This window comes from Somniosus microcephalus, chromosome 4 (assembly GCF_052327205.1).
Source record: "Somniosus microcephalus isolate GS21.2 chromosome 4, FLI_Smic_1.0, whole genome shotgun sequence".
NCBI classification, from domain to species: Eukaryota; Metazoa; Chordata; class Chondrichthyes; order Squaliformes; family Somniosidae; genus Somniosus; species Somniosus microcephalus.
Window position 1 is genome coordinate 72,117,028 of NC_140990.1, and position 70,672 is coordinate 72,187,699.

Below are 70,672 nucleotides of genomic sequence, written 5' to 3' on the forward strand. Positions count from 1 at the left end.
CTACTTCATTTGCCTTGCAATATACCTCCACTCTTTCCACATATGTGGTCCAATCTTCTATATCACTATCGAAAGCAGTAATATTGCCAGTCTTCGACATCTTGAAAATCTAAAATGGCGCTTCCCGCGCTTTTCTTTCTTTCCCGCCGAGTTAAGATGGCGCCTCCTGCGCTTTCCCGCCGCTGCCGCTGCTGCCAACGCTGTTCTCCGCGGTTCCTGTTGCGACCTGCAGCTTTTCGCGGTATTTCTATTTTCTCTTTATATATCGCTTCAATAGTTTCTCCGTTACTTGGAGAACTGTTCTCGTCGTGGAGCGGACCCTCTGGGACTTTCCCCTCCCTCTGCTCGGTCCGAACGCCGACCTGCTTTGCAGCACTGGCCGTGCCCTGAGTGCTCCACCCTCTATCTCTCTTTGATTCTGCTTCCCGACTCGCTGCCCGGCCCGGTTGCAGAGCCACCCGATCGAGCTCTAGCCCGCCGCAGCCCAGGAAGGATCAGTGCACTACCTGCCACCAGCTCGTTTAGCTGGGGAAACCACAGACTGGAGACCAAGCCTGGCCCTCCTTTTTTTTTTTTTCCCTTGCTTCTGGCTTCGACCTTCGTCTGAGGAATCGATCCCCTTGAGGTGCTGCCGAATTGCAGGTAAGTTCGTTTCTAACTCGTTGCCACTGTTAGATCCGTGTGTTAATGGCTACACGGAATGCAGGAGTTGATTTAACAAGTGTTTACTGAACAAAGTCTGGAGATGAACCAACAACACAAGACGCTACACAGGCTTATATACCCGGGTGGTCACTACTGGTACTACAGTGTACAGGGGCTTCAAAAACAGAGTTCCTCTTAAAGGTACATACACTACAATTTGTATTTATATAGGAACAGGAGTAGACCATTTAGCCCCTCGAGCCTGTTCCGCCATTCAATGAGATCATGGCTGATCATCCAAACTCAGTACCCTGTCCCTGCCTTCTCCCCATATCCCTTGCTCCCTTTAGCCTCAAGAAATATATCTAACTCCTTCTTGAATATATTAAATGAATTGGCCTCAACTGCCTTCTGTGGTAGAGAATTCCACAGGTTCACCACTCTCTGGGTGAAGAAATTCCTCCTCATCTCAGTCCTAAATGGCTTACCCCTTATCCTTAGACTGTGACCCCTGGTTCTGGACTGCCCCGCCATCGGGAACATCCTTCCTGCATCTAGTCTTTCTAGTCCTGTTAGAATTTTATAAGTTTCAATGAGATCCCCTCTCATTCTTCTAAACTCCTGCGAATATAAGCTCAATCGACCCAATAGCTCCTCATACGTCATTCCTGCCATCCCAGTTATCAGTCTGGTGAATCTTTGCTGCACTCCCTCCATGGCAAGAACATCCTTCCTCAGATAAGGCGACCAAAACTGCACACAATACTCAAGATGTGGTCTCATCAAGGCCCTGTACAACTGCAACAAAACATCCTTGCTCCTGTATTCGAATCCTATTGCTATGAAGGCCAACATACCATTTGCCTTCTTAACTGCCTGCTGCACCGACTGGTGCACAAGGACACCCAGATCTCGTTGCACTTCCCCTTTTCCCAATCTATTGCCGTTCAGATAATAATCTGCCTTCCTGTTTTTGCCACCAAAGTGGATAACCTTGCATTTATCCACATTATACTGCATCTACCATATCACCCAACCTGTCCAAATCATACTGGAGTTTCTCTGCATCCTCCTCACAGCACACACGCCCACCCAGCTTTGTGTCATCTGCAAACTTGGAGATATTACATCTAGTTCCCTTGTCTAGATCATTAATATATATTGTAAATAGCTGGGGTCCTAGCACCGATCCCTGCGGTACCCCACTAGTCACTGCCTGCCACTCGGAAAAAGACCTGTTTATTCCAACTCTTTGCTTCCTGTCTGCCAACCAGTTCTCTATCCAAGTCAGTACCTTACCCCCAATCCCACGTGCCTTAACTTTACACGCTAATCTCTTTTGCGGGATCTTATCGAAAGCCTTCTGAAAGTCCAAATACACCACATCCACTGGTTCTCCCTTATCTATTCCACCAGTTACATCCTCAAAAAATTCGAGTAGATTAGTCAAGCACAATTTACCTTTTGTAAATCCATGTTGACTTTGTCCGATCCTGTCACTGTTTTCCAAGTGCTCTGCGATTACATCTTTTATAATGGACTCTAGCATTTTCCCCACTACCAATGTCAGGCTTACCGGTCTATAATTCCCCATTTTCTCTCTACCACCTTTTTTATATAGTGGGGTAACATTAGCTACTCTCCAATCCATGGGAACTGTTCCAGAGTCTATAGAATTTTGGAAGATGACCAGCAATGCATCTACTATTTCTAGGGCCACTTCCTTAAGTACCCTAGGATGTAGATTATCAGGCCCTGGGGATTTATCGGCCTTCAATCCCGTCAGTTTCCCTATCACCATTTCCCTACAAATACTGATTTCATTCAGTTCCTCCCTCTCATTAGTTCCTCCCTCTCATTTTAATGATTACGTACCTTGACCCCCCAAGTCTCTTTGGACCTCCACTGTTTTTAGCTTTTCACCATTTAGAAAGTGCCCTGTTCTACCTTTTTTTAGGCCCAAAGTGGATGACCTCACATTTGCCTACATTGAAATCCATTTGCCACAGTTTTTGCCCATTCGCTTATTCTATCAATATCCCTTTGTAATTTTATGCCTCCATCTACATTGTTTACAATGCCACCTATCGTTGTGGCATTGGCAAACTTAGATATGTGGCTTTCTATCCCATCATCTAAGTTGTTAATAAATACGGTGAATAGTTGAGGCCCGAACACAGATCGTTGAGGGACACTGCTAGTCACATCCTGCCCATTAGAGTACCTGCCCATTATCCCCACTCTCTGTCTCCTGCCGCTCAGCCAATTTCCTAACCAGGTCAATAATTTGCCTTCAATTCCATGAGCTTCAACTTTAGTTAACAGTCTCTTTTGAGGGACTTTATCAAATGCCTTCTGGAAGTCCATGTAAGTAACATACATAGACATTCCCCTGTATCCTACTTCAGTCACCTCTTCAAAAAATTCAATCAGTTCCATCAGGCATGACATACCCTTTACAAATCCATGCTGGCTCTCTCTGATCAGCTGAAAATTTAGCACCTCTCACCACCTCAGGACGTCCCAAAGTGCTTTACAGCCAATTCAGTACTTTTGAAGCGTAGTCACTGTTGTAATGCAGGAAATGTGACAGACAATTTGCCCACAAACAGCAATGTGAAAATGACCAAATAATTGGGCCATAATTTGCAGCCCCTACGGGTGTATGTGAGGTGCACACGCAGCCGTAACAGCCTCGCAAGTTCCAGGTTTAGGCATGCGCTGCACATGCACTAAAATCCAGAACTTGTGATCTGTCAAGAATTCTCTTCATCCCCGGGAAAAGGGCATCCGCGGGCAGAGAGTTGCGCAGTTTGCCCAAATTCTACACAGCGAATGCCCGTGAAATTCTTACGCCTGGTAAAAGCTGGCGTAAGGCCTACTTTTACCAGCGTAAGAGTTTTAAAAACAGAAAATAAAAATTTCAATAATTTACACATTTAAAGGCCTATGAAATAAGGCAAGTTTATTTTTAGCCCCTTTGAAACATTTAAATTTATTTTTCAAAAAAATTACATTTGTTTTAAATATCTAATTAAATGCCATTTTAATTAATTTTAAATGTGATTTTTTTAAAATTTGAAATGTACGTGTATGTTTTGGGGTATTCCCATTCATACTTATGGGAGTCTGTACATACGGAACCTCCATAAGAATGGATGGGGATTCCCTTGTCATTCGTTGGGCCGGCCCACGTATCCCAGGGGCGCTCGCGAACCGCACGCACCCTGGGATATGTGGGTCTCTACACAGAGGCCCAGGAGCGCAAGTCTCCGTGGATCCTGAAGCAGAAGGTAGGTTCGGAGTTCAACCCCCGGAAAGCCTCCGACCGCAAATTCAGGTCCATTGTTTTCAGTGATGTTCGTTGAGGGATAAATAATGGCCAGGACACCAGGAAGAACTCCCACTGCTCTTCTTCAAAATAGTGCAATGAAATCTTTTACGTCCAACTGAGAGAGCAGACGGGGCTTCGGTTTAACGTCTCATCCGAAAGGCGGCACCTCCGACAGTGCAGCACTCCCTCAGAGTGTCAGCCTAGATTTATGTGCTCAAGTCCCTGGAGTGGGGCTTGAACCCACAACCTTCTGACTCAGAGGCGAGAGTGTTACACACTGAGCATGAAATTCCTGAAAAGAATTAAAATTAAACGACAATGGTAAGAGACTTACTACATCGATTTGTGACACTGAAATTGCAGTGGAGGGTCATTAGAACTGAGCTCACGGTGACAGGGTCTGAAAAACATGAAAGTATCAGCAGGTAAGAGAACGATGGAACCAATAACCTCAGGTATTTAGCATTTTCAAAACAGGTGCATTTCTCAGAATATGTTCCATGGGGAAAAAAAACTTCCAAGGGTAGAAATTTCAATCAGCTGGGGGTGGGGTAGGAACTGAGGTGTAACCCCGGCCAGGAGGGGGGCTATTTGGGGTGGAACTCTGATCCACCGGGTTTCCACCCCACGGGGTGGATTTTCAACTGGCCGCCCGGGCGTGAAACCGCTGTTGCGGATCAGCCGCCCGTTACAGAAACCGACTTATCTTCATTTCCAATACTCAACGCCAGGCAAGTTCAAAATCTACCCCCACAAATCTCGGCCAGTAAACCGCAGGGCAGAGGGGGCGGGCTCTTCCTAGGATGGACGGGCCGACCGACTGACTTCCGTCCGTCCGTCTCTGTCTCTGTCTGTGTGTGTGTGTGTGTGTGTGTGTGTGGGGGGGGATTCCCAACCAATCCCAGCTCACCAACGATAGGCCAAGAGTCAGGCAAGCCCAGGAGTCAAGAAGAGTAATTGATCCCTGAGTGATGGCTGACCTGTACCCTTAATTTAAAAAAAAAAAAAAAGGGCAGCACGGTGGCATAGTGGTTAGCACTGTTGCCTCACAGCGCCAGGGACCCGGGTTCAAATCCGGCCTCGGGTGACTGTCTGTGTGGAGTTTGCACATTCTCCCTGTGTTTGCGTGGGTTTCCTCCGGGTGCTCCGGTTTCCTCCCACAGTCCAAAGATGTGCGGGTTAGGTTGATTGGCCATGATAAAAATTGGCCCTTAGTGTTAGGGGGGATTAAATACGTGGGGTTACGGGGTTACGGGGATAGGGCTTGGGTGGGATGGCTGTCGGTGTAGGGACCGGGTGCTAGGGTTTGGATGATCAGCCATGATCTCGTTGAATGGCGGAGCAGGCTCGAAGGGCCGAATGGCCTACTCCTGCTCCTATCTTCTATGTTTCTATGTACTGAGGAGGAGGCGGCCAGCAGGCAGGGCGAGACACGACGAAGACCAATTTATGGGACCTCCTCTTTGGCCCATTCTGGCCCTCAGCGTTCCTCTTCCAGTGCTGCTGGCTGCCACTCTGACGTCCAGCTCCTCAACTGCACCAATAAGGCACGAGGGCCCACCCAAATATGTGAATGATCCTGCCCTCTCAATTCAGGAGGGATCAACAGCAGGCCAAAGTAGCAGGCCGCATCCCTGCCCCATTGCAATTCCATCCCCTTAATGGGGTTTGTGGAATTTAGACTCTACTCTCTATTTTGCAATCTTTGATCATGTTCTCTAACTCCCTCCCCTCAGAAAATCCCCTTTTCTGCACTGAAAGCCAAGACTTCTGTGCTTTCCTCTTCAGAACTTTACACCCTCGTGCACTTTATTATTAGGTAGTACCTGTTCCTACTGATGAGAATAACTCCTGTAACTGGGCTGGAGTTTAATATTCTGGATAAATGTCAAATGAACAGTGTGTCGAGTATTTGTTTCCTCCAAGATAAGGGGAGACTGATTGATGTCTGTTACAGACTGTTCAATTTTTGGGCCTTTTCCCTTTCTAACTCGAGATTATTTCAGTTCGAATATCTTCAGTTACTCTCAAGTCCCAGCTCCCCACACCTTCCAAAGAGCCTGTAATAGAAAATGACTGAAGATTTATCCCAGTGTAACTATTGCTGTTATCCAAGGAATAAGGCTTGTATTTCTATCGCACCTTTCACAACATAGAAACATCGAAGATAGGAGCAGGAGTAGGCCATTCGGCCCCTCGAGCCCGCTCCGCCATTCAATGAGATCACGGCTGATCATCCAAATTCAGTACCCTGTCCCTGCTTTCTCTGCATATCCCTTGATCCCTTTAGCCTTAAGAAATATATCTAACTCCTTCTTGAATATATTTGATGAATTGGCCTCTACTGCCTTCTGTGGTAGAGAATTCCACAGGTTCACCACTCTCTGGGTGAAGAAATTCCTCCTCATCTTTGTCCTAAACGGCTTACCTCTTATCTTTAGACTATGACCCCTGGTTCTGGACTCCCCGACCATCGGGAACATCCTTCCTGCATCTAGTCTGTCCAGGTCTGACAGAATTTTATAAGTTTCAATGAGATCCCCTCTCATTCTTCTAAACTCCAGCGAGTATAAGCCCAATCGACCCAATCTTCTCTCATACGTCATTCCTGCCATTCCAGGTATCAGTCTGGTGAATCTTCGCTGCACTCCCTCCATGGCAAGAACATCCTTCCTCAGATAAGGCGACCAAAACTGCACACAATACTCAAGGTGTGGTCTCACCAAGGCCCTGTACAACTGCAGCAAGACATCCTTGTTCCTGTACTCAAACCCTCTCGCTACAAAGGCCAACATACCATTTGCTTCTTAACCGCCTGCTGCACCAGCATGCTTACCTTCAGCGACTGGTGCACAAGGACACACGGGTCTCGTTACACTTCCCCTTCTCCCAATAAACCTCAGGACGTCCCAAAGTGCGTTACAGACAAGGAAGTATTTTTGAAGTGTAGTCACTGTTCTAATGTAGGAAAACCAGCAGCCAATGTGTGCACAGCAAGCTCCCACAAGCAGCAATGTGATATTGACCAGATAATCTATTTTACTGACGTTGATTTGAGGATGGAAGGGGATGTGTAAAGAGATGGTCTGTGTATGGAGATGTGAAAGAAGGAAACGGTGTGTGTGTGATAGTGACACAGCCTTGTGGTCACAGTCAGAACAATGACAGATATCCTTGTGGTTATGGATTGGGCAGGGCCAGGTCAATAATGTAGTAAACATGTTAAATATAAATATCGCCAGTTTAGCCGCAGCCTGGAAACATAGGGAAACAGAAAAATAGGAGCAGGAGTAGGCCATTCGGCCCTTTGAGCCTGCTCCGCCATTCAATATGATCATGGCTGATCCTCTATCTCAATACCATATTCCCGCTCTCTCCCCAAACCCCCTGATGCCTTTTGTGTCTAGGAATCGATCTATCTCCTTCTTAAATATATTCAGTGACTTGGCCTCCACAGCCTTCTCTGGTAGAGAATTCCACAGGTTCACCACCCTCTGAGTGAAGAAATTTCTCCTCATCTCAGTCCTAAATGTCCTAAATATCCTGAGACTGTGACCCCTCATTCTAGAACCCCAGCCAGGGGAAACATCCTCCAGACTGTCTAGCCCTGTCAGAATTGTATACGTTTCAATGAGATCCTCTTTCATTCTTCTAAACTCCAGTGAATACAGGCCTAGACGACCCAATCTCTCCTCATACGACAGTCCTGCCATCCCAGGAATCAGTCTGGTGAACCTTCGCTGCACTCCCTCTATGGCAAGTACATCCTTTCTTAGGTAAGGAGACCAAAACTGCACACACTACTCCAGGTGTGGCCTCACCAAGGCCCTGTATAACTGCAGTAAGACATCCTTGCTCCTGTACTCAAATCCTCTTGCAATGAAGGCCAAAATATCATTTGCCTTCCTAACTGCCTGCTGCACCTGCAAGTTTGCTTTCAGTGATTGGTGTACAAGTACACCCAGGTCCCGGTGTACAAGTACACCCAGGTCCCTTTGTACATCAACATTTCCCAATCTATCACCATTTAAATGATACTCTGCCTTTCTGTTTTTTCTACCGAAGTGGATAACTTCACATTTATCCACGTTATACTGCATCTGCCATGTATTTGCCCACTCGCTCAACTTGTCTAAATCGCCTTGAAGCCTCTTTGCATCCTCCTCACAACTCACAATCCCACCTAGTTTCGTGTCGTCAGCAAACTTGGAAATATTACATTTGGTTCCCTCATCCAAATCGTTGATATATATTGTGAATAGCTGGGGCCCAAGCACTGATCCCTGCGGTACCCCACTAGTCACCGCCTGCCACCCCGAAAAAGACCCATTTATTCCTACTCTCTGTTTCCTGTCTGTTAAACAATCTTTAATCCATGCCAGTATATTACCCCCAATCCCATGTGCTTTAATTTTGCACACTAACCTCTGATGTGGGACTTTATCAAAGGCCTTCTGAAAGTCCAAATACACCACATCCACTGGTTCTCCCTTATCTATTCTACCAGTTACATCCTCAAAAAACTCCAGTAGGTTTGTCAAACACGATTTCCCTTTCATAAATCCAGGTTGACTCTGTCTAATCCCACTGATATTTTCTAAGTGTCCTGTTATCACATCCTTTATAATCGAGTCCAGCATTTTCCCTACTACTGATGTTAGGCTAAACATTTTTTTAAACATAGCTTGTTAGAACAGACCTGGGGAAAAGAGAGCTCTGAATCCGTTGTATTATCCCTGTTCTCCGGATCGGGTAACTATACTCTGTATTTTTGCAGTGCTGTTAATAAAGTTAGTAAAAGATAATCTGTTGTTGTGAGCTTGATTATCTGGTGTCTGAAACCACAAGACTCAATTTTTAGAGTCAACAAGATGAACAAGTAAACACATCATGGCCCAATACTCCAGCTCTATATTCACAGGAGAAAGTCTGCTATCACACTCCTCAAGTGGACAGAATAAAGAAAGATCCCAACTCAAAGAGCTTCTAGAATAATTTGTAAATATCTTTCAAATCCTGACTGATATCAAATGTCAGTGTACGTTCCATGGAAGACAGTAGGGGTGAAAGAGGAGTTGGGGTGAGGGGGTTGGAGAGTAGGGGTGAAAGAGGAGTTGGGGTGAGGGGGGTTGGAGAGTAGGGGTGAAAGAGGAGTTGGGGTGAGGGGGGTTGGAGAGTAGGGGTGAAAGAGGAGTTGGGGTGAGGGGGTTGGAGAGTAGGGGTGAAGGAGGAGTTGGGGTGAGGGGGGTTGGAGAGTGGGGTGAAAGAGGAGTTGGGGTGAGGGGGGTTGGTGAGTAGGGGTGAAAGAGGAGTTGGGGTGAGGGGGTTGGAGAGTAGGGGTGATGGAGGAGTTGGGGTGAGGGGGGTTGGAGAGTAGGGGTGATGGAGTTGGGGTGAGGGGGGTTGGAGAGTAGGGGTGAAGGAGGAGTTGGGGTGAGGGGGGTTGGTGAGTAGGGGTGAAAGAGGAGTTGGGGTGAGGGGGTTGGAGAGTAGGGGTGATGGAGGAGTTCGGGTGAGGGGGTTGGAGAGTAGGGGTGAAAGAGGAGTAGGGGTGAGGGTTTTGGAGAGTAGGGGTGAAAGAGGAGTTGGGGTTAAGGGGGGTTGGAGGGTTGGGGTGAAAGAGGAGTTTGTGTGAGGGGTTGGAGAGTAAAGAGGAGATGGGGTGAGGGGTTTGGAGAATAGGGGTGAAAGAGGAGTTGGGATGAGGGGGTTGGAGAGTAGGGGTGAAAGAGGAATTGGGGTTCAGTGGGTTGTGTAGTGTATGTACCTTTAAGAGAGAACTACTTTTACAGCTCCTGTATACTGTAGTACCGGCAGTGACCACACCCGTATATAAACCCTGTGTAGGGATCTGTACTGTTAGTCTTTAGACTACCCTCATCCAGTAAACACCTGTTGATTGTTAATCTGCAGTCTCCATCTATTTATTGAAGAACACCATACCTTAAGATTCACGGATTTAACAGTGGCGACGAGGTCGATTCGAATTTACCTGCAACCCTGCATTTCCTCCCAGGGATTCGCTCCTGGAGGACAGTGGAAGAAAGTCGAGGCCAGAAGCACGGGCGTCGACCACGAGCAACCGCCCAGTCATCCGGCAGAGAGTGAGCATCGCAGGGGAGGCTGTTGAGAGCTGGGCTTGGTTCTCCAGCCACGACGATCCAGCAACAGGCTGGCAACAGGTACAGTGCAGGCCCTTCCCGGACAGCGGCGGCGGGAGCCGACCGATGGCACAGAAAAGGCCGAGCAGCGTCGACTGGGTAAGAGAGAGGGTAAAGCGCACAGGGCACAGCCTGGGGTTGAAGGCCGAGCGGCATCGACGGAAAACAAAAAGAGAGAGAGAGTAAAGCACAGCCGGGGTTCAGGACCGAGTGGCGGCAACGAGAGAGGCGCACCGGAGAATGCACAGAGCGCAGCCAGGGCTCAAGGGCGAGCGCGGGAAGAAAGGAAAGCGTGGGAGATGCCATTTTGAGCCAGCGGAGAAGAAGGGAGAGTGCGGGAGACGCCATTTTAGCCAGTCTAACCACACCCAGGGATGCCGAAGAGTGGCAGTGTCACAGCGTTCGACAATGAAGTCGAAGATTGGGCGACATATGTGGAATGCATTGAGGTGTACTGCAAGGCGAATGAAGTGCCAGATGCCAGGAAAGCACTGGTTTTGTTGAATTCCATGGGTGCAAAAATGTATGGCTTACTGCGAAACCTAGTAACCCCAGAGAAGCCAGTGGATAAGGATTTTGAAAGCATAGTGGAAATCCTACAGGACCACTTAAACCCCACACCGCTGCTGATAGCAGAAAGATTTAAGTTCCACAAAAGGAACCAGCAGAAAGACGAAAGTAATGCTGAGTATTTAACGGAACTGCGCAAGCTATCGAAACACTGTCAGTTTGGAATGGGACTAGCAGATACGTTAAGGGACAAGTGTGTGGGCTTCAAAGTGAAGGAACCCAGAAACGGCTTCTATCAGAAAAGGATCTTACGCTGGACAAGGCTTTCAGCATGGCAGTATCACACGAAGCAGCCGCACGGGGCGCTGCAGAGATACAACGGAGACCGCAAGAATATGGCATCAATGAAATGTCATATGGAGCAGGGAAGTGTTATCGCTGTGGCAGAACAACACACGACCAGAAGGATTGTTGGTTCAAGGACCAAGTGTGCAGACAGTGTGGAAAAGCAGGACACATAGCAAGAGTCTGCAGGTCGGGGAAGAAAACCAGCAGCAAGAAATCTCCACAGGAGAAGTACAAAAAGGTACATAAGGTGACGGAGAGTAGTTCAGACGAACAGAAAAGTGATACAGACTCCGGAAGCAAGGAGCTGGGTTGTCTGAAACTACATAATGTAATCAAAATGGAGGATCACCAAACTATCTGGGTCACGCTCAAGATAGACGGAGTCCAAGTGAAAATGGAATTGGACACAGGATCAGCCCTAACAGTCATAAACCGAAGGGACTACAAGCAGCTATTCTCACATATACCCTTGAGAGATACAGAGATTGTCTTGAAGACATACACGGGGCAAAAAGTCTACCCCAAAGGAAAAATAAGGGTGAACGTGATATACAACGGCCAGGAAACACCAAAAATGGACCTATATCTATTGCCAGATGGAGGACCACCACTACTAGGACGTGAATGGATCCGGAAGATAGAGTTAGATTGGCATTCCATACAGGCATTGACGGTAGAGGCTAAAAAGGATGACGACGTCACGCCCGGACGACTGTCAAAAATGCTAAATGACGCACAAGAAGTGTTCCAGGAGGGACTCGGAACACTAAAAGGCATAACAGCGACGATTAAAATAGAGGAAAATGCAAGCCCGAAGTTTTTAAGGCCAGACCGGTGCCTAATGCGATCCGCCCAGCCGTCGAAGCAGAGCTGGAAGGTTTGGAACTTTCAGGAGTGCTGTCCAAAGTAGACTGGAGTGAGTGGGCTACACCCATCGTTCCTGTAATGAAGAGGTCGTTGAGTAATACGCCTGGGGAACCAAAGAAGGTTCGCATCTGTGGGGACTTTAAGTTGACAGTGAACCCAGTCCTTCACACGGTATAATATCCGCTTCTGCGGATTGAAGATATTTTTGCCTCGCTATCTGGAGGAAAACGCTTCACTAAGATTGATCTGGCCCAGGTGTACCTGCAAATGGAGGTAGAAGAAGCCTCGAAACAATACCTCATGATCAACACTCACAAAGGTCTCCACCAATACAACCGGCTGGTGTTCGGGGTAGCATCAGCTCCGGCTATTTGGCAAAGGGCAATGGATCAAGTCCTGCAAGGGATTCCAGGGACCCAGTGTTATTTGGACGACATCCTGGCCACGGGCAAAAATGACAGTGATCACCTCGCCAACCTGGAGCAGGTGCTCACTAGATTGAAGGAATATGGGCTACAAGCTAATCGGCACAAGTGCGAGTTTTTCCAGAAGCAGATCTCGTATTGTGGCCACGTCATCGATGAAGAGGGGTTATATAAGTCCCCTGAAAAGATTGAGGCAGTAGTAAAGGCTCCAGCACCGGAAAATGTGTCACAACTGAGGTCGTTCCTCGGGCTGGTGAACTACTACCATAAGTTCTTACCAAATTTGTCTACAGTACTACACCCACTGAACACCCTACTGGAAATGGGGGTACCATGGAAGTGGAATGACGAATGTAAACGAGCTTTCCAGAAGTGCAAATAATTGATCACATCAAAAGAGGTGTTGGATCATTTCAACCCAGCACTACCAATTCGGCTGGCGTGTGATGCGTCACCCTACGGTATTGGAGCGGTGCTGTCGCACAAATTCCCAGAAGGGTTGGAGAGGCCAGCAGCCTTAGCGTCTCGGTCACTAACCTCAGCCGAGCGCAACTACGCCCAGATTGACAGGGAGGCCCTCGGCCTAGTATGGGGAGTAAAAAAGTTCAACCACTATCTGCACGGGCAGAAGTTCACCTTGCTGACTGACCACCAACCACTTGTCTCCATCTTTAATCCAAAGAAGGGCATTGCAGTGATTGCGCAACGGCTACAAAGATGGTCCCTTTTTCTAGGGGCGAACCAATGTGAAATAGAGTATAAGGGCACGATACAGTATGGAAACGCTGATGGGCTATCACGCCTGCCACTGCCTACTGCGGAGGAAGAACCAGCAGTGGACCCTGTCGAAATATTTTATTCGTCTATAATTGAACGCTTGCCAGTAACTAACGCGGATATAGAGAAGGAGACCCGAAATGATCCGACACTGTCTCGGGTATATGATTTGACGGTGAAGGGATGGCCAACACATGGCGACTCACTGTTGCCAGCATTCTCATCCAGAAGAGAACAGCTGTCAGTATGCCAGGGGACAGTGATGTGTGGATCCCGAGTGGTGATTCCACCCAAGTTAAGGGAGAGAGTGCTCAATGAGCTTCACGAAGGCCATCTGGGAGGGCTGAAAATGAAAAGCCTTGCTAGGGCTTGTATGGTGGCCGGGGATCGATCAACAAATCGAGGACCTAACAAAGAGCTGCTCAGGATGCCAGAAGATCCAAAATGCACCACCATATGCCCCTCTACACCCATGGGAGTGGCCCTCCTCTCCATGGCAACGGGTGCATATTGATTTTGCTGGTCCATTCATGGACTCAATGCTCTTAATAGCAGTGGATGCGCACTCGAAATGGCCTGAGGTGATCAAAATGTCCTCCACCACCACGGAGAAAACTATTGCAGTCCTACGGACCATATTTGCCAGGAACAGCTTGCCAGAGCAGATTTGCTCTGATAACGGACCACAGTTTGTGTCCAAAGAGTTCCGGAAATTTATGAGAAGGAATGGGGTAAGGCATTGCACATCCACCCCGTATCATCCAGCCACCAATGGATTGGCTGAGAGGTTCGTAGAAACCTTAAAAAAGGCAGTAAGGGCTATGTGCGATGATGACATTCCACTGCAGCATAAGGTGGACAATTTCCTGTTAGCCTACAGAAATGCGACACATGCAGTTACCAACCAGACCCCGGCCATGATGTTCTTTAACCGAAGGTTGAGATCTCGTCTGGATTTGCTCAGACCAAATGTGCGAAGAAATGTTGAGAATAAACAATTCCAGCACATCAGTGAGAAGCCGACAAGGAGCTTCAATGTAGGACAACCAGTCTTGGCCCGCGACTACCGAACAGAGAAATGGCAACCAGGGACGATATGCACACGGGAGGGGTCACTAATGTACACAGTGGATGTTGGGGAGAACATTGTGAGACGCCATGTGGACCAGATCCTAGTGTCACAGGAACGAGTCAACCCCATGTCTTGCGTACCTGGTGATGAACCCGACATACCAGTATCATCTACCCCGGAAACAGTAGCATCGGAAGCTGATGAACTAACCGACGACAGGGGGCCAGAATCGCCTCCGCACCAAGAGCAAGACACTCAGGAAAGGCGCTATCCAGAAAGGACCAGGAAGCCACCCCAAAGACTGAATCTATAAATGGACTATTTCAGTTAATATGCATGTTAAAAGTGTTAACTGTTATTTGAATGTTATGGAACTGTTAATCTAAAAGGGGGGGAATTGCAGTGTATGAACCTTTAAGAGAGAATGACTTTCACAGCTCCTGTATACTGCAGTACCGGCAGTGACCACACCTGTATATAAACCCTGTGTAGGGATCTCTACTGTTAGTCTTCAGGCTACCCTCATCCAGTAAACACCTGTTGATTGTTAATCTGCAGTCTCTGTCTATTTATTGAAGAACACCATACCTTAAGATTCACGGATTTAACAGTTTGGAGAGTAGGGGTGAAAGAGGAGTTGTGGTGAGGGGTTGGAGAGTAGGGATGATAGAGGAGTCGGGGTGAGGGGTTTGGAGAATAGGGGTGAAAGAGGAGTTGGGATGAGGGGGTTGGAGAGTAGGGGTGAAAGAGGAGTTGAGGTGAGGGGGGTTGGAGAGTTGGGGTGAAAGACGATTTGGGGTGAGGGGGTTGGAGAGTAGGGGTTAAAGAGGAGTTGGCGTGAGGGGGTTGGAGAGTAGGGGTGAAAGAGGAGCTGAGGTGAGGGGGTCGGAGAGTTGGGGTGAAAGAGGAGTTGGGGTGAGGGGTTTGGAGAGTAGGGGTGAAAGAGGAGTTGGGGTGATTTGGGTTGGAGAGTAGGGGTGAAAGAGTAGTTAGGGTGAGGGGGGTTGGGGTGAGGGATTTGGAGAGTAGGGGTGAAAGAGCGGTTGGGGTGGTTGGAGAGTAGGGGTGAAAGAGGAATTATGGTGAGGGTGGTTGGGGAGTAGGGGTGAAAGAGGAGTTTGGGTGAGGGGGGTTGGAGAGTAGGGGTGAAAGAGCAGTTGGGGTGAGGGGGTTGGAGAGTAGGGGTAAAAGAGGAGTTGGGGTGAGGGGTTTCGAGAGTAGGGCTAAAAGAGGAGTTGGGGTGAGGGGGGTTGGAGAGTAGGGGTGAAGGAGGAGTTGGGGTGAGGGGTTTCGAGAGTAGGGGTGAAAGAGGAGTTGGGGTGAGGGGGGTTGGAGTGTAGGGGTGAAAGAGGAGTTGGGGTGAGGGGGTTGGAGAGTAGGGGTGAAAGAGGAGTTGGTGTGAGGGGGGTTGGAGAGTAGGGGTGAAAGAGGAGTTGGGGTGAGGGGGTTGGAGAGTAGGGGTGAAAGAGGAGTTGGTGTGAGGGGGGTTGGAGAGTCGGGGTGAAAGGGGATTTGGGGTGAGGGGGTTGGAGAGTAGGGGTGAAAGAGGTGTTGGGGTGAGGGGGGTTGGAGAGTAGGGGTGAAAGAGGAGTTGGGGTGAGGGGGGTCGGAGAGTAGGGGTGAAAGAGGAGTTGGGGTGAGGGGGGTTGGAGAGTAGGGGTGAAAGAGGAGTTGGGGTGAGGGGGTTTGGAGAGTAGGGGTGAAAGAGTAGTTGGGGTGAGGGGGTTGGGGAGTGGGGTGAAAGAGCAGTTGGGGTGAGGGTGGTTGGAGAGTAGGGGTGAAAGAGGAGTTGGGGTGAGGGGGTTTGGAGAGTAGGGGTGAAAGAGGAGTTGGGGTGAGGGGGTTGGACAGTAGGGTTGAAAGAGGAGTTGGGGTGAGGGGGTTGTAGAGTAGGAGTGAAAGAGGAGTTGCGGTGAGGGGGGTTGGAGAGTAGGGGTGAAGGAGGATTTGGGGTGAGGGGGTTTGGACAGTAGGGGTGAAAGAGGAGTTTGGGTGAGGGGTTGGAGAGTAGCGGTGAAAGAGGAGTTGGGGTGAGGGGGGGTTGGAGAGTAGGGGTGAAAGAGGATTTGGGGTGAAGGGGGTTGGCGAGTTGGGGTGAAAGAGGAGCTAGGGTCAGGTGGTTTGGAGAGCAGGGGTGACAGAGGAATTGGGGTGAGGGGGGGTTGAGAGTTGGGGTGAAAGGGGATTTATGGTGAGGGGGGTTGGAGTGTAGGGGTGAAAGAGGAGTAGGGGTGAGGGGGGTTGGAGAGTAGGGGTGAAAGTGGAGTTGGGGTGAGGGGGTTGGAGAGTAGGGGTGAAAGAGGAGTTGGGGTGAGGGGGTTGGAGTGTAGGGGTGAAAGTGGAGTTGGGGTGAGGGGGGTTGGAGAGTAGGGGTGAAAGAGGAGTTGGGGTGAGTGGGGTTGGAGAGTAGGGGTAAAAGAGGAGTTGGGCTGAGGGGGTTGGAGAGTAGGGGTGAAAGAGGAGTTGGGGTGAGGGGTTTGGAGAGTAGGGGTGAAAGAGGAGTTGGGGTGAGGGATTTGGAGATTAGGGGAGAAAGAGGAGTTGGGGTGAGGGGTTTGGAGAGTAGGGGTGAAAGAGGAGTTGGGTTGAGGGGGGTTGGAGAGTAGGAGTGAAAGTGTAGTTGGGGTGAGGGATTTGGAGAGTAGGGGTGAAAGAGTAGCTGGGGTGAGGGTTGGAGAGTAGGGGTGAAAGAGGAGTTGGGGTGAGGGATTTGGAGAGTAGGGGTGAAAGAGGAGTTGGGGTGAGGGGGGTTGGAGAGTAGGGGTGAAAGAGGAGTTGGGGTGAGGTGGGTTGGAGAGTAGCGGTGAAAGAGGAGTTGGGGTGAGGGGGTTGGAGAGTAGGGGTGAAAGAGGAGTTGGGGTGAGGTGGGTTGGAGAGTAGGGGTGAAAGAGGAGTTGGGGTGAGGGACATGGAGAAGAGGGGTGAAAGAGGAGTTGGGGTGAGGGGGTTCGAGAGTAGGGGTGAAAGAGAAGTTGGGGTGAGGGGGTTGGAGAGTATGGGTGAAAGAGGAGTTGGGGTGTGGGGGGTTGGAGAGTATGGGTGAAAGAGGAGTTGGGGTGTGGGGGGTTGGAGAGTAGGGGTGAAAGAGGAGTTGGGGTGAGGGGGTTGGGGAGTAAGGGTGAAAGAGGAGTTGGGATGAGGGGTTTGGAGAGTAGGGGTGAAAGAGGAGTTGGGGTGAGGTTGGTTGGAGAGTAGGGGTGAAAGAGGAGTTGGGGTGGGGGGTTGGAGAGTAGGGGTGAAAGAGGAGTTGGGATGAGGGGTTTGGAGAGTAGGGGTGAAATGGGATTTGGGGTGAGGGGGTTGGAGAGTAGGGGTGAAAGAGGAGTTGGGGAGAGGGGAGTTGGAGAGTAGGTGTGAAAGAGGAGTTGGGGTGATGGGGGTTGGATAGGGGTGAAAGGGGAGTTGGGGTGAGGGGGGTTGGAGAGTAGGGGTGAAAGAGGAGTTGGGGTGAGGGGGTTGGGGAGTAGGGGTGAAATGGGATTTGGGGTGAGGGGGTTGGAGAAGTAGGGTGAAAGAGGAGTTGGGGAGAGGGAAGTTGGAGAGTAGGGGTGAAAGAGGAGTTGGGGTGAGGGGGGTTGGAGAGTAGGTGTGAAAGAGGAGTTGGGGTGAGGGTGGTTGGAGAGTAGGGGTGAAAGAGGAGTTGGGGTGAGGGTGGTTGGAGAGTAGGGGTGAAAGAGGAGTTGGGGTGATGGGGTTTGGATAGTAGGGGTGAAAGGGGAGTTGGGGTGAGGGGGTTGGAGAGTAGGGGTGAAAGAGGAGTTGGGGTGGGGGGTTGGAGAGTAGGGGTGAAAGAGGAGTTGGGATGAGGGGTTTGGAGAGTAGGGGTGAAATGGGATTTGGGGTGAGGGGGTTGGAGAGTAGGGGTGAAAGAGGAGTTGGGGAGAGGGGAGTTGGAGAGTAGGTGTGAAAGAGGAGTTGGGGTGATGGGGGTTGGATAGGGGTGAAAGGGGAGTTGGGGTGAGGGGGGTTGGGGTGAGGGGGTTGGGGAGTAGGGGTGAAATGGGATTTGGGGTGAGGGGGTTGGAGAGTAGGGTGAAAGAGGAGTTGGGGAGAGGGAAGTTGGAGAGTAGGGGTGAAAGAGGAGTTGGGGTGAGGGGGGTTGGAGAGTAGGTGTGAAAGAGGAGTTGGGGTGAGGGTGGTTGGGGAGTAGGGGTGAAAGAGGAGTTGGTGTGAGGGGGGTTGGAGAGTAAGGGTGAAAGAGGAGTTGGGGTGAGGGGGGTTGGAGAGTAGGGGTGAAAGAGGAGTTGGGGTGAGGGGGTTGGAGAGTAGGGGTGAAAGAGGAGTTGGGGTGAGGGGGGTTGGAGAGTAGGAGTGAAAGTGTAGTTGGGGTGAGGGGATTGGAGAGTAGGGGTGAAAGAGGAGTAGGGGTGAGGGGGGTTGGAGAGTAGGGGTGAAAGAGGAGTTGGGGTGAGGGGGGTTGGAGAGTAGGGGTGAAAGAGGAGTTGGGGTGAGGGGGTGTTGGAGAGTAGGGTGAAAGAGGAGTTGGGGTGAGGGGGTTTGGAGAGTAGGGGTGAAAGAGTAGTTGGGGTGAGGGGGTTTGGAGAGTAGGGGTGAAAGAGTAGTTGGGGTGAGGGGGTTGGGGAGTGGGGTGAAAGAGCAGTTGGGGTGAGGGTGGTTGGAGAGTAGGGGTGAAAGAGGGGTTGGGGTGAGGGGGGTTGGAGATTAGGGGTGAAAGAGGAGTTGGGGTGAGGGGGATGGAGAGTAGGGGTGAAAGAGGAGTTGGGGTGAGGGTGGTTGGTGGATAGGGGTGAAAGAGGAGTTGCGGTGAGGGGGTTCGAGAGTAGGGTTGAAAGAGGAGTTGGGGTGACGGGTTGGAAAGTAGGGGTGAAGGAGGAGTTGGGGTGAGGGGGTTGTAGAGTAGGAGTGAAAGAGGAGTTGCGGTGAGGGGGGTTGGAGAGTAGGGGTGAAGGAGGATTTGGGGTGAGGGGGTTTGGACAGTAGGGGTGAAAGAGGAGTTTGGGTGAGGGGTTGGAGAGTAGCGGTGAAAGAGGAGTTGGGGTGAGGGGGGGTTGGAGAGTAGGGGTGAAAGAGGATTTGGGGTGAAGGGGGTTGGCGAGTTGGGGTGAAAGAGGAGCTAGGGTCAGGTGGTTTGGAGAGCAGGGGTGACAGAGGAATTGGGGTGAGGGGGGGTTGAGAGTTGGGGTGAAAGGGGATTTATGGTGAGGGGGGTTGGAGTGTAGGGGTGAAAGAGGAGTAGGGGTGAGGGGGGTTGGAGAGTAGGGGTGAAAGTGGAGTTGGGGTGAGGGGGTTGGAGAGTAGGGGTGAAAGAGGAGTTGGGGTGAGTGGGGTTGGAGAGTAGGGGTGAAAGAGGAGTTGGGGTGAGGTGGGTTGGAGAGTAGGGGTGAAAGAGGAGTTGGGGTGAGGGACATGGAGAAGAGGGGTGAAAGAGGAGTTGGGGTGAGGGGGTTGGAGAGTAGGGGTGAAAGAGAAGTTGGGGTGAGGGGGTTGGAGAGTATGGGTGAAAGAGGAGTTGGGGTGTGGGGGGTTGGAGAGTAGGGGTGAAAGAGGAGTTGGGGTGAGGGGGTTGGGGAGTAAGGGTGAAAGAGGAGTTGGGATGAGGGGTTTGGAGAGTAGGGGTGAAATGGGATTTGGGGTGAGGGGGTTGGAGAGTAGGGGTGAAAGAGGAGTTGGGGTGAGGGTGGTTGGAGAGTAGGGGTGAAAGAGGAGTTGGGGTGATGGGGGTTGGATAGTAGGGGTGAAAGGGGAGTTGGGGTGAGGGGGTTGGAGAGTAGGGGTGAAAGAGGAGTTGGGGTGGGGGGTTGGAGAGTAGGGGTGAAAGAGGAGTTGGGATGAGGGGTTTGGAGAGTAGGGGTGAAATGGGATTTGGGGTGAGGGGGTTGGAGAGTAGGGGTGAAAGAGGAGTTGGGGAGAGGGGAGTTGAAGAGTAGGTGTGAAAGAGGAGTTGGGGTGATGGGGGTTGGATAGGGGTGAAAGGGGAGTTGGGGTGAGGGGGGTTGGAGAGTAGGGGTGAAAGAGGAGTTGGGGAGAGGGAAGTTGGAGAGTAGGGGTGAAAGAGGAGTTGGGGTGAGGGGGGTTGGAGAGTAGGTGTGAAAGAGGAGTTGGGGTGAGGGTGGTTGGAGAGTAGGGGTGAAAGAGGAGTTGGTGTGAGGGGGGTTGGAGAGTAAGGGTGAAAGAGGAGTTGGGGTGAGGGGGGTTGGAGAGTAGGGGTGAAAGTGTAGTTGGGGTGAGGGGATTGGAGAGTAGGGGTGAAAGAGGAGTAGGGGTGAGGGGGGTTGGAGAGTAGGGGTGAAAGAGGAGTTGGGGTGAGGGGGGTTGGAGAGTAGGGGTGAAAGAGGAGTTGGGGTGAGGGGGTGTTGGAGAGTAGGGTGAAAGAGGAGCTGGGGTGAGGGGGTTGGAGAGTAGAGGTGAAAGAGGAGTTGGGGTGAGGGGGTTTGGAGTGTAGGGGTGAAACAGGAGTTGGGGTGAGGGGGTTGGAGAGTAGGGGTGAAAGAGGAGTTGGGGTGAGGGGGGTTGGAGAGTAGGGGTGAAAGAGGAGTTGGGGTGAGGGATATGGAGAAGAGGGGAGAAAGAGGAGTTGGGGTGAGGTGGGTTGGAGAGTAGGGGTGAAAGAGGAGTTGGAGTGAGCGGTTGGAGAGTAGGGGTGAAAGAGGAGTTGGGGTGAGGGGGTTGGAGAGTAGGGGTTAAATGGAGTTGGGGTGAGGGGGTTGGAGAGTAGGGGTTAGAAGGAGTTGGGGTGAGGTGGGTTGGAGAGTAGGGGTGAAAGAGGAGTTGGGGTGAGGGGGTTGGAGAGTAGGGGTTAAAAGGAGTTGGGGTGAGGGGGTTGGAGAGTAGGGGTGAAAGAGGAGTTGGGGTGAGGGGGCTGGAGAGTAGGGGTTAAAAGGAGTTGGGGTGAGGGGGTTGGAGAGTAGGGGTGAAAGAGGAGTTGGGGTGAGGGTGTTGGAGAGTAGGGGAGAAAGAGGAGTTGGGGTGAGGGGGTTTGGAGAGTAGGGGTGAAAGAGGAGTTGGGGTGAGGGTGTTGGAGAGTAGGGGTGAAAGAGGAGTGTTGGTGATGGGGGTTGGGGAGTAAGGGTGAAAGAGGAGTTGGGATGAGGGGGGTTGGAGAGTAGGGGTGAAAGAGGAGTTGGGGGGAGGGGGGTTGGAGAGTAGGGGTGAAATGGGATTTGGGGTGAGGGGGTTGGAGAGTAGGGGTGAAAGAGGAGTTGGGGAGAGGGGTGTTGGAGAGTAGGGGTGAAAGAGGAGTTGGGGTGAGGAGGGTTGGAGAGTAGGTGTGAAAGAGGAGTTGGGGTGAGGGTGGTTGGAGAGTAGGGGTGAAAGAGGAGTTGGTGTGAGGGGGGTTGGAGAGTAAGGGTGAAAGAGGAGTTGGGGTGAGGGGGGTTGGAGAGTAGGGGTGAAAGAGGAGTTGGGGTGAGGGGGTTGGAGAGTAGGGGTGAAAGAGGAGTTGGGGTGAGGGGGGGTTGGAGAGTAGGGGTGAAAGAGGAGTTGGGGTGAGGGGGTTTGGAGAGTAGGGGGGAAAGAGTAGTTGGGGTGAGGGGGTTTGGAGAGTAGAGGTGAAAGAGTAGTTGGGGTGAGGGGGTTGGGGAGTGGGGTGAAAGAGCAGTTGGGGTGAGGGTGGTTGGAGAGTAGGGGTGAAAGAGGGGTTGGGGTGAGGGGGGTTGGAGATTAGGGGTGAAAGAGGAGTTGGGGTGAGGGGGATGGAGAGTAGGGGTGAAAGAGGAGTTGGGGTGAGGGGGTTGGACAGTAGGGGTGAAAGAGGAGTTGGGGTGAGGGTGTTTGGTGGATAGGGGTGAAAGAGGAGTTGCGGTGAGGGGGTTCGAGAGTAGGGTTGAAAGAGGAGTTGGGGTGACGGGTTGGAAAGTAGGGGTGAAGGAGGAGTTGGGGTGAGGGGGTTGTAGAGTAGGAGTGAAAGAGGAGTTGCGGTGAGGGGGGTTGGAGAGTAGGGGTGAAGGAGGATTTGGGGTGAGGGGGTTTGGACAGTAGGGGTGAAAGAGGAGTTTGGGTGAGGGGTTGGAGAGTAGCGGTGAAAGAGGAGTTGGGGTGAGGGGGGGTTGGAGAGTAGGGGTGAAAGAGGATTTGGGGTGAAGGGGGTTGGCGAGTTGGGGTGAAAGAGGAGCTAGGGTCAGGTGGTTTGGAGAGCAGGGGTGACAGAGGAATTGGGGTGAGGGGGGGTTGAGAGTTGGGGTGAAAGGGGATTTATGGTGAGGGGGGTTGGAGTGTAGGGGTGAAAGAGGAGTAGGGGTGAGGGGGGTTGGAGAGTAGGGGTGAAAGTGGAGTTGGGGTGAGGGGGTTGGAGAGTAGGGGTGAAAGAGGAGTTGGGGTGAGGGGGTTGGAGTGTAGGGGTGAAAGTGGAGTTGGGGTGAGGGGGGTTGGAGAGTAGGGGTGAAAGAGGAGTTGGGGTGAGTGGGGTTGGAGAGTAGGGGTGAAAGAGGAGTTGGGGTGAGGTGGGTTGGAGAGTAGGGGTGAAAGAGGAGTTGGGGTGAGGGACATGGAGAAGAGGGGTGAAAGAGGAGTTGGGGTGAGGGGGTTGGAGAGTAGGGGTGAAAGAGAAGTTGGGGTGAGGGGGTTGGAGAGTATGGGTGAAAGAGGAGTTGGGGTGTGGGGGGTTGGAGAGTAGGGGTGAAAGAGGAGTTGGGGTGAGGGGGTTGGGGAGTAAGGGTGAAAGAGGAGTTGGGATGAGGGGTTTGGAGAGTAGGGGTGAAATGGGATTTGGGGTGAGGGGGTTGGAGAGTAGGGGTGAAAGAGGAGTTGGGGTGAGGGTGGTTGGAGAGTAGGGGTGAAAGAGGAGTTGGGGTGATGGGGGTTGGATAGTAGGGGTGAAAGGGGAGTTGGGGTGAGGGGGTTGGAGAGTAGGGGTGAAAGAGGAGTTGGGGTGGGGGGTTGGAGAGTAGGGGTGAAATGGGATTTGGGGTGAGGGGGTTGGAGAGTAGGGATGAAAGAGGAGTTGGGGAGAGGAGTTGGAGAGTAGGTGTGAAAGAGGAGTTGGGGTGATGGGGGTTGGATAGGGGTGAAAGGGGAGTTGGGGTGAGGGGGGTTGGAGAGTAGGGGTGAAAGAGGAGTTGGGGTGAGGGGGTTGGGGAGTAGGGGTGAAATGGGATTTGGGGTGAGGGGGTTGGAGAGTAGGGTGAAAGAGGAGTTGGGGAGAGGGAAGTTGGAGAGTAGGGGTGAAAGAGGAGTTGGGGTGAGGCGGGTTGGAGAGTAGGTGTGAAAGAGGAGTTGGGGTGAGGGTGGTTGGAGAGTAGGGGTGAAAGAGGAGTTGGGGTGAGGGGGTGTTGGAGAGTAGGGTGAAAGAGGAGCTGGGGTGAGGGGGTTGGAGAGTAGAGGTGAAAGAGGAGTTGGGGTGAGGGGGTTTGGAGAGTAGGGGTGAAAGAGGAGTCGGGGTGAGGGGGTTTGGAGTGTAGGGGTGAAACAGGAGTTGGGGTGAGGGGGTTGGAGAGTAGGGGTGAAAGAGGAGTTGGGGTGAGGGGGGTTGGAGAGTAGGGGTGAAAGAGGAGTTGGGGTGAGGGATATGGAGAAGAGGGGAGAAAGAGGAGTTGGGGTGAGGTGGGTTGGAGAGTAGGGGTGAAAGAGGAGTTGGAGTGAGCGGTTGGAGAGTAGGGGTGAAAGAGGAGTTGGGGTGAGGGGGTTGGAGAGTCGGGGTTAAATGGAGTTGGGGTGAGGGGGTTGGAGAGTAGGGGTTAGAAGGAGTTGGGGTGAGGTGGGTTGGAGAGTAGGGGTGAAAGAGGAGTTGGGGTGAGGGGGTTGGAGAGTAGGGGTTAAAAGGAGTTGGGGTGAGGGGGTTGGAGAGTAGGGGTGAAAGAGGAGTTGGGGTGAGGGGGCTGGAGAGTAGGGGTTAAAAGGAGTTGGGGTGAGGGGGTTGGAGAGTAGGGGTGAAAGAGGAGTTGGGGTGAGGGTGTTGGAGAGTAGGGGAGAAAGAGGAGTTGGGGTGAGGGGGTTTGGAGAGTAGGGGTGAAAGAGGAGTTGGGGTGAGGGTGTTGGAGAGTAGGGGTGAAAGAGGAGTGTTGGTGATGGGGGTTGGGGAGTAAGGGTGAAAGAGGAGTTGGGATGAGGGGGGTTGGAGAGTAGGGGTGAAAGAGGAGTTGGGGGGAGGGGGGTTGGAGAGTAGGGGTGAAATGGGATTTGGGGTGAGGGGGTTGGAGAGTAGGGGTGAAAGAGGAGTTGGGGAGAGGGGTGTTGGAGAGTAGGGGTGAAAGAGGAGTTGGGGTGAGGAGGGTTGGAGAGTAGGTGTGAAAGAGGAGTTGGGGTGAGGGTGGTTGGAGAGTAGGGGTGAAAGAGGAGTTGGGGTGAGGGGGTTGGAGAGTAGGGGTCAAAGAGGAGTTGGGGTGAGGGGGTTGGAGAGTAGGGGTGAAAGAGGAGTTGGGGTGAGGGGGTTGGAGAGTAGGGGTGAAAGAGGAGTTGGGGTGAGGGGGTTTGGAGAGTAGGGGTGAAAGAGGAGTTGGGGTGAGGGGGATTTGGAGAGTAGGGGTGAAAGAGGAGTTGGGGTGAGGGGGTTGGAGAGTAGGGGTTAAAAGGATTTGGGGTGAGGGGGTTGGAGAGTAGGGGTTAAAAGGATTTGGGGTGAGGGGGTTGGAGAGTAGGGGTCAAAGAGGAGTTGGGGTGAGGGTGGTTGGAGAGTAGGGGTGAAAGAGGAGTTGGGGTGAGGGGGTTGGAGAGTAGGGGTCAAAGAGGAGTTGGGGTGAGGGGGTTGGAGAGTAGGGGTGAAAGAGGAGTTGGGGTGAGGGGGTTGGAGAGTAGGGGTGAAAGAGGAGTTGGGGTGAGGGGGTTTGGAGAGTAGGGGTGAAAGAGGAGTTGGGGTGAGGGGGATTTGGAGAGTAGGGGTGAAAGAGGAGTTGGGGTGAGGGGGTTGGAGAGTAGGGGTTAAAAGGATTTGGGGTGAGGGGGTTGGAGAGTAGGGGTTAAAAGGATTTGGGGTGAGGGGGTTGGAGAGTAGGGGTCAAAGAGGAGTTGGGGAGAGGGGTGTTGGAGAGTAGGGGTGAAAGAGGAGTTGGGGTGAGGGGGTTGGAGAGTAGGGGTGAAAGAGGAGTTGGGGTGAGGGTGTTGGAGAGTAGGGGTGAAAGAGGAGTTTGGTTGCGGGGATTTGGAGAGTAGCGGTGAAAGAGGAGTTGGGGAGAGGGGGGTTGGAGAGTCGGGCTGAAAGAGGAGTTGTGGTGAGGGTGGTTGGAGAGTAGGGGTGAAAGAGGAGTTGGGGTGAGGGGGTTGGAGAGTCGGGGTGAAAGAGAAGTTGGGGTGAGGGGGTTGGAGAGTAGGGGTGAAAGAGGAGCTGGGGTGAGGGTGGTTTGAGAGTAGGGGTGAAAGAGGAGTTGGGGTGAGGGGGGTTGGAGAGGGGGAGAAAGAGGAGTTGGGGTGAGGGGGGTTGGAGAGTAGGGGTGAAAGGAGCTGGGGTGAGGGAGCTTGGAGAGTAGGGGTGAAAGAGGAGTTGGTGTAAGGGGGTTGGAGAGGGGGAGAAAGAGGAGTTGGGGTGAGGGGGGTTGGAGAGTCGGGGTGAAAGAGGAGTTGGTGTGAGGGGGGTTGGAGAGTAGGGGTGAAAGAGGAGTTGGGGTGAGGGGGTTGGAGAGTAGGGGTGAAAGAGGAGTTGGGGTGAGGGGGTTGGAGAGGGGGTGAAAGAGGAGTTGGGGCGAGGGAGGTTGGAGACTAGAGGTGACAGGAGTTGGGGTGAGGGGGTTGGAGAGTAGGGGTGAAAGAGGAGTTGGGGTGAGGGGGTTGGAGAGTTGGGGTGAAAGAGGAGTTGGGGTGAGGGGGGTTGAAGAGTAGGGGTGGAAGAGGAGTTGGGGTGAGGGGGGTTGGAGAGTAGGGGTGAAAGAGGAGTTGGGGTGAGGAGGGTTGGAGAGTAGGGGTGAAAGAGGAGTTGGGGTGAGGGGGTTGGAGAGGGGGTGAAAGAGGAGTTGGGGTGAGAGGGGTTGGAGAGTAGGGGTGAAAGAAGAGTTGGGGTGGGGGTGTTGGAGAGTAACAGCAACAACTTGTATTTAGATAGCACCTTTAATGTAGTAAAACATCCCAAGGTGCTTCACTGTAACATTATCAAACAATAATTTGACTCTGAGCCACATGAGATATTCGGGCAGATGACCAAAAGCTTGTTCAGAGGTAGGTTTTAAGGAATGTCTTAAACGAGGAACGAGAGGTAGAGAGGCGGAGAGGTTTAGGGAGGGAATTCCAGAGCTTGGGGCCTCGACAGCTGAAGGCACGGCTGCCAATGGTGGAGCGATTAAAATCGGGGATGTGCAAGAGGCCAGATTTGGAGGAGGGCAGAGATCTCAGAGGTTGTAGGGCTGGAGGAGTTTACAGAGATAAGGAGAGGGGAGGCCATGGAGGATTCCTCTGGTGCTGGAATCAAGAACAAGAGGCCTTAACCTTAAAATTAGAGCTCGGCCATTCAGGGGTGAAATCAGGCTGCACGTTCTCACACACAGGGTTGTAGAAATGTGGAACTCTCTCCCCCAAAAGGCTGTGGATGCTGGGGGTCGATTGGAGCTTTCAAGACTGAGATGGTCGATTTTGTGAGGTAATTGTTCCAAGGGATGTGGAATAAAGGCGGGTAAATGGAGTTAAGATACGGATCAGCCCTGATCTAATTGAATGGTGGAGCAGGCTCGAGGGGCTGAATGGCCTCCTCCTGTTCCTAATGTACCTGTGACACACTCAGAAATGCCCTGGAGCATTGAAATCCCACTGGGCCCCAGCACATGCTCAACGTAAAGCCCAGGTCAAGGGCAAACCCAGCGTGCCCTCTCTGAACCCAGTTCGCTGCTCCCTCTGTGCCCAGCACTACCTGCATCCCTGGCGCACGGCAGTGGAATTTCAGCCTCCGTGTTACAAGTTTCATCGGTTACAGGCTGGAGAGAGGAATCATTCAATCTGACACCGAGCCGTATGATTGGTTCAGTCTCCATTAATATTGACTGTCAGAAATGCCCAAGAAGCAGTTTTTGACTAATATCGGCTCCCACAGGGATGAGGAATTCAGAGTTACAGAGAGTCTGCAGCACAGAAACAGGCCATTCGGCCCAACTGGTCTGTGCCGGTGTTTCTGCTCCACATGAGCCTCCTCCTGCTCCTCTTCATCCAAACCTATCAGCAGATCCTTCTATTCCTTTCTCCCTCGTGTACTTATCGAGCTTCCCCTGAAATGTATCCGTGCTATTCACCTCAACCACTCCATGTGGTAGCGAGTCCCACATTCTCACCACTCTCTGGGCAAAGAATTCCACATTGGATTTACTGGTGACTCTCTTATATTTATGGACCCTAGTTTTGGACTTCCCCTCGGAAGGAAACATCTTCTCTACGTCCACCCTATCAAACCTCTTCACAGTTTTAAAGACCTCTATCATAAGAAACAAAAGAATTAGGAGCAGGAGTGGGCCATACGGCCCCTCGAGCCTGCTCCGCCATTCAATAAGATAATGGCTGATCATCGACCTCAACACTACTTTGGATATCCATATCCCTTGATTCCCAAACAGACCCCCAAACAGTAATGCTGAGGTTGGGGATGGCATTAAATGGCAAATTAGAGATGCGTGCAGTAAGGGCACAGCAGTTATCATGGGTGACTTTAATCTACATATAGATTGGTCTAACCAAATTAGTAACAATACTGTGGAAGAGGAATTCCTAGAGTGTGTACGGGATGGTTTCCTGGACCAATATGTCGAGGAACCAACTAGAGATCAGGCCATCTTAGACTGGGTATTATGTAATGAGAAAGGATTAATTCGCAATCTTGTTGTGCGAGGCCCCTTGGGGAGGAGCGATCACAATATGATAGAATTGTTCATTAAGATGGAGAGTGAAGTAATTGATTGAGACTTGGGTACTGAATTTAAATGAAGGAAACTATGATGATATGAGGTGCGAGTTGGATAGGATGGATTGGGGAATGTTACTTAAAGGGTTGATGGTGAATAGGCAATGGCAAACATTTAAAGATCGTATGGATGAACTATAGAATTTGTTCATCCCAATTTGGCATAAAAATAAAACAAAAAAGGTGACTCAACATTGGCTAACAAGAGAAATTAGGGATAGCATAAGATCCAAAGATAGGACATATAAATTGGTCAGAAAAAGCAGCAAACCTGAGGATTGGGAGCAGTTTCGGATTCAGCAAAGGAGGACAAAGAGATTAATTAAGAGGGGGAAATAGAGTATGAGAGTGAGCTTTCAGGCAATATAAAAACTGACTGTAAAAGCTTCTATAGATATGTTAAGAGAAAAAGATTGGTGAAGTCAAGCATAGGTCCCTTGCAGTCAGAATCAGGGGAATTAATAATGGGGAAAAAAGACATGGCAGACCAATTAAATACTTACTTTGGTTCTGTCTTCACAAAGGAGGACACAAATAAACTCCCAGAGATGTCGGGGAACATAGGGTCTAATGAGAAGGAGGAACTGAATGAAATCAGTATTTGTAGGGAAATGGTGTTAGGGAAATTGACGGGATTGAAGGCCGATAAATCCCCAGGGCCTGATAATCTACATCCTAGGGTACTTAAGGAAGTGGCCCTAGAAATAGTAGATGCATTGCTGGTCATATTCCAAAATTCTATAGACTGTGGAACAGTTCCCATGGATTGGAGGGTAGCTAATGTAACCCCACTATTTAAAAAAGGTGGTAGAGGAAAAATGTGGGAATTATAGACCAGTAAGCCTGACATTGGTAGTGGGGAAAATGCTAGAGTCCATTATAAAAGATGCAATAGCAGAGCACTTGGAAACAGTGACAGGATCGGACAAAGTCAATATGGATTTACAAAAGGTAAATCATGCTTGGCTAATCTACTGGAACTTTTTGAGGATGTAACTGGTAGAATAGATAAGGGAGAACCAGTGGATGTGGTGTATTTGGACTTTGAGAAGGCTTTCGATAAGGTCCTGCATAAGAGACTAGCGTGCAAAGTTAAAGCACATGGGATTGGGGGTAAGGTACTGACTTGGATAGAAAACTGGCTGGCAGACAGGAAGCAAAGAGTTGGAATAAATGGGTCTTTTTCTGAGTGGAAGGCAGTGACTAGTGGGGTACCGCAGGGATCGGTGCTAGGACCCCAGTTAATCACAATATATATTACTGATCTGGACGAGGGAAGTAGATGTAATATCTCCAAGTTTGTAGATGACACAAAGCTGGGTGGGCATGTGTGCTGTGAGGAGAATGCAGAGAAACTCCAGTATGATTTGGACAGGTTGGGCGATTGGGCAGATGCATGGCAGATGCAGTATAATGTGGATAAATGTGAGGTTATCCACTTTGGTGGCAAAAACAGGAAGGCAGATTATTATCTGAATGGCAATAGATTGTGAAAAGGGGAAGTGCAACGAGACCTGGGTGTCCTTGTACACCAGTCGCTGAAGGTAAGCATGCAGATGCAGCAGGCGGTAAAGGCGGCAAACGGTATGCTGGCCTTCATAGCGAGCGGATTCGAGTACAGGAGCAAGGATGGCTTGCTGCAGTTGTACAGGGCCTTGGTGAGACCACAACTTGAGTATTGTGTGCAGTTTTGGTTGCCTTATCTGAGGAAGGATGTTCTTGCCATGGAGGGAGTGCAGCGAAGATGCACCAGACTGATACCTGGGATGGCAGGAATGACGTATGAGGAAAGATTGGGTCGATTAGGCTTATATTCACTAGAGTTTAGAAGAATGAGAGGGGATCTCATTGAAACTTATAAAATTCTAACAGGACTAGACAGACTAGATGCAGGAAGGCTGTTCCCAATGGTGGGGGAGTCCAGGGGTCACAGTCTAAGGATAAGGGGTAAGCCATTTAGGACTGAGATGAGGAGGACTTTCTTCACCCAGAGAGTGGTGAACCTGTGGAATTCTCTACCACAGAAGACAGTTGAGGCCAATTCATTAAATATATTCAAGAAGGAGTTAGATATATTTCTTAAGGCTAATGGGATCCAGGGATACGGGGAGAAGGCAGGGACAGGGTACAGAATTTGGATGATCAGCCATGATCGCATTGAATGGTGGAGCAGGCTCGAGGGGCCGAATGGCCTACTCCTGCTCCTATCTGCTATGTTTCTATGCCATTTGCCTTCCTCATTGCTTGCTGTACCTGCACGCTAGCTTTCTGTGATTCTTTCATGAAGACACCCAAATCTCTCTGAACACCAACATTTGAAAGTTTCTCCCCATTTAAAAATTATTCTGTTTTCCTATTCTTCCTACCAAAGTGAATAACCTCACATTTCCCCACATTATACTCCATCTGCCACCTTACTGCCCACTCACTTAGTCTATCTATATCCCTTTGCAGACTCTGTGTTCTCCTCACAGCTTACTGTCCCACCTAGCTTTGTATCAGCAAACTTGGATACATTACACTCGGTCCCTTCATCTAGGTCATTAATATAGATTGTAAATAGCTGAGGCCCCAACACTGATCCTTGCGGCCCCCCACTAGTTACAGCCTGCCAACCTGAGAAAGGTCCGTTTATCCCGACTCTGTTTTCTGCCCGTTAACCAATCCTCTATCCATGCTACTCAGGTCTCGAGAAAACAGCCCCAGACTGATCAGTTTTTCCTGATAAGTACATCCCCTCAGTTCTGGCATCATCCCTGTGAATCTTTTTTGCACCCTATCCAGTGCCTCTGTATCCTTTGATAACATGGAGACCAGAGCTGTGCAGAGTGCTCCAAGTGTGGTCTAACCAAGGTTCGAAACAAGTTTACCATAACTTCTCCGCTGTTCAATTCTATCCCTCTAGAAATTAACCCCAGCGCTGGGATTGTTTTTTTAATGGCCTTATTAACCTGTTCAATCAGAAATCTCAGGGTAAACTTCTCTGAACCCGATTTGCTGCTCCCTCTGTGCCCAGCACTGCCTGCACCCCCGGCACACGGAAGTGGAATTTCAAACGAAGGAAGGAATCTGTCAGCATTTGAAAGGCTTTTAGAAAGAATTCAAGGTGTTTTCAAAGAGTTGGAATCTTTCTCTATTCTCGGGGAGTCAGATATCAGCCTTTCTCCTGTGAATATCGAGCTGCCTTATAGGGCCGTGATCATCTTTGAAAGAGCTGCCAATTCGTCCCACTCCCCTGCCCTTTCCCCATAGCCCTGCAAACTTTTCCTTTCAGTAGATCCAATTCGCTTTTGAAAATTACTGTTGAATTTGCTTCTACCACCCTTTCAGACAGTGCATTCCAGATCACAGCAACTCACGGAGCAAAAAATGTCTAATCTCCCCTCTGGCTTTTTGCCAATGATTTGATGTGATGTGTTTACTTGTTAAATACATTTGCTGAGTGGATTTAAATTTAAAACCAGGTTCTGAAGCGTAATGCTCTATTCACACATCGAAGGTGAGAGAGATGCTGTGGGTCACACGCTAAGTCCAGTCGCTGGCAGTGATTAACAGACTGGGTTTTGTGTTTAGTGACCCAGGGCGTGTTACCGATACCTTCCCTGGACACCAAGGCTAGGAGAGGCACTCTGGAATGTATGGCGAGCTGGAACTTGTCCATGAGAGTAACCGAAGGTATGAGAAGTGAAATAATCTAGAGATAGAAAGGAGAAAAGGCCCAAAAATGGAGCAGTCGGTAACAGGACATCAATTAGTCTCCTCTTATCTTGGAGAAATCAAGGACTCGACGCACTGTATGTTTGAAACAAAGCTGATTTATTTGACATATCAAAATATTAAACTCCAGCCCAGTTATAGGAGTTATTAACATCAGCAGAAACAAACGCGAACTACCAGAATGAACATGGTTCAGTCCTGGCTGTGATTAACAGCAGCAATATCAGCAGAATCCAACCCCTGCAGTCGATCATGAACTTGCTGGTGTGTCAGCAGGTTGGATGACTGAGTGAATCCCTTCCCACACACGGAGCAGGTGAATGGCCTCTCCCCAGTGTGAATCGCTGGTGTCTCAGATGGTGAAATGATTTAATGAATCCCTTCCCACACATGGAGCAGGTGAACGGACTCTCCCCAGTGTGAACTCGCTTGTGTACAGTGAGGTGGGATGACTGAGTGAATTCCTTCCCACACACAGAGCAGGTGAATGCCCTCTCCCCAGTGTGAACTCGCTGGCGTCTCAGATGTTGGGAAGAACAAATGAATCCCTTCCCACACACGAAGCAGGTGAATGGCCTCTCCCCAGTGTGAACTCGCTGGTATACAATGAGGTTGCAAGAATGCCTGAACCTCTTCCCACAGTGAGAGCAACTGAACGGTCTCTCATCAGTGTGAACTCGCTGATGTTGAATTAGTCCCTCAGAACTTTTAAAGCAGTTCCCACAATCAGCGCATTTAAAAGGTCTCTCATCACTGTGAACTCGCTGGTGTGATCGGAGGGCAGATGAGTGAGTGAATTCCTTTCCACACACGGAGAGGGTGAACGGCCTCCCCAAGTGTGACTGTGTTGATGAGTTTCCAGCTGGGATGGGTAATTGAATCCCTTCCCACAGTCCCCACATTTCCACGGTTTCTCTCTGGTGCGGGTGTCCTTGTGTCTCTCCAGGTTGGATGATCAGTTGAAACCTCGTCCACACACAGAACACGTGTACAGTTTCTCCCCACTGTGAACGGTGTGATGTTTTTTCAGGCTGTGTAACTGGTTAAAGCTCTTTCCACAGTCAGTGCACTGGAACACTCTCACTCGGGTGTGTGTGTCTCGGTGCTTTTCCAGTCACACTGATGTTTGAAATCTTTTCCCACAGACAGAACAGACAAACATTCCTCCTTCCACATTCAAAGGCCGATGATATTCAGGTCCTGATGAATTGAGTGACTCTGTCAGATCTTGACGTGATGTTTGGTTTGAGTTTCCTGTCTGCAATTCCTCCCTTTCTAACAGCCTGTAAAAGGAGTTTACAAAAGTCATCACTGTAAGTACAGGATAAAAATAAAGAACAGACAATTCTAGTTTCTATGGAACATTCTTTCCTCTCTTGCTCCCCCAAAGCTGTAAATCCCCGTCCCACACACTCTCCCTCCTCCCTGTGCTGAAATCCAAACCCATCGCACCATCTCCAACATTTCTTTCCTCCACTCCCAGTTTTCCCCCTCCCTCTGCTCTGGTTGGGTTCAGTTCTACACCCGCTGTGTGCAGAGTGAGACTAAAATGAATAAGTCAATGATTGTCTCTCCTGGTCATTGGGACCCTGAAGCCCCGCCCACACTCTGTACCAAGATGGCTGTGCTGCAGATGGAACCGGTCTGTCTTTCCTCCACCAAGATTGCGGCGCGTAACCCGCGCCTGTCACCGAGAAAAAGCCTCACCGCTGCCATCCGGTGGAACACAGACCGGGCTGCTGGATCTCATTCTGGCCTGTGGCCATTCTCCAACTTTATAAACCCTGCGGCGCGGCCTACCCGCAGTTTATTAATCTCCCGACCCCACTCCCGCCAACCTGCAGCTCCGCCCAGCGACCGCGCTGAGCCTGTCCCGTGCCTACGCGCTGGGCTCCTGACATCCTCCCCAGAAAACCTGAAAGAGGAATCTGGATTGTCCCCGTCACTCATTCTTAGCTGTGTCTGGGCAGCTGCCGTTAGAGGCACAGACACAGCTTCACCCTTCTCTATTATAAATAAAAACAGGAAATACTCAACAGATCAGGCAGTATCTGTGGAGAGAGAATCAGCGTTAATGATAGATGTTCCCTAACCAACTTCTTAGACTTTTTTGAAAGAGACGACGTCCCGAATTAAATGGGGCGTATCCTGAATTAAATGGTGTAGTGTACCTGGACATCGAAAAGGCCTTTGACGAAGTATTGCATGAGAGACTTCTTTACAAACCAAGGTCGGGACTGAAAGCCAATAAATCCCCTGGACCTGATGGCCTACATCCTAGGGTTTTGAAAGAGGTGGCCAAAGAGATAGTGGATGCATTGGTTGTCATTTTCCAAAATTCCAGATTCTAGAATGGTTCCCGCGGATTGGAAGGTACCAAATGTAACCCCACTATTTAAGAAAGACCGCCTATTTCCACCTCTGTAACATCGCCCATCTCGGCCCTTGCCTCAGCTCATCCGCTGCTGAAACCCTCATCCATGCCTTTGTTACCTCTAAACTTGACTATTCCAATGCACTCCTGGCTGGCCTCCCACATTCCACCCTACGTAAACTTGAGGTCATCCAAAACTCGGCTGCCCGTGTCCTAACTCGCACCAAGTCCCGTTCGCCCATCTCCCCTGTGCTCGCTGACCTACATTGACTCCCAGTTAAGCAACGCCTCAATTTCAAAATTCTGATCCTTATTTTCAAATCCCTCCATGGCCTCGGCCCTCCCTACCTCTGTAACTCCTTCAGCCCCACAAACCCCCGAGATATCTGCGCTCCTCTAATTCTGCCCTCTTGAGCATCCCTGATTATAATCACTCAACCATTGGTGGCCGTGCCTTCTGTTGCCTCGGCCCTAAGCTCTGGAATCCCTTGCCTCACTACCTCTCTTTCCTCCTTTAAAATGCTCCTTAAAACCTACCTCTTTGACCAAGCTTTTGGTAACCTGCCAAAATGTATCCTTATGTGGCTCGGTGTCAAATTTTCTGTCTTACAATACTCCTGTGCAGTGCCTTGGGATGCTTTACTACGTTAAAGGTGCTATATAAATACAAGTTGTTGTTGCTGAAAGAAGGGAGAGAGAAAACAGGGAACTAAAGACCTGTTAGCCTGGTATCCTTAGTGGGGAAAATGCTAGAATCTATTGTTAAGGACATGGTAACAGGGCACTTAGAAAATAATAAGAAGATTGGGCAGAGTCAACACAGATTTATGAAAGGGAAATCATGTTTGACAAATCTGTTAGTTTTTTGGGGTTGTAACTAGCAGAATAGATAAGGGGGAACCAGTGGATGTGGTGTATTTAGATTTTCAGAAGGCATTCGATAAGGTGTCACACAAGAGGTTATTAAATAAAAGCACTACTGGCGCGAATTCATGAACTCATTTCTCTTATCTGGAAGGAGGAGAGCATGCCAGGCGATCTCAGAGATGCCGTAATTGTGACCATCTTCAAGAAAGGTGACAAGTCCGATTGCGGTAATTACAGAGGTTTTTCCCTGCTGTCTGCCACAGGGAAAGTCATAGCAAGAATCCTCCTCAATTGCCTTCTCCCAGTGGCCAAAGAGCTCCTCCCAGAGTTGCAATGCGGATTCCGCTCACTAAGGGGCACAATGGACATGATCTTCACCACGCGTCAACTACAAGAGAAATGCAGGGAACAGCACCAACCGCTGTACATGGCCTTCTTTGATCTCACAAAGGCCTTCGACACTGTCAACCGTGAGGGATTATGGAGTGTCTGTTGTGTATGTACCTTTAAGAGAGAACTGATTTTATACTGCAGTACCGGCAGTGACCACACCTGTATATAAAGCCATAGCAGGCTTCTGTACTTCAGTCTTAAGTTTACCCTCTGTTCAGTAAATACCTGTTATTATTGTTCTCCTGCAGTCCGTGTATTATTGATACTCGGACACTACACTGGCGACGAGCAGGTTCGAACTCACCTGCAGTACTGCATCACCTCACGGGGATCTTTCCCTGAGAAGAAGCTTCTTGGAGGTCGAAGTCAGAGCAACGGGCGTCGACCGCGGGCAACCGCCCAAGGATCCATCGGAGTTCGGAGAATTGCAGGGGAGGCTGTGGAGAGCTGGGCTTGGCTCGCCAGTCAAGGTGTTCCAGCAAATTGTGCTGGTAGCAGGTAGTGCGCTGACCCTTCCGGACTGCGGCAGGCTCGAGCTCGATCGAGCGGCTCTGCAAAGGGGCCGTGCAGCGTCGTCGGGAGGAAAAGAGAGAGAGAGGGTGGAGCCTTAGAATAAAAGAGAGAGAGTCTTAGAATAAGGGGCTGCTCTTTCAAAACTGAGATGAGGAGGAACTACTTCACTCAGAGGGTGGTAGGTCCATGGAATATGCTGCCCCAAAAAGCTGTAGAAGCTACATCATTACATAAATTTAAAACAGAAATAGACAGTTTCCTAGAAGTAAAGGGAATTAAGGGTTACGGGGAGCGGGCAGGAATTTGGACATGAGTCTAGGTTCGGATTGGTCATGGCCCTGTGGGTAGCGGAGCGGGCCCAGGGGCCGTGTAGCCTGATCCTGCTCCTATTTCGTGTGTCTAATTCTGTTAGATTCAGGAGATGGTTCTGTGATAGTGGATTGGCGGTTAGGATCAGATCAGCCATGATCTTATTGAATGGTGGAGCAGGCTCGAGGGGCCAATTGGCCTACTCTTGCTCCTATTTCTTATGTTCTTATGAGCACACAGGGCGCGGTCGGTGCTCAAGAACCGGGCAGCGTAGAGAAAATAAAACGAGGGGAAGGAAAAGTGAGACGCGCCGAAGCCGCGGGTCGCTGCCATTACCCTGTAGAACGCTAGGAGCAGCGTGGCAGCAAGGGGAAGAAGGAAAAGCGCGGGAGGCGCCATTTTAATCCATTGGGGAAGAAGAAAAAGCGCGGGAGGCGCCATTTTAAATCACCCAAGATGCCGAAGAGTGGCAGTATCACTGCTTTCGACAACGAGGTAGAAGATTGGACCACGTATGTGGAAAGAATTGAAGTGTACTGCAAGGCAAATGAGGTGGCCGATGGAAAGAAGGCATCGGTATTATTAAATTTGATGGGCGCGAGAACGTACGGCCTATTGCGGAATTTAATTACCCCAGCTAAACCAATGGAGAAAAGTTTTGAAGAGACTGTTAATATCTTACAGGAACACCTAAACCCTACACCGCTGCTGATAGCAGAAAGATTCAAGTTCCATAAAAGAAATCAGCACAAAGATGAGAGCAATGCTGACTATCTTACGGAACTACGCAAGTTATCGAAGCACTGCCAGTTCAGAGCAGGACTGGCAGACACCTTACGGGATAAGTTTGTCTGCGGGCTCCAGAGTGAAGGAACCCAGAAACGACTACTTTCGGAAAAGGACCTGACGCTAGAACAGGCTTTCAGCGTGGCAGTATCTTACGAAGCAGCAGCACGGGGAGCTGCGGAAATACAACAGAAACCACAAGAATACAGCGCTAACGAAATGGCGTATGGAGCAGAAAAGTGCTATCGCTGCGGCAGAACAACCCATGTTCAGAAGGACTGCTGGTTTAAGGACAAAGTATGCAGGCAATGTGGGAAAATGGGACACATAGCAAGAGTCTGCAGGTCGGGAAAGAAAACCAACACTAAAAGAACTACTAAGGAAAAGTACAAGAAAGTAAAAAAAATGACAGACAGTAGTTCGGAAGATCAGGGGAGTGATAATGACTCCGGGAGCAGGAGACTAAGTTGTCTAAAGTTACACAACGTGATCGCAAAGGAGGATCACCGAACCATTTGGGTCACCCTCATGATAGCAGGGTCCCAAGTAAAGATGGATCAGCCCTAACTGTCATGAATCGACGAGACTATGAGCAGCTATTCTCACACATACCCTTGAAGGACATGTCCATTGTATTGAAGACATACACGGGGCAAAAAAGTCCATCCCAGAGGAAAAATAAGGGTGCCAGTTAAATACAACGGCAAGGAAACACAGAAACTGTATCTATATATACTACAAGATGGAGGACCACCATTATTGGGATGTGAATGGATCCGAAAAATACAATTGGATTGGCATTCCATTCAGGCGCTAACTGTGACTGACAAAAAGGATGATGACGTCACACCTGGACGACTGTCAAAAATTCTAACTGACGCGAAAGAGGTGTTCCAACAAAGACTTGGGACTCTAAAAGGAGTAACGGCAATGATAAAAATCGAAGATAACGCAAACCCAAAATTTTTTACGGCCAGACCGGTACCGTACATGATCCGCCCAGCCGTTGAAGCAGAGCTGGAGAGTCTGGAGCATTCGGCTGTGCTGTCCAAGGTGGACTGGAGTGAGTGGGCCACACCCATCGTTGCTGTAATGAAGAAATCATTGAGCAGCACGCCTGGGGAGCCGAAGAAGGTTCGCATCTGTGGGGACTTCAAGGTAACTGTGAACCCAGTCCTGCACACAGTACAATATCCACTTCCACGGATAGAAGATATTTTCGCCTCACTATCTGGAGGGAAACGCTTTATGAAGATTGATCTGGCCCAAGCATATCTACAAATGGAGGTGGAAGAAGCATCTAGGAAATACCTCACGATAAACACTCACAAAGGTCTTTACCAGTACAACTGACTGGTATTCGGGGTAGCATCAGCCCCGGCTATTTGGCAGAGGGCGATGGAACAAGTCCTGCAAGGGATCCCGGGGGCCCAGTGTTATTTGGACGACATCCTGGTTACGGGCGAAAATGACAGTGAACACCTTGCCAACCTGGAGCAGGTGCTCACTAGATTACAGGAATATGGGCTACGACCCAACTGCCCCAAATGCGAGTTCTTCAGGAGACAAATCTCGTATTGTGGCCACATGATTGATGAGGAAGGGTTGCATAAGTCGCCAGACAAGATTGAGGCTGTAGTCAAGGCTCCAGCACCGGAAAATGTGTTGCAACTGAGGTCATTTCTCGGGTTGGTGAACTACTACCATAAGTTCTTGCCGAATTTATCTACAATTCTGCACCCACTGAATGCCCTGCTGCAAACTGGAGTAACATGGAAATGGAGTGATGAGTGTAAGCGTGCCTTTCAGAAATGTAAATGCCTAATCACTTCAAAAGAAGTATTGGCCCACTACAATCCAACACTACCGATTCGGTTGGCATGTGATGCGTCTCCCTAAGGCATTGGAGCGGTGCTGTCACACAAATTCCTTGACGGTTCAGAGAGGCCAATAACCTTTGCGTCGTGCTCATTAACCTCAGCCGAGCGTAACTATGCCCAGATTGACAGGGAGGCCCTCGGCCTGGTGTGGGGGGTGAAGAAGTTCAATCACTATCTGCACGGGCAGAAATTCACCCTACTGACTGATCATCAGCCCCTGGTCTCCATTTTTAACCCAAAGAAGGGCGTTCCGGTGATGACGGCGCAACGGCTGCAAAGATGGTCACTTTTTCTAGGGGCACATCAGTATGACATAGAGTACAAGGGTACGAAACAGCATGGAAACGCTGATGGGCTGTCGCGCCTACAGTAGAGGAAGCACCTGCAGTGGACCCTGTTGAGATATTCCATGCGACCATAGTCGAATGTCTACCTGTTACAAACTCAAGTATAGAGAAGGAAACCCGAAATGACCCGACACTCTCTCGGGTCTATGATTTGACGGTGAAGGGATGGCCAGCACATGGCGACTCACTGTTGCCAGCATTCTCGACAAGGAGAGACCAGCTGTCAGTGTGCTGGGGGACCTTGATGTGTGGATCCCGAGTGGTAATTCCACCCAAGTTGAGAGATAGAGTGCTGATATACCTATCAATTCATTCAATGAAAAGCAACGAGTTAGGAAAGTAACTATAGGTTTTTATTGGCTAAATAACAGAGCCCACCCTCGTGGGTGATCGGATACAACAAAGAGGAATGCCAGCCAGTCGACTACCTTTATACCTGGGCAGGTAGGTGGAGTCATGGGCGGAGTCAGCAGTGGTCAGCCCAGGTATATCAGCGTGACAAGAGGCGACCTCGTATAGTGATACAACAGTGTGAACAGTGATAACCATAGAGTAACGATATAACAGTGATAACTATAGTGTAACGATAGTGAACGATAAAAGTGGTTTACCACATTCACCCCTTGTTTAGATTTGAGTCCGGCGGGGTGAAGTGTACTACCAGTTCTGGTATGTCAGTCTGTCCGGAGGCCTCGTAAGCCTTTCTGATCGTCGCAGCGGCGGTGTTGCATTATCCGGTGTTAATGCTGGTGTCTGCATGGTCGGCGAAGGCTCGTGGGGTTCCGGCATGCTGTCTACCTTGGCTGGAATTGGGGGGGTGGTGGGGGGGGGGTGAAGGTGGTGTCTCCAGAGTGCCCGAGGGTGCGAGGTCTCGTAAGGAGACTGTGTCCTCCCGCCCGTTTGGGTATGCCACATAGGCGTACTGGGGGTTGGCGTGCAGGAGGTCCACCCTCTCGACCAGGGGGTCCGTTTTATGGGCCCTCACGTGCTTTCACAGCAAGACGGGCCCCGGAGAGGTCAGCCAGGTTGGTAGCGTGGTTCCCGTAGTCGACTTCCTGGGGAAAACAAACATTCGTTCATGGGGGGTGGCATTGATGGCAGTGCAAAGTAGTGACCGGGTGGAATGCAGCGCTGCCGGGAGGACTTCCTGCCAGCGGGAGGTTGGGAGGCCCTTAGACTTTAAGGCTAAGAGGATGGCCTTCCATACCGTCGCGTTCTCTCTTTCCACCTGGCCGTTCCCTCGGGGGTTGTAGCTGGTGGTCCTGCTTGCAGCAATACCTCTCGCTAGTAGGAACTGACGGAGTTCCTCGCTCATGAAGGAGGAGCCCCGGTCACTATGTATATAGTTTGGGAACCCGAACAAGGCGAAGAGGTCGTTCAGGCATTTAATGACCGTGGTACTGGTCATGTCTGGGCAGGGGAAGGCAAAGGGGAAACGGGAGTACTCATCAACAATGTTGAGGAAGTACACATTACGGTCAGAGGACGGGAGGGGCCCCTTAAAATCGATGCTCAGGCGCTCGAAGGGGCGGGTGGCCTTGATCAGGCTTGCTCTGTCCGGCCTAAAGAAGTGCGGTTTGCACTCGGCACAGGTCTGGCAGTTCCTGGTCGTGGTCCTGACCTCATCGATGGAGTAGGGCAGGTTGCGGGCCTTAATGAAGTGGTAAAGTCTGGTGACCCCGGGGTGGCAGAGGTCGTTGTGGAGGGTCTGAAGTCTATCACTTTGCGCGCTGGCGCATGTAATTCGTGACAGAGCATCGGGGGGTTCGTTCAGCTTACCTGGCCGGTACAAGATATCATAATCATAGGTGGAGAGCTCGATTCTCCACCTCAAGATCTTGTCATTCTTGATTTTGCCCCTCAGCTTGTTATTAAACATAAAAGCGACCGAACGTTGGTCGGTGAGGAGGGTAAATCGTTTGCCTGCCAGGTAGTGCCTCCAGCGTCGTACCGCCTCCACAATCGCCTGGGCCTCCTTCTCGACCGACGAGTGTCGGATCTCAGGGCCCTGTAGGGTCCTTGAGAAGAAGGCCACCGGTCTCCCCTCCTGGTTAAGGGTGGCGGCTAGGGCGAAGTCGGATGCATCGCTCTCGACTTGGAAGGGGATGGACTCATCCACTGCGTGCATTGTGGCCTTGGCAATGTCTCCCTTAATGAGGGAGAAGGCTGCGCACGCTTCCTCCGTAAGGGGGAAGGATGTGGACTTCATGAGGGGTCTGGCTTTGTCCGCATAATTGGGCACCCATTGGGCATAGTAGGCGAAGAGCCCCAGGGTTCTCTTCAGTGCCTTTGGAAAGTGGGGGAGGGGTAGCTCCATGAGGGGGCGCATTCTTTCGGGGTCGGGGCCGATGACTCCGTTCTCTACTACACAGCCGAGGATGGCAAGGCGCGAGGTGTTAAACACACATTTATCCTTATTGTAGGTGAGGTTCAGCCGTTGGGCCGTACGGAGGAATCTCTCCAGATTAACATCGTGGTCCTGCCGGTCGCGGCCGCAGATGGTGACGTTATCTAGATAGGGGAACGTGGCGTGCAGCCCGTTCTGGTCAACCATCCGGTCCATCTCCCTTTGGAAGACCGAAACCCCGTTGGTGACGCCGAAGGGAACCCTAAGGAAGTGGTAGAGGCGGCCGTTCGCCTCGAAGGCTGTATACTGGCGGTCCTCAGGGCGGATAGGGAGTTGGTGATAGGCCGACTTAAGGTCGATGGTGGAGAATACCCGGTACTGCGCAATCTGATTGACCATATCAGATATGCGGGGAAGGGGGTATGCGTCCAGCTGGGTGTACCTGTTTATGGTCTGGCTGTAGTCGATGACCAGGCGGTTTTTATTGCCGGTCTTAACGACCACGACCTGGGCACGCCAGGGGCTGGTGCTCCCCTCGATGATGCCCTCCTTCAGGAGACGCTGCACCTCAGAGCTAATGAAAGCTCTGTCCCCGGCGCTGTACCACCTGCTCTTGGTAGCGACGGGTTTGCAGTCGGGGGTGAGGTTAGCGAACAGGCAAGGTGGCGGGACCTTGAGGGTGGATAGGCCGCAGGTGTTACGCGGTGGGCGGTTTAAAATCTGCTGGTTGTCGACTGTGAGTGGGGGGAGGGGTCCGCCGTATGCTAGCGTGACGCTTTGGAGGTGGGATTGGAAGTCTAGGCCTAGTAGGATGGCAGCGCATAGCTGGGGCAGGACGAGGAGTTTAAAATTTTTATACTCCGTACCCTTAACCGACAGGGTCACAACACAGTAGCCGCTGATGTCTGTGGCGTGTGACCTCGATGCCATCGAGATCCGGTTGCGCGTTGGCAGGACAGGGAGGGAGTAGTGGCTCACCGTGTCTGGGTGGATGAAGCTCTCCGTGCTTCCGCTGTCGAACAGGCAGGTCGTGGCGTGGCCGTTTACTTTGATGTCCATCATCGACTTGGACAGGTGATGCGGGCGGGCCTGGTCCAGTGTGACGGAGGCTAGTGTATAGCTGAGCGAGTTGTTGTAGTCTGCGGTTGAGGCGGTAGTCGGGTCTAGAGGCACGGTGGCGGTCGGGCGTGGTGGGTAAAATGGCGTCTCCCACGAGGTTGGACAAAATGGCGGAGAAGATGGCTGCCCCCATAACTCACATGAGGCACTGCTGGTGTCGGTTGCCTGGATCAAAGATGGCCGCCCCCATGACTCACGTGTGGGGGTGCTGGCCTCTGTGGCCTTGATGGAAGATGGCCGCCCCCACAGCTCGCTTGAGGCACTGCTGGCCTCTGATGATCCACCTCTGCAGGCCTTGGCGAAGTGGCCTTCATGCAATTTGAGCAGGTAGAGTTCCTGGCTGGGCAGCGCGCCCTCGGGTGTTTCGCCTGGCCGCAGAAGAAGCAGCCGGCGGCCCGATCGCGGGGGTCAGAGGTCGCAGCCAGTACCGGGGGTGGCGGTCCCGATCGGCTCCGGGACGCCGACGCTAAGGTAGGTCCCGGGGGGGGGGTGCTGCGGGGGGTATTGGGGTCGGTCCAGAGTCCCAGGGTCGCAGGTTACAGTACCTTGAGTATGCCTCGAGGTCCCGATGGGCCACTTCCAGGGAGCGAGCGAGGGCTGCAGCTTTGTCCAGGTCGAGGTCCTTTGCTTCCAGTAGTCTTTGCCGTGTGTAGTCGGGCCGCAGGCCTTTCACGAAGGCATCGCGGACATTGTCTTCAGTATTTTCTGCCGCCATTACCGCTTTAAAGTTACAGTCTCTGCCGAGTGCTTGCAGCACCTGTAAAAATTCATCCACGGTCTCTCCTGGCTGTTGCGGGCGGGATCTTAGGAGGTGTCTGGCATACATGGAATTTACCGGGCTCAGGTATTGTCTTTTCAGCCGGTTGATGGCGTCCTCGTATGTTTTAAGGTCCCGGATGAGTGCGAATACTTTAGGGCTCAGTTGGGCGGTCAGAACTCTTAGCTTGGATCTCTGAGGCATACCGGATTCTCCCAGGTAGGACTCGAAACAGCTCAGCCAGTGTTCGAAGTCGAGGGCTGAGTTTGCTGCCTGTGGGTTTAGATCCAGGTACGGTGGTCTGAGGGCTCGCAGCCAAGCTGGCTGCTGTGGCTGTTGTAGCTCGGCGTCTGGCTGGTCGTTTGACTGCTCGCTTTGCTGCTCAGGGAACGACATTTTAAAATGTAGCCAATAAAATTGATATACCTATCAATTCATCCAATGAAAAGCGACGAGTTAGGAAAGTAACTATAGGTTTTTATTGGCTCAATAACAGAGCCCACCCTCGTGGGTGATCGGATACAACAAGGAGGAATGCCAGCCAGTCGACCACCTTTATACCTGGGCAGGTAGGTGGAGTCATGGGCGGAGTCAGCAGTGGTCAGCCCAGGTATATCAGCGTGACAAGAGGCGACCTCGTATATTGATACAACAGTGTGAACAGTGATAACCATAGAGTAACGATATAACAGTGATAACTATAGTGTAACGATAGTGAACGATAAAAGTGGTTTACCACAAGTGCTCAATGAGCTTCATGAGGGTCATCTGGGAGGGGTAAAAATTAAGAGCCTAGCCAGGGCGTTTGTGTGGTGGCCGGGAATCGATAAAGAAATCGAGGATATGACCAAGAGATGCACAGGATGCCAGAAGCTCCAAAACGCTCCACCACAGGCCCCGCTACACCCATGGGAGTGGCCCTCATCTACATGGCAACGGGTACACATTGATTTTGCTGGTCCATTTATGGACTCAATGTTTCTAATCGCTGTGGATGCCCATTCGAAATGGCCAGAGGTCATCAAAATGTCCTCCACCACCACGGAGAAAACTATTGCAGTCCTACGGACCATCTTCGCCAGGAATGGCTTGCCAGAACAGATTTGCTCCGACAATGGGCCACAGTTTGTGTCCGAGGATTTCCGGAGGTTTCTGAGGAATAATGGGGTGAAACATTACACATCTGCCCCATATCATCCAGCCACAAATGGATTGGCTGAGAGGTTTGTTCAGACCTTTAAAAAGGCAATAAAGGCGATGTATAACGACGACATACCACTGCAACACAAGGTGGATAATTTCTTGTTTGCTTACCGGAATGCGACACATGCAGTCACCAACCAAGCTCCAGCCATAATGTTCTTCAACCGAAGGCTAAGGTGTCGCCTGGATTTGCTCAAACCAAACATAAGACGAGATGTTGAGGATAAGCAATTCCAGCACATCAATGAGAAGCCAACCAGGAGCTTCAAGATAGGGCAACCAGTCTTGGCCCGTGACTACCGAAGAGAAAAATGGCAGCCAGGAACGATATGCACACAGCAGGGACCACTAATGTACACAGTGGACGTTGGAGAGAGCATCGTGAGACGCCATGCTGACCAGATTCTAGAGTCACAGGAACAAGCCAAAACCATACCACGAGCATGTGCACCTGGTAATGAACCCGAAGTACAGATTGCGTCTACCTCAGAAGCAGTGGTATTGGAAGCTGACGAACCAACCAATGACAATGAGCCAGAATCGACTCCGCTGCAAGAACAGGATACTCGAGAAAGGCGCTATCCAGTCAGGATCAGGAAGCCTCCTCAAAGACTGAACTTATAAATGATTATTTCAGTTGATGTATATAGTACAGAGAAAATTGTAATTGTAATTAGTTATTATTTAGTTGTTAAATGAATGTTATGTACTGTTTATCTAAAAGGGGAGGAATTGTTGTGTATGTACCTTTAAGAGAGAACTGATTTTATACTGCAGTACCAGCAGTGACCACACCTGTATATAAAGCCATAGCAGGCTTCTGTACTTCAGTCTTAAGTTTACCCTCTGTTCAGTAAATACCTGTTATTATTGTTCTCCTGCAGTCCGTGTATTATTGATACTCGGACACTACAGTGTCCTCCTCAAATTCAGCTGCCCTCAAAAAATTTGTCACCATCCTCCGCCTGCTTCACGACGACATGCAAGCCGTGATCCTGACCAACAGTTCCACCACAGGCCCAATTCATGCACGGACCGGGGTCAAGCAAGGCTGTGTCATCGCACCAACGCTCTTCTCGATCTTCCTTGCTGCAATGTTTCATCTCGCCCTCAGTAAGCTCCCCACTGGAGTGGAGCTAATTTACAGAACAAACAGGAAACTGTTCAACCTCCGTCGCCTCCAGTCCAGATCCAAAGTTGTCCCATCCTCTGTCGTCGAATTACAGTATGCAGACGATGCTTGCGTCTGCGCTCACTTGGAGGTCGAACTGCAAACCATTGTCAACACCTTCACTGGAACGTACGAGAGCATGGGCCTTACACTAAACATCCATAAGACAAAGGTCCTCTACCAACCTGCCCCCGCCACACACTACTGCCCCCCGATTATCAAAATCCACGACAAGGCCTTGGACAACGTGGACCACTTTCCATACGTCACGGAAGACCTCTCCTGGTCCCTCAATACCTCCTCTCTGGTGAAGAAGGCCCAGCAGCACCTATATTTCCTAAGGAGGCTGAAGGGATGTAACCTGTCACCCCTGATCCTCTCTAACTTTTACCGCTGCACAATAGAGAGCATCCTGATGAACTGTATCACAGTATGGTATGGCAGCTGTAGCTACTATGACCGGAAAGCCCTGCAGCGGGTAGTCAAAACTGCCCAACGCATTACCGGCACCCGGCTACCGACCATAGAGCACATATACCAGAAACGCTGTTTACGGAGGTCACGGTCCATCATCAAAGACCCTACCCACCCCAGCCACAGTCTGTTCACCCCCCTGCCATCTGGGAGACGATACAGATGCATTCGCACCCGTACGACCAGATTTAGGAACAGCTTCTTTCCCAGGGCTGTCATCCTACTGAACTCCACAAATAAACTATAAAGCCTGCACATCTGCCAATGCACTTTATTATGGTTATGTTTATGTTAATGTATTACAAGCCAAATGAATGTTGAATGTTTAAATGTCTTAATCTAAATGTACACTCTCGGGAGCCGCAAGCCTACATTTCGTTGTACTGCACTTGTGCACTAACAATTACAATAAAGTTGATTATGATTATGATTATGATACCTCGGGAGCCTACTGTCAACATGGGCAGACGTCGACGACGAAGTCCAACACCACCTTCAGTGTGCCAGTGCAGCCTTCGGTCGCCTGAGGGAGAGAGTGTTTGAAGACCAGGACCTCAAACCTGGCACTAAGCTCATGGTCTACAGAGCAGCAGTGATACCCGCCCTGCTGTATGCCTCAGAGACATGGACCATATACAGCAGGCACCTCAAAGCACTGGAGAGGTACCACCAACACTGCCTCCGCAAGATCCTGCAAATCCATTGGCAGGATAGGCACACCAACATCGGTGTTCTTGCTCAGGCCAACATCCCCAGCATCAAAGCTCTGACCACGCTCAATCAGCTCCGATGGACTGGTCACATCGTCCACATGCCCGATACGAGATTCCCAAAACAAGCGCTCTACTCGGAGCTCCGGCATGGCAAGAGAGCCCCAGGTGGGCAGAGGAAACGCTTCAAGGACACCCTCAAAGTCTCCTTGAAAATGTGTAACATCCCCACCGACACCTGGGAATCCCTGGCCCAAGACCGCACAAAGTGGAAGAGAAGCATCCGGGAAGGCGCCGAACACCTCGAGTCTCTTCGCCGGGAGCAAGTGGAAGCCAAGCGCAGGCAGCACAAGGAGCGCACGTCAACCCAAACACCCCACCCACCCGCCCCTTCAACCACTGTCTGCCCCACCTGTGACAGAGACTGTAGGTCCCGCATTGGACTCATCAGTCACCTGCAAACACATTTTTAATGTGGAAGCGAGTCATCCTCGGTTCCGAGGGACTGCCTAAGAAACAAAATTAGGGCTTATGGGATTGGGGGTAATATACTAGCATGGATTGAGGATTGGTTAACGGACAGAAAACAGAGAGTAGGAATAAATGGGTCATTTTCAGGTTGGCAGGCTGTAACTAGTGGGATATCACAAGGATCAGTGCTTGGGCCCTAGCTATTCACAATCTACATCAATGATTTGGATGATGGGACCAAATGTAATATTTCCAAGTTTGCTGACGACTCGAAATTAGTTGGGATTGTGAGTTGTGAGGAGGATGCAAAGAGGCTTCAAGGCGATTTAGACAAGTTGAGAGAGTGGGCAAATACATGGCAGATGCAGTATGACATGGATAAATGTGAAGTTATCCACTTCGGTAGGAAAAACAGAAAGGCAGAGTATTATTTAAATGGTGATAGATTGGGAAATGCTGATGTACAGAGGGACCTGGGTACAGAGGGAGGCTTCAAGGGGATATAGACAGGCCAAGTCTTTTTTGCACCTTCTCCAGTGTCTCTACTTTTTATAATATGGAGACCAAAACTGTTCACACTATTCCAAGTGTGGTCTAACTAAGTTTCAATACCAGTTTAACATAACTTCTCTGCTGTTCAATTCTATCCCTTTAGAAATGAACCCCAGTGCTTGGTTTGCTTATTTTATGGCCTTACTAACCTGCATTGTTACTATTAGTGATTTGTGTATCTGGACCCTGAGATCACTTTGCTCCTCTATCCTATTTAGACTCTTAATTTCCATGTAGTAGGTGGCCTCCTCATTCTTCCTACCAAAATACACCACCTCACACTTATCTATATTGATATTCATTTGTCAATTACACACCCATTCTGCAAAGGTATTAATATATTCTTGTATTTTGTCACAGTGTTCCTCAGTATTAACTTTATCCTCCAACTTGGTGCCAACAACAAATTTTGAAATTGTTCTTCTGATTCCTGGGTACAAATCGTTTATGTAAACAGTGGGCCCAGCCTGTGAAACACCACTTTCCACCTTTTGCCAGTCTGAGTAGCTACTCCTGACCCCTACTCTCTGTTTTCTGTTTTGTAACCAGCTTGCTATCCATAACAGTATGTAAGGTCTAGAAGATGAGCAAGGTCAGGCCGTGTGGAGTGAAGGGCCAGGCAGCAGAATGGATGGAAAGATGGCTACAAAACAGAAATCAGAGGATTGGAGTTAAGGGAAGTTGGGAGCCATCTTTCCATCGCATTTATGTGTGTTGCTGTATACTACACTAGCTGAAGTGCCCAGCGGTGCCGAGGCTTTTTCGAGGGCATGTTGTTGTTGGAAGAGAGAGAGAGAGCGACTGGGGGGAAGAGAGAGAGCGACTGGGGGGGAAGAGAGAGAGCGACTGGGGGGAAGAGAGAGAGGGGGAGAGGGGGAAGGGGGAGGGGAGGGGGAAGGGAGAGGGGGAGGGAGGGAGAGGGGGGGTGGGGGGAGGGTGAGGAGGGAGGGGGGGAGGGGAAGGGGGGGAGGGAAAGGAGGGGGAAGGGAGGGGAGGGAGGCGGGGGGGGGAAGGTAGCGGGAGGGGAGGGAGGGCGGCCCCCCCGAGGTGAAGACCGCCGATTGCGTGCGCAGCAGGAGCTGAGACGCGGCGTCTCTGGCTCGGCCGGCGGGCCCGGTTGCCAGGGTAACCGTGACGCTGACCAAGCCCCGCCCCCCGGCCGAGCAGAGAGAGAGAAGTCGCGTCTCAGCTGCTCCTGTTGCGCGCGCGGCCCCCCCCCCCGAGGGTCGCGGCCCCCCCCCCCTGAGGGTCGCGGCCCCCCCCCCCCCAGGTGAAGACCGCCGATTGCGGCTGTGCCAGACGTCCGGCGGGCCCGGTTGCCAGGGTAACGCTGGACGCTAGCCAGAGAGAGACGCCGCGTCTGAGCTCCTGCTGCGCGCGCACCCTAGCGGCGCTGGGCTGAGGCTCGGCCCTCCAGCCTTCGAGTGGGGCCGGGAGGTGCCTAGCTCGGGCGTGGGTGCGGAGGAGACGCCGAGGCTTCTAGGCCTACCTGGAAAAACGGGGAAAGGTAGGAAAATTAATGGGATTAGATAAGTTAATTACTTTCTAAATCATTTTTTTTTAAAACAATATGTGTTTTAAAAGCAACGTTTTTTTTTAAGACGCTGAAAGCGGGAAAAAGAAAGGAAAAGTTTGGAATCAAGATGGCGGCGACTCACCTCGGTTCAGAACGATAAAGCCCGGCCACACGCGCACCGATTGGCCCAGCAGCACACGCCAGCAACCCGGCGTACGATTGGTCGAGCTCGAGGTCACTCTCTCGCTAATGAGCGGATAATGAGATGCTAATGAGCGGAACGTTGAAGGTTTTTGGGATACCGCGGGCGGGATCTTAGCCCGGCCGAAACGTAAATACGCTTAAAACCGTCTCGGAAGCGTAAGCTTTCTTTGGAGGTAACGCGCGCGTAGGTACGCCCTGTAACTTTTGAGCGCATACCCGCAAGACGCACACGCGATGACAGACAGAATGACAGACAGAAGTACCGATTTATATATATAGATAGGATGCAAGGAGGCTTCAAGGGGATATAGACAGGCTAAGTGAGTAGCAAAAATATGGCAAATGGAATATAACACGGAGAAATGTGAAGTTATCCACTTTGGTAGGAAAAATAGAAAAACAGAGTATTTTTTAAACGGTAAGAGATTGGGAAATGTTGGTGTTCAGAGGGACCTTGGTGTCCTTGTACACAAGTCACTGAAAGTTAACATGCAGGTACAGCAAGCAATTAGGAAAGCAAATGGTATGTTGGCCTTTATTACAAGAGGTTTGAGTATAAGAGTAAAGATGTCTTACTGGGGCCCTGGTGAGACCACACCTGGAGTATTGTGCACAGTTTTGGTCTCCTTACCTAAGGAAGGATATACTTGCCATAGAGGGAGTGCAGCAAAGGTTCACCAGACTGGTTCCTGGGATGAGAGGGTTGTCCTATGAGGAGAGATTGAGTAGACTAGGCCTATATTCTCTAGAGTTTAGAAGAATGAGAGGTGACCTCATTGAAACATACAAAGTTCTTACAGGGCTTGACAGAGTAGATGCAGGGAGGATGTTTCCTCTGTCTGGGGAGTCTAGAACCAGGGGTCACAGTCTCAGAATAAGGGGTCGGCCATTTAGAAAGAAAAAGAAAGACTTGCATTTATATAGCGACTTTCATGACCACCAGACGTCTCAAAGCGCTTTACAGCCAATGAAGTACTTTTGGAGTGTAGGCACTGTTGTAATGTAGGAAATGTGGTAGACAATTTGCGCACAGCAAGCTCCCACAAACAGCAATGTGATCGTAACCAGATAATGTTTTTTGTGTTATGTTGATTGAGGGATAAATATTGGCCAGGACACCGGGGATAACTCCCCTGCTCGTCTTTGAAATAGTGCCATGGGATCTTTTACGTCCACCTGAGAGAGCAGACGGGGCCTCGATTTAACATCTCATCTGAAAGACGGCCCCTCTGACAGTGCAGCAGTCTCTCAGCACTGCACTGGAGGGTCAGCCTAGATTGATGTGCTCAAGTCCCTGGAGTGGGACGTGACCCCACAACCTTGTGACTCAGAGACGAGCTACCAACTGAGCCACAGCTGACTGAGATGAGAAGAAACTTCTTCACTCCGAGGGCGGTGAATCTTTGGAATTCTCCACCCCAGAGGGCTGTGGAGGCTCAGTCGTGGAGTATGTTCAAGACAGAGATCGATAGATTTTTGAATATTAAGGGAATCAAGGGATATGGGGATAGTTCAGGAAAGTGGAGATGAGGGAGAAGATCAGCCAGGATCTTATTGAATGGCGGAGCAGGCTGGAACGGCAAAATGGCCGACTCCTGCTTAGAAACATAGAAGATAGGAGCAGGAGTAGGCCATTCGGCCCCTCGAGCCCGCTCTGCCATTTAATGAGATCATGGCTGATCATCCAAATTCAGTACCCTGTCCCTGCCTTCTCCCCATATCCCTTGATCCCTTTAGCCTCAAGAAATATATCCAACTCCTTCTTGAATATATTTAATGAATTGGCCTCCACTGCCCTCTGTGGCAGAGAATTCCACAGGTTCACCACTCTCTGGGTGAAGAAATTCCTCCACATCTCAGTCCTAAATGGCTTACCCCTTATCCTTAGACTGTGACCCCTGGTTCTGGACTCCCCCACCATCGGCAACATCCTTCCTGCATCTAGTCTGTCTAGTCCTGTTAGAATTTTATAAGTTTCAATGAGATCCCCTCTCATTCTTCTAAACTCTAGCGAATATAAGACTAATCGACCCAATCTCTCCTCATATGTCATTCCTGCCATACCAGGAATCAGTCTGGTGAATCTTCGTTGCACTCCCTCCATGGCAAGAACATCCTTCCTCTGATAAGGCGACCAAAACTGCACACAATACTCAAGGTGCGGTCTCACCAAGGCCCTGTACAACTGCAGCAAGACATCCTTGCTCCTGTACTCAAATCCTCTTGCTATGAAGGCCAAAATACCATTTGTCTTCTTAACCGCCTGCTGCACCTGCATGCTTACCTTCAGCGACTGGTGCACAAGGACACCCAGGTCTCGTTGCACTTCCCCTTCTCCCAATCTGTTGTCGTTAAGATAATAATCTGCTTTCCTGTTTTTGCCACCACAGGGTTATAGAAGTGGAGCAGTTACAGGTGGGAAGCTCAGACCAAACATCACGTCAAGATCTGACAGAGTCGCCCGATTCATCCGGACCTGAATATCATCGGCCTTTGTACATGGAAGGAGAAAGCAGCGATCGCAGCGATGACAAACCGCACACGTGTTCGGTGTGTGGACGCGGTTTCAGCCGATTGCCTGACCTGGTGAGACACGTGCACCGTCACACCGGGGAGAAACCGGGTAAAGGTGGAGACGGCGGGAAGGGATTCAGTTTCCCGTCTGCATTGGAAGTTCAACGGCGCAGTCACACCAGGGACAGTCCGTTCACCTGCTCCGAGTGTGGAAAGGGATTTGTTTGTTCATCCCACCTGCAAACACACCAGCGAGTTCACATTGACGAGAGACCATTTCAGTGTTCTGACTGTGGGAAGAGCTTTAAAAGCCCCAGGGATCTGAAGGGACACCAGCGAGTTCACACTGATGAGAGACCATTTCAATGTTCTGACTGTGGGAAGAGCTTTAAAAGCTCCATAGATCTGAAGTGACACCAAAACCTACACACTGGGGAGAGACCGTTCACCTGCCTTTTTTGTGGGAAGGGATTCACTCAGTCAACCAACCTGCTGAGACACCAGCACCTCCACACTGGGGAGAGTCCGTTCACCTGCTCCATGTGTGGGAAGGGATTCACTGATTCATCCACCCTCCTGTCACACCAGCTTGTTCACACTGACGAGAGACCCTTTAAATGTTCTAACTGTGGGAAGAGCTTTAAATGCTCCTGGGAATTGAAGCGACACCAGCACCTACACACTGGGGAGTGACCGTTCACCTGCTCTGTGTGTGGGAAGGGATTCACTCGGTCCTCCAACCTGCTGGTACATCAGCGAGTTCACACTGGAGAGAACCCCTTTAAATGTTTTGACTGTGGGAAAAGCTTTAAAAGCTCCCGGGAGCTGAATGGACACCAACGATTTCACACTGGAGAGTGGACATTCACCTGCTCAGTGTGTGGGAAGGGATTCAATCATTCATCCAACCTCCTGTCACACCAGCTTGTTCACGCTGATGAGAGATCCGTGAAATGTTTTGACTGTGGGAAGAGCTTTAAAAGCTCTAAGAGCCTTAAGAGACACCAGCGTCTTCACACTGATCATAGAATCTAACAGCACAGAAGGAGGTGATTCGGCCCATCGTGTCTGTGCCGGCTCTTTGAAAGAGCTGTCCAATTTTGTCCCACACCCCAGCTTTATCCCCAGAACTCTGCAAACTAGTCCTCTTCAAGGACATGTCCAATTACCGTTTGAAGTTCCTATGGAACCTGATTCCAGCATCCTTTCAGATGGTATGTTCCAGATCTTAACAACCCTCTGTGTGAAAACAATTCTCCTCATTTCCGTCTAGTTCTTTTAGCAACTATTTTAAATCTGTGACGTTTGGTTACCGACCCACTTCCCAGAGTGAACAGTTTCTCCCTACTTGCTCGATCAAAACCCCTCATCATTTTGAACACCTCTATTAGGTCTCCTCTTAACCTTCTCTGCTCTAAGGGGAACAATCCCAGCTTCTCCAATCTCTCCACATAACTGAAGTCCCTCATCCCTGGTACCATCCTGGTCAACCTCCTCTGTACCCTCTCCAAGGCCTTGACATCCTTCCTAAAGTGTGGTGCCCAGAACTGTACACAAGACTCCAGCTGAGGCCTAACTAGTGATTTGTAAAGGTTTAGTGTAACTTCCTTGTTTTTGTATTCAATGGCCCTATTTACAAAGCCAAGTATCCCATACGCTTTCTGAACCGCCTCACCAACTTGCCGTGGCACTTTCAAAGATTTGTGAATATGGACCCCCAGGTCCCTCTGCTCTTGCACCCCCTCAAAATAGTCCCATTTAGATTATACGGCCTCTCCCTGTTGTTTCTCCCAAAGTGCATCACTTCACACTTATCCTCATTTAATTTCATCTGCCTTGTGTCTGCTCATTTCACAGTCTGTCTCTGTCCTCCTGAAGTCTGCTACTACTATGCTCACTATTTACTACGTTGCCAAGTTTTGTATCATCCGTAACCTTCAAACTTGTACACCTATACCCAAGTCCAGGTCAGTTATATATAACAAGAAAAGCAATGGTCCTAATCCCGACCCCTGGGGGAACCCACTGCATACTTCCCTCCAGTCAGAAAAACATCCCTCAGCACTGCTCACTGTCTCCTCTCCCTTAGCCAATTATATACACAAATTACCATCAGCCCTTTAATACCATGTGCTTCTATTCTCCGAATAAATCTCTTATGTGGTACTTTTAAAAGTCCTTATGTATAACATCTACCGCACTACCTTCATCAACCCTCTGTTACTTCATCAAAGAACTCAATCAGGTTAGTCAGACACGATTTACCTTTAACAAATCCATACTGGCTGCCCCTTATTAACCCATGCTTCTCCAAGTGAGAATTAATTTTGTCCTTGACAATGGTCTCTAGTCGTTTACCCACCGTTGACATTAGACTGATTGGCCTGTAGTTACCAGGTTTATCCCTTTTTTAAATAGGGTGCAACATTTGCAATCCTCCAGTCCTCTGGCACCACTCCCATATATCTGAGGGAGATTGAAAGATTTTGGTCGGAGCTTCTGCTGTCTCCACCCTAGCTTCCCTCAGCAATCTAGGATGCATCCACCTTGTGACTTGTTAAATTTGAGTGATGACAACCTATTTAGCACCTCCTTTCTATCCATTTTTATTCAATTTCTCTACTTCCCCCTCCTCTATTGCGACATTAACTTCATCATCCTCTTTTGTGAAGACAGATGCTAAGTACTCATTCAATAACTGAGCCATGCCCTCTGCCTCCATATGATCATAATACAGTCAAGCAGAGTCAGCATGGTTTTATGAAAGGGAAATCATGTTGACAAATTTGCTGGAGTTCTTTGAGGATGTAACAAGCAGGGTGGATAAAGGGGAACCAGTGGATGTGGTGCATTTGGATTTACAGAAGGTATTCGATAAGGTGCCACATAAAAGGTTACTGCACACGATAAGAGCTCACAGGGTTGGGGGTAATATATTAGCATGGATAGAGGATTGGCAAACTAACAGAGAGTCAGGATAAATGGGTCATTTTCAGGTTGGCAAAATGTAAGAAAAATAAAAAAGTAAATTATTATTTAAATTGAGAGAGATTACAAAATGCTGCAGTACAGAGGGACCTGGGGGTCCTTGTTCATGAAACACAAAAAGTTAGCATGCAGGTACAGCAAGTAATCAGGAAGGCAAATGAAATGTTGGCCTTTATTGCAAGGGGGCTGGAGTATAAAAGCAGGGAAATCCTGCTACAACTGTACAGGGTATTGGTGAGACCACACCTGGAGTACTGCGTACAGTTTTGGTCTCCTTGTTTAAGGAGGGATATAATTGCATTGGAGGCAGTTCAGAGAAGGTTCACGAGGTTGATTCCTGAGATGAAGGGGTTGACTTATGAAGAAAGGTTGAGCAGGTTGGGCCTATACTCATTGGAGTTTAGAAGAATGAGAGGTGATCTTATTGAAACATATAAGATACTGAGGGGGCTCGACAAGGTGGATGCAGAGAGGATGTTTCACCTCAAGGGGAAATCTAGAACTCGGGGGCATAGCTTCAGAATAAAGGGTCGCCCATTTAAAACTGAGATGAGGAGGAATTTCTTCTCTCAGAGGGTCGTAAATCTGTGGAGTTCTCTGCCCCAGAGAGCTGTGGAGGCCGGGTCATTAAATATATTTAAGGTGGAGAGAGACAGATTTTTGAACAATAAGGGAGTGAAGGGTTATGGGGAGCGGGCAGGGAAGTGGAGCTGAGCCCAAGATCAGATCAGCCATGATCTCATTAAATGGCGGAGCAGGCTCGAGGGGTCAAATGGTCGACTCCTGCTCTTATTTCTTATGTTGAGCTCCTATTTGGTCGCTAATCGGCCCCACCATTCCTTTAACTATCCTTTTACTTTTCATATGTTTATAGAAGATTTTTGGGTTCTCTTTTATGTTACCCACTAATCTTTTCTCATATTGTCTCTTTGCCCTTCTTACATCCTGTTTCATTTCCCCCACACTCTCTGTATTCTGCCTGGTTTTTGACTGTATTCTGTACCTGACATTTGTCGTAAACCTCCTTTCTCTGTTTTATTCTAACCTCGATATCCTTTGTCACCAGGAGCTCCAGCTTTGGAAGCCCCATCTTTCCTCCTTATGGGAATATGCTTGGTTTGTACTCGAACGATCTCAGCCCTGAAGGCCTGCCATTGGTCATTCACTGTTTTCGTGGACAATCTTAGTTTCTAGTCCACCTGTGCTCGATCCCTTCGCAAATCACTGAAATTGTCTCTCTTCCAGCTGGGTATTTTCACCGTTGATTTTTCTTTGTCCCTTTCCATAACTACTTTAAACCTAATGATATTGTGATCACTGTTAACCAGAGCCCTCCTGCCCCAGAAACGATGAGAGACCCTTTAAATGTTCTGACGGTGCAAAGAGGTTTCAGAGTTCATCCAACCTGCTGAGTCACCAGCGAGTTCACACAGATCCTCAAAGAAAGGAAGATGTTTTAGAAAGGCTGGCGGCACTAAAAGTTCGCAGCCATCTCAGAGTAGTGTCCCTTTAATTACAATCTCACAGAACAAGGAGAATCGCTGTCCCTTTAACTGCTACAAATCCCTGTGTGGAGGAGAGGGGGAGATACAGTCTGTCCCAGTAACTGTCGCAGAACAGAATTAGCGACCCTGTCCCATAAGGGCTTGACCCTCCCCCACTCCCTGCTTTTCCTCAAGTGTCTCATCCTTAAAATTCTCATCCTTGTTTTCAAATCCCTCCGTGGCCTCGCCCCTCCCTATCTCTGTAATCTCTTCCAGCCCCTACAACCTCCTGAGATGTTTGCGCTCCTCTAATTCTATCCTCTTGAGCATCCCCGATTTTAATCGCTCCACCATTGGTGGCCGTGCCTTCAGTTGCCTGGGCCGTAAGCTCTGGAATTCCTTCCCTAAACCTCTCCATCTCTCTACCTCGCTCTCCTTCTTTAAGATGCTCCTTAAAACCTACCTCTTTGACCAAGCTTTTGGTCATCTGCCCGAATATCTTCTTATGTGGCTCGGTGTCAATTTTTGTTTTCTAACGATCCTGTGAAAAGCCTTGGGACGTTTTACTACATTAAAGGCGCTTTATAAATACAAGTGGTTGTTGTTTCCTGGAACTAATAACAAATTCCCCAGAGGGAAAAATACTTGTACTTTTACTCCCAAATATTAAAAAGTTTGTTCTACAGAAGCACGAGGTTTATCTGCTTTTATTCATGAATTTAAAAAGTCTCTGCTAAAACCTGAGCCAGTGTGTTGTGAGACAAAGAGCCTTGTGTCCAATAAGGGGAATAAAGGCCAACAGCCTCCCCTAGCCCCGGGCCCTGAACAAGGGACTGGAGAAACTCGCTGCCCTGCGGATCAGACAATCAGCCGGCGCTAGTCCCGCCCCTCAGGCTCCTCGATTGGTTGGAGGACCCGCCCCGCTCGCTCCCTATTGGTCGGAAGCTCCCGTCAATCAGACCGTGGGCCCGGGGACGTCACTGAGGCCGCGGGCCCGAGTCACGTGTTGCTGAGGAAGTCTGACTCGCTCCGCGAGGTTGAATCCGCTCCCTTCGCTTTCCGGGACGCTCGGACTCCCAGGTTTGTGTTTACCGTTATTTATTTCCCCGTCTCTGCCCGGTCGTCCGTCTAGCTGAGAAAACTCGCTTTCCGCCGGTAATTCCGACTCTTCAACCGTTCAGGACCGTTACTCAGTGTGTCGACCCCGAGCATGCGCACCAGCAGATGGACTCTGTTGCCCCTGAGCATGCGCACTAGCAGCTGGTCCTGGGACTCTGCTACCCCTGAGCATGCCCACTAGCAGCTGGTCCTGGGACTCTGCTACCCCTGAGCATGCGCACTAGCAGCTGGTCCTGGGACTCTGCTTCCCCTGAGCATGCGCACTAGCAGCTGGTCCTGGGACTCCGCTGCCCCCTGAGCATGCCCACTAGCAGCTGGTTCTGGGACTCTGCCCCTGAGCATGCGCACTAGCAGCTGGTTCTGGGACTCTGCCACTGAGCATGCCCACTAGCAGCTGGTTCTGGGACTCTGCCACTGAGCATGCGCACTAGAAGCTGGTTCTGGGACTCTGCCCCTGAGCATGCCCACTAGCAGCTGGTCCTGGGACTCTGCTGCCCCTGAGCATGCCCACTAGCAGCTGGTCCTGGGACTCTGCCCCTGAGCATGCCCACTAGCAGCTGGTTCTGGGACTCTGCTGCCCCTGAGCATGCCCACTAGCAGCTGGTCCTGGGATTCTGCCCCTGAGCATGCCCACTAGCAGCTGGTTCTGGGACTCTGCTGCCTCCTGAGCATGCGCACTAGCAGCTGGTCCTGGGACTCTGCTGCCCCTGAGCATGCCCATTAGCGGCTGGTCCTGGGACTCTGCTGCCCCCTGAGCATGCCCATTAGCAGCTGGTCCTGGGACTCTGCCCCTGAGCATGTGCACTAGCAGCTGGTTCTGGGACTCTGCTGCCCCTGAGCATGCCCACTAGCAGCTGGTCCCGGGACTCTGCCCCTGAGCATGCGCACTAGCAGCTGGTCCTGGGACTCTGCCCCTGAGCATGCCCACTAGCAGCTGGTCCTGGGATGCTGCCCCTGAGCATGCCCACTAGCAGCTGATCCTGGGACTCGGCTGCCCCTGAGCATGCCCACTAGCAGCTGGTCCTGGGACTCTGCCCCTGAGCATGCCCACTAGCAGCTGGTCCTGGGATTCTGCCCCTGAGCATGCCCACTAGCAGCTGGTTCTGGGACTCTGCTGCCCCTGAGCATGCCCACTAGCAGCTGGTCCTGGGACTCTGCTACCCTTGAGCATGCCCACTCGCAGCTGGCCCTGGGACTCTGCCCCTGAGCATGCCCACCAGCAGCTGGTCCTGGGACTCTGCTGCCCCTGAGCATGCCCACTAGCAGCTGGTCCTGGGACTCTGCTTCCCCTGAGCATGCGCACTAGCAGCTGGTCCTGGGACTCCGCTGCCCCCTGAGCATGCCCACTAGCAGCTGTTTCTGGGATGCTGCCCCTGAGCATGCCCACTAGCAGCTGGTCCTGGGACTCTGCCCCTGAGCATGCCCACTAGCAGTTTGTCCTGGGACTCTGCTGCCCCCTGAGCATGCCCATTAGCAGCTGGTCCTGGGACTCCACCCCTGAGTATGCCCACTAGCAGCTGGTCCTGGGACTTCACTGCCCCTGAGCATGCGCACTAGCAGCTGGTCCTGGGACTCTGCTACCCCCGAGCATGCCCACTAGCAGCTGGTCCTGGGACTCTGCTGCCCTTGAGCATGCCCACTAGCAGCTGGACCTGGGACTCTGCTGGACCTGGGACTCTGCTGCCCCTGAGCATGCGCACTAGCAGCTGGTCCTGGGATGCTGCTGCCCCTGAGCATGCCCACTAGCAGCTGGTCCTGAGATGCTGCCCCTGAGCATGCCCACTAGCAGCTGATCCTGGGACTCTGCTGCCCCTGAGCATGCCCACTAGCAGCTGGTCCTGGGACTCTGCTGCCCCTGAGAATGCCCACCAGCAGCTGGCCCTGGAACTCTGCCCTTAGCATGCCCACTAGCAGCTGGTCCTGGGACTCTGCCCCTGAGCATGCGCGTTCTAAACCCCAACAAGAGCGGCGCATGTGGACTTTGAGGTGCCCGGAGAGGAATCTGTCATTTGCCTTTGATCAATAACCCTCATGGTCTTGAGGACCTCCATCAGGCTGGCCCTCATCCTTCGCTGCTTCAGTGCAAAAAAAAAAAGCCCCAAACTTCTCCAATCTCTGTTACTAACTGCTCTTTGGAACAGAGGAGACTGAGGGAGACTTGATTGAGGTGTATAAAATTATGAGGGGCCTGGTTAGAGTGGGTAGGAGGAACTTATTTTCCTTATCAGCGAGGTCAATAACCAGGGGCCATAGATTTAAAGTAATTGGTAAAAGGATTACAGGGGAGTTGAGGAGAACTTTTTTCACTCAGCGCGTGGTCGGGGTCTGGAACTTTCTGCCTGAAAGGGTGGTAGAGGCAGAAACCCTCATCTCAGTTAAATAGTACTTGGATATGCACATGAAGTGCTGCCACCTGCAGGGCTACGGACCAAGAGCTGGAAAGTGAGATTAGGCTGGAAAGCTGTTTTTCGGCTGGCTCGGGCATGATGGGCCGAATGGCCTCCTTCTGTGTCCTAAATTTCTGTGATTCTATGATAACCCCTCCATTGCTAGACAGTCTGGGTCAAAATGGAGTGAAAAAGAGAAACAAAGAACTTAAAGAAAAGAGAGACTTGCATTTATATAGCGCCTTTCACGACCATCGGACGTCCCAAAGCGCTTTACAGCCAATGAAGTGGAGTCACTGTTGTAATGTAGGAAAAGCGGCAGCCAATTTGCGCTCAGCAACATCCCACAAACAGCAATTCCAAAATTTTATAGATTATGGAATAGTTCCTGCAGATTGGAGGGTGGCAAATGTAACCCCACTATTAGCCTAACATCAGTAGTAGGGAAAATGCTGGACTCGATTATAAAGGATGTGATAACAGGACACTTAGAAAATATCAGCGGGATTAGACAGAGTCAATATGGATTTATGAAAGGGAAATCATGTTTGACAAACCTACTGGAGTTTTTTGAGGATGTAACTGGTAGAATAGATAAGGGAGAACCAGTGGATGTGGTGTATTTGGATTTTCAGAAGGCCTTTGACAAAGTCCCACATCAGAGGTTAGTGTGCAAAATTAAAGCACATGGGATTGGGGGTAATATACTGGCATGGATTAAAAATTAGTTAACAGACAGGAAACAGAGAGTAGGAATAAATGGGTCTTTTTCGGGGTGACAGGCGGTGACTAGTGGGGTACCACAGGGATCAGTGCTTGGGCCCCAGCTATTCACAATATATATCAATGATTTGGATGAGAGAACCAAATGTAATATTTCCAAGTTTGCTGATGACACGAAACTAGGTGGGATTGTGAGTTGTGAGGAGGATGCAAAAAGGGTTCAAGGCGATTTAGACAAGTTGAGAGAGTGGGCAAATACATGGCAGATGCAGTATAACGTGGATAAATGTGAAGTTATCCACTTCGGTAGAAAAAACAAAGGCAGAGTATTATTTAAATGGTGATAGATTGGGAAATGTTGATGTACAAAGGGACCTGGGTGTCCTTGTACACCAGTCACTGAAAGCAAACATGCAGGTGCAGCAAGCAGTTAGAACGGCAAATGGTATGTTGGCCTTCATTGCAAGAGGATTTGAGTACAGGAGCAAAGATGTCTTACTGCAGTTATACAGGGCCTTGGTGAGGCCACACCTGGAGTACTGTGTGCAGTTTTGGTCTCCTTACCTAAGAAAGGATATACTTGCCATAGAGGGAGTGCAGCGAAGGTTCACCAGACTGATTCCTGGGATGGCAGGACTGTCGTATGAGGAGAGATTGGGTCGACGAGGCCTGTATTCACTAGAGTTTAGAAGAATGAGAGAGGATCCCATTGAAACAGATAAAATTCTGACCGGGCTAGACAGACTGGATGCAGGGAGGATGTTTCCCCTGGCTGGGGGGGTCTAGAACAAGGGGTCACAGTCTCAGGATACGGGGTCGGCCATTTAGGACTGAGATGAGGAGAAATTTCTTCACTCAGAGGGTGGTGAACCTGTGGAATTCTCTACCACAGCAGGCTGTGGAGGCCAAGTCACTGAATATATTTAAGAAGTTAGATAGATAGATTTCTAGACACAAAAGGCATCAAGGGGTACGGGGAGAGAGCAGGAATATGATATTGAGATAGAGGATCAGCCATGATCATATTGAATGGCGGAGCAGGATCGAAGGGCCGAATGGCCTACTCCTCCTATTTTTCTATGTTTCTATGCAACGTAATAATGACTAGATAATCTGTTTTTTTTTAGTGATGTTGATATTGGCCAGGACACCGGGGATAATTCCCCTAATCTTCTTTGAAATAGTGCCCTGGGATCATTTACGTCCACCCGAGAGAGCAGACGAGGTGTCGGTTTAACGTCTGATCTGAAAGACGGCACCTCCGACAGTGCAGCAGTCCCTCAGCACTGCACTGGAGTGTCAGCCTGGATTTTTGGGCTCAAGTCTCTGGAGTGGGACTTGAACCCACAACCTCTGACTCAGAGGCGAGGGTGCATTTATTCGCCGCCCTTCACGACCCCAGGATGCCCAAAGGGCTTCACGGCCAATTCATTGATTTTGAATTACTGTCACTGTTGTAATGTAGGGAAAGGCGCCAGCCAATTTATACTCGGGGACGTAGGGAAAGGCGCCAGCCAATTTATACTCGGGGACCCTCCGTTATTCCTTCCCCTGGCTTCCCTCAGAATCCTCGGATGGAAACCATCATGTCCCTGGGATTTGTCCCCCCTCCGTTTGAGGAATGTCTTCAGTCCCGTATCTTGTCGCTTTTAAAAGCTCTTTAGAATAATTTGCCCGTGACCACACTGTTGTGGAGTATTTTAAACCAACACTCGACACAAGGTTTTAGATCGATAGTCAAGTTGTCTTTATTACACCGGTGGGGAAACAGTCTGCTCTGTCTTAGCCAGACCTTTCCAAATTGGTGCAGCAAACACTACATTTTTATACATTACAACACATGTCAAAATTCATTCCTGCCACCCGATTGGACCTTGGCCCGCATACATCTTCACTGATTGGTTGCCTATGCTGCGTTACATTAAAGTACCACCTTTATTATCGGCCGTTATCCCACAAGCTGTTGTTGCACCTCTGACCTTTGTTTATGCCAAATGTGTCTCATCAACATTGTACTTCTGACTCATTGTCCTCCTTTCCTGCCTCTCTCGGCCTCTTTCATTGTTTTACTTTCCTGCCAGAACAGAACTTACATCCTCTTAGGTCTCTTATGGTTTCCACATCCGACTATGTTATCAACTTAGAAAAAGCTTACTGCTGCAAAAGGCCCATTAGATTATTGTCTTTAATACACCATTCAGTGAAACTGCCAGCGATGTCAGTTTAACTCTTTCCTCACTGCAATCCCCCCTTTTGGTACTTGGCCCTTGCCCAAGTTAAACCACATGTATAAGCATCGCTGTGCCTCCTGCCCCATGTGGTGATCAGGCGCTGGTTCGGGAGGCCCTGCATACCCATCATGTTTAGAGCAAACTTGTGTTTTCCGACTCGCTTTAGCTCTTTGTTTGGTCCGTTTCTTTTTACAAGCGGTGCATGCTGCTATTCCCCATCGTATGGCCATGACTAACTGTACTATCACTAATATATGAGAAGTGATGCAGATCCATGGGTGTATGTTGACATTCACTCCCCAATCCCACAGCTTCTCATACCACGGGACGTTCTGTAGCTCTACCTCTATGTCCCTTTTGTCGAAATCTCGACTCTCAATGAGACTCTGAAACGATCAGCTCCGGTAGATGTTCTTTTAATAAATTTTTACTTGTCGCAAGGAGAGCGTCCCGCTCAGTCAAAGGCTAGCAGAGACTCTCTCCAGAAGTACAGATTAACAACATATTTATACAGTAAACAGGTTATGGTTTCATCACGTGTCTTTCAAGTCAGACAAAGGGACAAAGAGTTCTTCAATCCTTAACTAAGTTTCTACATATTTCCAAAGTCTGGCGTAGCGAAAGACTATTGATAATACAATGGGTAGTTATTTATTCTAGACTATTTAATTAAGACTATCAGTATTGAATGGAATGTAGATACTTCATACAGTATGTTTCTTCTGTTATCTGGTGGTCAAGCCTCTGGCCAGGTGGCTTGCGTAAGGTTCCCTTTACTCATGTAAATGGTCTTTGTTTACAACGCAGATAAGCAACGGTTTACAGTGTTTAGTCAAGGTTAATATGTTTAAGGAAGGAATAGAGGACATTTCTGCAGAGGCTTCTGGGAGGACCGGGACTCCATTTTGTTTGTCAAAAAGGGGCACATGTAACTATTATTCAGCTTTAAAAGGTACATTTCCACACTTTCTAACTCCCCAAGATCCCTTTGCAACACTATGTACTGTTTCACCGTCTTACTTAAATCCTCTTTCAGATCCTCTTGCAGGCGGGGTATTGGGGCCCTGACCGGATCTTCATAATTAACCAACTCGTCCTTTAGATTATCTGGCACATTTAGTTTTATCTCCTCCCTTGAATGTACATACACCAATCTGGTGTGTCCAATTGTCACAGGGACCATTGGCGTAAAGCAAAAGTTAGGCATTGTGATTGCACATACAAGGTTACTATATTGGTACTCAGTCTCTGTGGTGGCTATACAATACTCCCCTTCGCCTCTATATCCCGAGCGGGTGTGATGGTGATCAACATGTGATAATTCCAACACACACCCCTCTGTCTTATTATAGCCGCACTCATCCTTAGGGCCTTCTCCTACCGGATGTGGGCATATCGTAAGCGTGCCTTTCCCGTGGCATCCGTTTAGGGAGACCCCTCTCATAGTACCATTCTTCCTGATGGCATAGGTATCAGTTGGATAGTATTGGAGGTATGTCTCACCCCTCACTATGCCTCTGTTTGTTACCTGGTACTGTGGGTATGGAGTCGTGTCTAGTCCCACCACTGGTATCAGGAGTACCATGCCTATCATTGCTGTCACTTCTGCTTTACATTTTTGTATCACTGGATATACTCTGGTCATCCCTTTGAGGGTACAAGCACTCAGAGGGCCTGGATTCTGGCTCAGGCCATAGAGCTGTGTATTGTTAATCCAGTCTGGTACCTCGCCTCGCTGTATCTGTGCCAGATTATGTTTTAACTGTCCGGTGATCCATTGGCCATAGGCATGACACAAGCCTCTCCCTACCCCGTCTTTTGCCTGTTCCTCATCTCTATGGTTTAGTTTGTTGATAATGCTGGCATGGTCCTCTATAACCTTGATTCCCTCGAGTAATTTCCTTATCGTATGTCCTCCCAACTCTGATCCTTGTCAAACCAAACCAGTTTCCTTCTCTAAAATCTGTTGTATTACCCTTTGTAGTCATTCCACACTACTTTGGACTCCTTGTATATCTAGGCCATTAATGAATGATGTCCCCGTGTTTATTCCCGTGAGTATATCGGTTCCTAAGCTCCTCTTAATCCTTTGGTGGAATGCAGCATGTCCCCTAAAATTAGTAGCCCCTGTCGGATCAGCAGCTTGGTAATTACATTCTTCATCATATATGCTTACAATTCTCTAGTTTTAGTAAACCTTTCACAATATCCTGGCCATTGTAACATGGTTAAGTTCATTAGCACCGGTACAATTTCGTGTCTCACATTACCATACAATTGTTCTCCCTCGGTAAATAATACTAGTCCATTCATGGGTCCAGGTTTCATATCTGGACATTGTAGCATCCTCGGTTCGCTTGTCTCTTTCTGTGTATTGGGAGCCGTTGATGAGACTCCGAATGTGATTGTTCCATTAAAACATGGTGCTTCTTCATCGTGTACTTGTCGTGTAATGTGGGATGTCCCTTTGCTTATTTCATGTCCCAGCAGTAATCCCACCTTCATGGTGAAGTTTCCCTGTAAATTAAGCAGAAGCCTGGTCGTCACCAGAGGTTAGTTTATCTCCGGTGTTTATTCCATTGTTCCTGTGGGATTTAAGATCAGATGGGTTATTGTTGTACCGTTTTAATTGGGTCCAATGTTTCTATCTACCCTTTCCCCCCATATCTATACATGCGCACGTATCGCTGGTCATGATAACCTCAAATGGTCCGGTCCATCTAGTTGAGAATCCCGATCTCTCTGGCAATATTGTAACAAATACCTGCTCGCCCACCTTGGGTAGGGGCTCCGAGGCCCCCTGCTTTTGTGTATTTTTATCTCTGATGTCTTGTTGTTCTTTAACTTCTTGTTTGAGCTCCTTCAATTGATTATCCAATGTTTGTACGTATTTCCTAATTTTATCTTTTAAGGGTCCTAGTCCCTCGCTACCAGATGCTACTCCTTCCGGCAGACACATTGTTCGTCCAGTCTGAGTTCATATGGTGTCAGTCCGGTCACCCTGTGATCCTTTTTCCATATTCCATCTCTACCTTTGGCTGCGCCTCTCTTTGTCCACTGCTCCTGCTCCTCCATTTCGGTCTCCTCTTGGATTCTTTTAATGTTCACTTCCTCTGCTGTTATTCTTCTTGCCTGATCAGCTAGCATATTTCCTTTTTGTTGCTCGCTCACTATCTTGCAGTGTGCCTTTATTTTAATCACTGCTACCTGTTCTCCTTTTACCGCTTCTACTAGGTCTCTCACTACCTCCTCATGCTGTATTTGTCCTCCTCCAGAGGTTACATATCCTCTCCTGTTCCACGCTGTCATATAATAATGTACTACCCCAAACGCATACCCACTATCTGTGTATATATTTACTCGTTGTCCCTTTGCCAATTTCAATGCTTCTGTGAGAGCCACTGGTTCTGCTACTTGAGCTGAGGTTCCTCCTTAAACCCCTCCCTTTGCGACTGTTTCTCCGTTCTCGGATACTACTGCCCAACCAGTGTGTGGCTCCCCATTTATATATCGGCGAGATCCGTCTACATAAAAGGTGTTTTCGGGATTTTCAAGGGGCGATTCTGATACGGTTCCTCTGACCTCCTCTTCGAATACTAACTGACACTCGTGTGCCTCACCCGCTGATAGCATTCCCTCTGCAGGGTTGACTCTATGTTCCCTTATAATCTGGACTAATCTGTCCTTGGGTATCAATACTGCTTCCCAAGCTGCCCTCCTTCTGTCTGATACAGCCTTCATTTTGCCTGTGTTCTGGGGGAGGTGGAACCAGTTCAAACCGGACGGTTTGCACCTGGGCAGGGCTGGAACCGATGTCCTAGGGGGAGTGTTTGCTAGTGCTCTGGGGGAGGGTTTAAACTAAAATGGCAGGGGGTTGGGAACCTGAGCAGGGAGACAGAGGAAAGAGAAACAAAGATAAAAGCAAAAGATAGGCAGGAGAAAAACAAAAGTGGCAGTCAGAGAAATCAACGGTTTAAATCAAACATGGCCACAGTAAATAATAATTCTAATAGGTCTAAGAGCGTTAAAAAAACAAGCCTGAAGGCTTTGTGCCTTAATGCGAGGAGCATTTGTAATAAGGTGGATGAATTGGCTGCGCAAATAGAGGTAAACAAATATGATTTGGTTGGGATTACGGAAACGTGGCTCAAGGATGGCCAAGACTGGGAACTCAACATCCAGGGGTATTCAATATTCAGGAAAGATAGGCAAAAAGGAAAGGGAGATGGGGTAGCATTACTGGTTAAAGAAGGGATTAACACAATTTTAATGAAGGATATTAGCTCTGATGATGTGGAATCTGTATGGGTAGAATTGAGGAATACTAAGGGGAAAAAAAGGTTAGTGGGAGTGGTTTATAGACCTCCAAACAGTAAGGCGGAGGTTGGGGATGGCATTAAAAGGGAAATTAAAGAAGCGTGCAATAAGGGCACAGTAGTCATCATTGGTGACTTTAATTATATATATATATAAAACAGTATGTCTCTCTGTCTGTCTTTCTGTCTCTCTGTCCGGCTATACAATCAAAAGTTATAGAGCGTACCTACACACATGTTATATCAAAAGAAAGCTCATCATTAGAGGACTCTTGTAGGCGTATTTACTTTTTGGTCGGACAAAAATTGTTCCGACGGTATCCAAAAAACATTCAAAATTCTGCTCATTATCCGCTCATCTGCATCGAGTGACGTGAAGGTTGACCAATCGTACAGTCGAGCGACCCGACGGTTGACCAATCGCTGCGTCACGGGGGCGGGTTCATTGCGTGTGCAGGCGGGCCATCCTACAGTCGAGTGACAGGACGATTGACCAATCCTACAGTTCAGTGACCTGACGGTTGACCAATCGGTGCATGTGTGGGCGGGCCTTATCATTCTGAACCGAGGTGAGTGGCCGCCATCTTGATTCCAAACAGTTCATTTCTTTTTCCCACTTTCTGCGTGTTTCTTTTCAAATTACATTTCCAGCAAAAAAAAAGTTGCTTTTGAAACACAAAATGTTTTTTTAAAAAGTTAATTAATTTGTAAATCTTTTCTCTAACATCTAGAATTTTCCTACCTTTCACTGTTTTTCCAGGCCTGTAAGCCTGGGCCTCTGTTGCCCAGCCACTCCCGAGCTAGGCACCTCCCGTCGCGCTCAACAAGCGGCTCGCGATCGCCGCCATCATTGTGAAGGCTGGAAGGGGCGGGCCTGAGCCAAGCGTCGCCACCGCCGCCATCTTAGTAAAGGCGGGTGGGGCAGGAGTCAGCGCGCGCGACATGAGTCCAGCCCGGCCTCGCGCGGTAGGTTGCGCGGCGGCGTCTCTCTCTCTACTCTTGAAGCTGGCGGGGGGCGGGCCTCGGGAGATCGGGGGGGGCGGGGGGAGCCTCGGGAGATCGGGGGGGGGGCGAGCCTCGGGGAGATCGGGGGGGGGCGAGCCTCGGGGGGTGCGACCCTCGGGGGGGGGCGGGGGCTCGGGCGGTGGGGCTCGGGAGGGCGGGGCTCGGGAGATCGGGGGGGTGGGGCCTCGGGAGATCGGGGTGGGCGGGGCTCGGGGAGGCAGGCTGACGGGGTGCTTCCCTCTCCCCTTCTTCCCCCCTTCCCCCTTCTTCCCCCCCTCCCCCTTCTTCCCCCCCCCCTTCTTCCCCCCCTCCCCCTTCTTCCCCCTCCCCCTTCTTCCCCCCCTCCCCCTTCTTCCCCCCCTCCCCCTTCTTCCCCCTCCCCCCCTTCTTCCCCCTCCTCCCCCTTCTTCCCCCCTCCCCCTTCCTTCCCACCTCCCCCTTCTTCCCCCCCTCCCCTTCTTCCCCCCTCCCCCTTCTTCCCCCTCCCCCTTCTTCCCCCCTCACCCCTTCTTCCCCCCTCCCCCTTCTTCCCCCCCTCCCCTTCTTCCCCCCTCCCCTTCTTCCCCCCTCCCCTTCTTCCTCCCCTCCCTTCTTCCCCCCCTCCCCCTTCTTCCCCCCCCTCCCTTCTTCCCCCCCCTCCCTTCTTCCCCCCCTCCCTTCTTCCCCCCCCTCACCCCTTCTTCCCCCCCTCCCCCTTCTTCCCCCCCTCCCCCTTCTTCCCACCCCTCCCCCTTCTTCCCCCCCTCCCCCTTCTTCCCCCCTCCCCCCCTTCTTCCCCCCTCCCCCTTCTTCCCCCTCCCCCTTCTTCGCCCCCCTCCCCCTTCTTCCCCCCCCTCCCCTTCTTCCCTCCCCCTTCTTCCTCCCCCTTCTTCCACCCTCCCCCTTCTTCCCCCCTCCCCCTTCCCCCCTCCCCCTTCGTCCCCCCCCTCCCCCCTTCTCCCCCCTCCCCCTCTTCCCCCCTCCCCTTCTTCCCCCCCTCCCCCCTTCTTCCCCCCCTCCCTTCTTCCACCCCTCCCCCTTCTTCCCCCCCTCCCCCTTCTTCCCCTTCTTCCCTCCCCTCCCCCTTCTTCCCCCCCTCCCCCTTCTTCCCCCCCTTCCCCCCCTCCCCTTCTTCCCCCCCTTCTTCCCCCCACTCCCCCTTCTTCCCCCCACTCCCCCTTCTTCCCCCCCCCTCCCCCTTCTTCCCGCCCTCCCCCTTCCCCCCTCCTCCTTCCCCCCTCCCCCCTTCGCCCCCCTCCCCCTTCTTCCCCTCCCCCTTCTTTCCCCTCCCCCTTCTTCCCCTCCCCCTTCTTCCCCTCCCCCCTTCTTCCCCCCCCTTCTTCCCCCCCCTTCTTCCCCCCACTTCTTCCCCCCCTACTTCCCCCCACTTCTTCCCCCCCTCCCCCTTCTTCCCCCCCTCCCCCTTCTCCCCCCCTCCCCCTTCTCCCCCCCTCCCCCTTCTCCCCCCCTCCCCCTTCTCCCCCCCTCCCCCTTCTTCCCCCCTCCCCCCTTCTTCCCCCCCTCCCCCTTCTTCCCCCCCTCCCCCTTCCTCCCCCCCCTCCCCCTTCTTCCCCCCCTCCCCCTTCTTCCCCCCCCTCCCCTTCTTCCCCCCCCTCCCCCTTCTTCCCCCCTCCCCCTTCTTCCCCCCCTTCTTCCCCCCCCTCCCCCTTCTTCCCCCCTCCCCCTTCTTCCCCCCTCCCCCTTCTTCCCCCCTCCCCCTTCTTCCCCCCCCCCTCCCCCTTCTTCCCCCCCCTCCCCCCTTCTTCCCCCCCTCCCCCTTCTTCCCCCCCTCCCCTTCTTCCCCCCTCCCCCTTCTTCCCCCCCTCCCCCTTCTTCCCCCCTCTCCCCCTTCTTCCCCCCCTCTCCCCCTTCTTCCCCCCCCTCTCCCCCTTCTTCCCCCCTCCCCCTTCTTCCCCCCCTCCCCTTCTTCCCCCCTCCCCTTCTCCCCCCCTCCCCCTTCTTCCCCCCCTCCCTTCTTCCCCCCCCTCCCTTCTTCCCCCCCTCCCTTCTTCCCCCCCTCCCCCCTTCTTCCCCCCCTCCCCCTTCTTCCCCCCCCTCCCCCTTCTTCCCCCCTCCCCCCCTTCTTCCCCCCTCCCCCTTCTTCCCCCCTCCCCCTTCTTCCCCCCTCCCCCTTCTTCCCCCTCCCCCTTCTTCCCCCTCCCCCTTCTTCCCCCTCCCCCTTCTTCGCCCCCTCCCCCTCTTCCTTTCCCCCCTCCCCCTTCTTCCCCTCCCCCTTCTTCCCCCCCCTTCTTCCACCCCTCCCCCCTTCTTCCCCCCTCCCCCCTTCCCCCCCTCCCCCCTTCTTCCCCCCCTCC

The 70,672-nt window shown here is 50.7% G+C and overlaps 1 protein-coding gene across 1 annotated transcript; it reads right to left on the minus strand.

Moving 5' to 3' along the window:
- Positions 1 to 31,696: 31,696 nt before the first annotated feature.
- Positions 31,697 to 57,867, minus strand: LOC147119197 (uncharacterized). The gene is made up of 2 exons (XM_085984896.1): positions 57,690 to 57,867; positions 31,697 to 32,901 (listed from the first exon to the last, which is right to left on the minus strand). Exon 2 carries the CDS (start codon positions 32,518 to 32,520, stop codon positions 31,888 to 31,890), a length of 633 nt encoding a protein of 210 aa, XP_085841022.1. The 5' UTR covers positions 32,521 to 32,901; positions 57,690 to 57,867; the 3' UTR covers positions 31,697 to 31,887.
- Between the last annotated feature and the right edge of the window lie 12,805 nt (positions 57,868 to 70,672).

Coding starts and splice junctions, on each gene's coding strand:
- LOC147119197 (XM_085984896.1), bottom strand. CDS start 32,520: ATGTGGGGACTGTGGGAAGGGATTCAATTACCCATCCCAGCTGGAAAC.